This window comes from Hippopotamus amphibius, chromosome 9 (assembly GCF_030028045.1).
Source record: "Hippopotamus amphibius kiboko isolate mHipAmp2 chromosome 9, mHipAmp2.hap2, whole genome shotgun sequence".
In the NCBI taxonomy this organism is placed as follows: domain Eukaryota; kingdom Metazoa; phylum Chordata; class Mammalia; order Artiodactyla; family Hippopotamidae; genus Hippopotamus; species Hippopotamus amphibius.
In genome coordinates, this window is record NC_080194.1 from 23,150,989 (window position 1) to 23,223,077 (window position 72,089).

Genomic DNA, 72,089 nt, shown 5'->3' on the forward strand with positions numbered 1-72,089 from the left:
TCAGTCAATGCTCAATACTTGAAGTTCATAACATGTAGTATTTACAGCAGCTTAGCTGTATTTTTTTCATTATTTCTTACTTTCTGTGCTACAATCTGGATGCTTTCTACTGACATGTATTCACAGTGACTGATTTTTCTTTTGCATTGTCCAATCTTCCAAAAATCTCATTTAGTGGATTTTTCATTTTATTTATTCTATATTTCAGTTCTGCAATTTCCATTTGTTTCTTCTTTACAGTTTTAATTTTTTTCTGATTTTTTTCATTATTACTTTATTTAAGTACTTAAGTATGACACTTTAAAGTCCTTATCTGGTAATTATATCAGTTGTGTTATCACTGCATCTGTTTAGTCTCCTGGTTATGGGTGACGTTGTCCTATTTCTTAGCATACCTGGTAATTTTTTTATTTTATAATGAACATAATGAGTACTACATTGTTGAAAGAGGAAATTTTATTTTCTTCCTTTAGAGAATGTTGAGTTTTGTTCTGACAACCTGCTGATTTAGTGGAGAATTAGTTTTATATTATTGAGGTGTGATTTTAATCTTTGTTAGGATTGATCTAGAATAGCGCTTATTCTAATACTAGTATAGCACTACTACTAAGGTGTGGCCTTGCTAGGGTATCAACTGAACAATGCTTGGGGTGTTAAATTAGTTTTCTCGAACTCTCTCCACTCTGGCTGATTTCAGCCCTATTCCACAATTTCCATTCAGTTCATAGCCTCCCAGAAGCTGTTCTCTGTCATGCCATGCAGTTTCACTCTGTGAATACCCAATTTAATGTTTAGCCAAAGCCTCAAAATCACAGGCGTGCAGATTTATGGAACTATTTTATGCAGAGAATTCTCTTCAACATTACCTAATCTTGCAAATTCTGGCTGCCTGACCCTGTGGACCTCTAAACTATGATCTGTATTTGCATAGTTAAGTGAGACTATCATGCTCTCTGTTTGGGCTCCACTGTCCCCTTCAGCAATTTGGAAAGTAGATCTAACTCTGTGTGTTTGCCTTCTCTCACGCATCCCTATGCTGTTGTCCAATACCTTACAACTGTTTCTTCATATATTTTTTGCACTTTTTAAAGTTATTTTTGGTAGGAGGATATCTGCCTAGAAACTTTCCTTTTGCATCTCCCATTATCTAGCTAATTGTTTTAAGGAATTCTAGCTAATTTTTTATATCCATCTTGGTTGTAGATTTTTATAGGCCAAGATAAGAATCTATATCCCATTAAAAATTTTAAAATAACCCATTTTACTTGTAAAATTTCAGTAGTCCAAAGAAATTGGGGTCTACAAAAATTAGATGTTAGTTTGGGCTCCAGAAAATCAACATGGTGATTCAATGTTTGAAGGTGCTATTTTCCAAAGCATAATAAAGACTATTATAATATTATTTATAATAAATTATATTTAATATATAATATAAAAATTAATAAAAATGATTATAGAAAGTATACACATTAAAACCCCTCTCTCTTGCTGGACCCTGGTGAGACCCGATTTCTATGATCTGTATTAAACTTGATCAAAAAGAACAATTTTGAAAAAAGCTTGATTACAGTCTCTGTAATTTCTTTTGACTTCAGATGCATAAAAAGAATTTCCCAGCTTCAGTGAATGGGCATTGACTTGGATTTTTGTTGTTGTTATTGTTGTTACCCCAGGACTCTCAGGAGGTCACAACTTTAGGTCCCATATTACTGCATCCATCACCCTTATTTGCAATTATTTGTTTACAAGTTGCCTGTCTGGACTGTGAGATGACCAATAAATATTACTTGAGCAGAATCCTTTCATGGCCTGAAGGATTTTCGGGCAACTTAAGTACTGCCGTGTATCTCTAAAACATTGCTAAGGTACTGACCAGGAAATCTAGCTTACCAAGTCTTTAACAAAAGTGTTCTAGGACATGTTATGCTTTTAAACAAGATGTTCCTCTCTCGTGTACCCTATAAAGTACTTATCAAGGACTAATGTTGATGAGGAAAATCTGGAGTTCATACACAGCTAGAAAACAGCTTTATGCCTTCTCTGCTTCTGTAAAACCTGCTTGCTGTGCTAGAGTGAGGACAAAATACTTTAACAATCAACTGGAACCTAAAAGATGGTCAGGTAAGTATGGAATGTTCTGTTCCTGCCCCTGCTCGCCTTTGTTTGAAAACCCTTTGCATGTAACCCCTAGCAATTCCTACTCTGTAATCACCTGTAATCTATGGAAACTGAGTAGCCAATCAATTAATGCCAACTGTAGCCAATCAATTAATGCCAACTGTAGCCAATCAATTAATGCCAACTGTAGCTATGTGTCTTAACCTATATAGGGAGAGAATTTACCTGGAATGGGGCGCAGAATTTTGGAGTGTTAGCTCCTCTGGGTCTGCCGGCTTAATAAACCTGAGTTCGCCAACCCTCCGAGTGTGGTGCTTGGTTTCTCATGCGATTGATTTCTGCAACAATGTAATCATTAAGAAAATACAGCACTTCATCTGAATGACACTATTTTTGTGATGCAGATTCTGGAAACATCAACCCCAGCTTTTGAAAGTAGTGTGTATAATTTAAGCAATCAGCAGGTCAGACTCTTCCTGGAAGTCATGAATGGTATTGCTTATTGTAATTCTAATAGGGATTCTGCTGAGCTTCACCATTGAAAGTGATCATTCCAATCACTGTGAATCTTGCTCTTCTATGTGTAAACCAGGAATAGAGTCTAATATGACCATGACTCCCAAATGAAATATATACTTGATGCAGCCTTTTAAGTGTTGGTAAGATTAATTCAGAAGGTGGAGGAATCAGGCAGCTGGATAATGCCTGCCTGCCTTCTTTTCTTTACTCCTGTCTCCTTCCTCTTTCTTTTCTCTACAGCATAGAACCTTGAAGTATCTGTATATTTTTTCCTACCCAGTTTACCTCTTTGCCAGTTAGACAAAGTAAAGATGGGTGGGTTTGGGGGATTTGTTTTTTATGCTGATGCCTATGAATGCTTGAAATGATAAGAATAAAGTTAAAAGTAATGCTGTGAAATCATTGAATGCTGAGGCTAACCTCATCTCAATTCATGAAGAAATGAAAAAAAAATTGTGGTATAGGAGGCCATCCTAACTTTAAATTTATTACTATTTTATTATTTTATATTTGTGTATCAGTCAGGGTTCCACCAGATAAACAGAGTCAATAGGAGGTATATGAAAAAATTCATTTCAAGATACTGGTTTACAGAATTGTGAGGACTGTAAAACCAACCCTGAAATCTATAAGACAGGCTGTCAGGAAGGGCAGGCTAGAACTCTCTGGGATGAGCTGAAGTTGCTCTCCACAAGTGCAATTTCTTCTTGCTCAGGGAAATCTCAGCTCTGCTCTCAGGCCTTATACACTGATCAAATTGAGGACCACCCAGATTATCTAGGATAAACTCTATTACTTAAAGTTAACTGATTAAGTTAACTGATAAGTTAACTGATAAATTAACCTTAATCACATTTACAAAATACCTTTATAGTAACACCTTGATTGAATAACTGGGGACTGTCACCTAGCCAAGCTGACACATAAAACTGACCATCACCATTTGTTACAACATTATTTTTCATAGTAATTTAATGATAATAGTTATATACTTTCTATACCAAAATAAAAAGCTGAAAATTCTGAATTGGTCCCAAAAATAATGTGATGAACTTTTTACTGTTCCACAAAAGCCACAAGTCTAGAAGCCACTACTGAAGCATAAGATTCTTCCTCACTTTACCATTCCACAGATGGGAAGATACTGAGACCCCAAGAGAGATTCTATTAATACAGCATAGATAACATACAGTCATTACTTTTATGAAGTTTAATTTCCTGGTATATTGGCTTACCTTGTTACCTTTTAGGTTAAACCAGGTTGCATTAACATTCTATCACTGCATAACAAATTATGACAAGTCTTATTATCTCACAGTTTCTGAGGGTCAGGGGTCTCAGTACAGAAACTCTGCTCAGGGTCTCAACAGGCTGAAATCAAGGTGTTGTCTGGGGCTGTAATTTAATCTGGATTTGGGGATTTTCTTATAAATTCAGTGATTGTTAACAGAATTTAGTTCCTGGTGCTTATAGGGACTGAGGACTTTGGCTTATAGACCTTCCCACTCTTCCTTGAAATGTGGCTTTCTCTAAAACATGGAAGACTACATCTTCATGGCTAGCAGGGGAGAGTCTTTGATGGTTCTAATCATGCTGACTTCCTCTATCTCTGACCATTAACACACCCTTGAATGAGCTCACCTGATTAGGTCAGGCTCACCAGGTATTACCTCTCTCTTGATTAAGTTAGTAATAACAGATTAGGGGCCTTCAACGCATCTACAAAATCACTTCACCTTTGCCCCATGACATAGCCTAATCAGAGAAGTGATATCCCATCATATTTACAGGTCCCTGCCTACATTCAAGGAAATGGGATTACATATTGTGTGAACACAAGAGGGCAGGAATCTTGGGGTCATTTTAAAATTTTATTCACCGCACAGAGTCAATTACTTTTTCAATACCATCTCATTCTTTACTTTAACTTGGGGCAAGGTGAAAGTAAGAGAAGAAAATTTAATTCACTTCATTCAGTGCATTTGGGAAGGCACTGAAATGAATAATATAGGTTAAAATTGGGCTTATTAAAGCAATAATCTCCACGCATCATTACGTAATGGATTTTGTTCAACTAAATGAATGTGTAATGAAACCTAGATAGGATTAAACTAGAAAAAGTACAGAGATTTTTACAAGCTCCAGAGATAATCATAAGAAAATAGGATATAGATCACAGAGTGATATTTTTACATCATCTCAGGCTATGAAATTGGGCAGATAGATTTGCTAAAGGATATGGTCTTTTCTCATTTGGCTGCCATTCAAATGCACATTTACTCATCTTGATTTTTTTTTTAAACACAATGAGACTGAATTGTGATTAGGATACAGCAACACTCAATTAGAATATAGGTGAGCTGCATTCATCTTCAGGTTCAAATGTCAAGAGTCCATGACTTTTTCATAACTGCCCTGGCTTTCATTCTTCACCCCATAACTAAATTTACTATGAAGCTAAATAAGCTTAAGCATCAGGGTTCCCGGCTGTCCCTTCCAAGGCCCTAGAGGCCTTTATGATATCTTCACATAGGTCATCAGTTTTCATAAAAGGTGGACTCAGAAATTTGAGCAGCGTCTTCAGAGGGAAAAATGGCTGAAAACAGATATGAAGTGCACCTATAAAGGGAAATAGTCTGAAATTTAAGTCTAGAAATAAAACATAATCAGAAGTAACCTTATGTGACAATTTGTACTTTCAAAGTTGTTTACCAATACGATGCCATGTCATTCATCCAGAAGGATGAAATGAGGATAATTACAGAGATTCTGTGATATATTTGGTGATTGTTCAAGATCTCACAGATGGAAACTCATGCCTTCTATCACAAAATGACCATGTTCTTTCCATTCCTGCAGTGAGTGGTCTCTCATGGTCTCATAGTGAGAAATGAGGAAAGTTAAAATAATAAGGAGCAGATTGAGTAGAGAGTAGATTCTAGTGAAGGTCAAGTAGAAAATTGGTATTTCAGAATATCCTACCATTTGTTGTAAACTGACTCTTTATGGCCATTTTCATTGACAGTTTGGGATGGGCTTGGTGGAAGCACTATCTCTGAGAGTTATACAAAAGTTAGGAGGGTTGTACCACCAAATTGAAAGAATAGAAGTGTTTAGAAGATGTGACCCAAAGCAGGATAACTTGGGGGAAAAGCAAAATAGCTTTGGAGAGAAGTCAACGTCAAAGGTTATAGCCTGGGAAATGGTGAGGAATACAAAGTCCAAAGGTCAAGACAAGACAGAAATGAGTCATTAAATATTAAGACTGTATCAAGAAAGTCAGTAGCAGGTTAACAAAAGTGGGGACTTCCCTAAGGGTCCAGTGGTTAAGATTCAGCACTGGCAATGCAAGGAGTGTGGGTTCGATCCCTGGTCAGGGAACTAGAATTAAGATCCCACATGCTGCACGGAATGGCTAAAAAAAAAAAAAAAAAAAAAATCAAAGGAACATTTTCAGAAATAATGCTTTTGAGGTGACCATGTGCTTGCACTGGCCTATAATAATGTCCTTAGGAGTTGCACTAGCCTATAACAGTGTGCCCAGGAAAAAGATGTAGTAGATGTTAACGTAGCTTGAAGAGACACTGTGTTTTAGTCAGTAACTAAATATTTCTTTAGAACAATAGTTTTCTAACTTTTTTTTTTTGAGTAGCATAACCCCTTTTTGCAAATGATTCTTGTGCCAAAATCTAACTAGGTAGGTAGGTAGTTAGGTAGGTAGATAGATAGATAGATAGATAAAGGGGAGCCCTAATGTTCTGTGACAATAGCAGAACCCAACAGGAAGAAAAAAAGACTCCTGTTCTTTACTGGCAAGGACTCAGCAGTATGAAAAGCCACAGACTCTTTGTTTCCTATAGCCCGCTCAACTTCCTTTTCCCCTTTATAAAAACATTCTCCTTCCCTTGCCAGAAGGAGAGGAGTGGGGGAGGGGCTTGCACATAGCTCACTGTGGTTACCTACTAAGAACTGCAGTTCTTTGATCTAAATACACCCATCTTTGCTGGAGAAATATCTTGCAGTCTATTTGTTTTAGGTCAACAAGAATAAGACTCAGGGTCTGGCTAGGACTTATTTTCCCATTTGTAATGAAAGTTATGATTTTTATACTACTCCATAAATTCTTAAAGTTATGTTATTCTAAACAACGTGATGGTTAATTAAGATTTATCTTGTTAGCTATATTTATTTGGGAAATTACTTTTGATGAATTCTTCTGTTTGTGAGCCTCAGCATGAGGTCTATAAAAACAGACATGTGTTTGATCACACTACCATTTTCCTTGTCCTGCACTCTGCTCCAGTCTCACTGGCTTCTTCTGTACTCAAACATGCCAACCTTATTTTTATATCAGACTGACTCCACTTCCTCTTTCCTCTTGCAGATTCTCACTGACTGGCACCTCCATCACTCTCCCCCACCTCATGACTTGCTGCACAGTAGACACTCAACAAATATTTCTTAAATAAACAAAAATATAAATAAACTTAAAAATGAAGATTTAACTCCTAACACCAAGAGCTCACTATATTGGTGTAGAAACAAATTTATAAACAATAATAAAAACATATTTTAAATCCTGTAATGAAGATGTGGCACCAAGAGCTATGGATACATAGAATAAGTGATGTCTATGCTAGGTAACTCTGGGCAAAGACAATAACATTTGAGTTGAGTTTTGCTTGATGAATAGAATGTCACCAGACAGGTGAATAAGAGGATGCTATTTCAGGTGAAGGGAAAAATGTGTCCCAAAATTCAGAGCTGGGAAATATCAGAGGGAGAGTTTCAGTGAGGTTGGTAAAGTAACCGTGAGGGTCAGGATTTCGGAAACAACGTAAAAAGCATGGACTTTATTCTGCACCTGCCGAGGAGTTTTAAAAGATTTTAAGTGAAGAAATAGCATCCTTGGGTAAAAAAAATTTTTTGACTTGCATAATAGCTGCGAGAACAAGAAAAATGGGTCTCTCAGCCTCTTCTGAGGGAGGAATAGCAGAATTTCAATCAAGAGGGAAAATATCTCCTTGAAGCAGATTTGAGAACCATTTGCACCATTTCTTTTTCAGGAACATGTATATAATGAGCTTAAAAATATGAGCCTAATAACAAGTTCAGCTGACACAATGATTACCAGTAAAAAGGGTAAGAAAAATGATGTCTCTAATCAAAAAGGATTTTCTGACTTAAAGGCAAGCAGGAGCCATATTTTTTTAGGTTAACCTACACCAGTTCTCAAGCCCTGTCAGTCAAACCTTTTCTCCCATGTTAATTTGCATGTCAAGTTCCAGCCTTAAGCCTAAGATTTCTGATGGAAACAAACACAGGGCCTGATCTTTATGCTTACTGACAAATTCTACACAATCTTCATAGCCTCATATGGCAATACTATTTATGATGGAGAGAATGATCCCTTTTCCCTGCCTGCCAGTACTCAAGAGAATCTCTAACCTTCTAATTAGTCCCCAATATTTATTCAGTGGATAATCACCATCAGATTAACTTTCAGTCATGCAATGTGTAATTAAAAATGTGAATCAATAAAATGTAATTGTGGCTAGCTACATTAACACTTTAAGAACAGTTTAATAGCAATTAAATGAAAAGAGCCATTTTGGGTTTTTGGTGTCTATATTTAACACAATTCTGAGGATTCCCTTGTAGAAAAGCTATAATAATTTATACATTAAATTGAACTGTCTGATAAAAGACTCATGCAATAATTACTTTTTTACAAAAGAAGCTGTGCATAAAATAGTTTGCAATGTTTAACTTCCCCAGGATTTGTAGTGGCTTCTTACCTCAACCTCTGGCCTGAAAATAGTAGGACCTTTTCTAAGGCTGTTTCCTGAAGGATCACCTTTTCTTCTCCTCTTCTGGAAAGTAGATTCTATTATGGTTCCAACAAGTCTTTAGGATTTACTGACCAGATCCAGAATGATATACATCTTTGAAATGTGAATCAGATAATGTTATTATCTTACTTAAGTATCCTCCATTGGTTTCTCATTATGTACAGAATAACATCCAATGTCCATAAAATACAATTTCAATATGCTGGATTTTAAAAAATTACAAATGGGAGTGTGTTTGTGAAAACATATGGACCTAATCATATAGTTCTTCTACTTAGATCTATTAATATAGTATATTATATTAATACATACCTAATAGTAAGAAAATATTGCACTCTTCTAATAAATCTGACTTGATCATGACATATTATTTTCTTCTTGCGATCTTGAGTTCTATTAAATAAATTTGTGTAGTTTTATAAGTGATATTGGTTCTGTAATTTTCTTCCTTTCAGCAGTTTTTGCCAAGTTTAGGTATTAATGTTAAAAAGGAATTTAAAAATATCCTTCATTCTCTAGGCTCTGGATCAACTTCTGTATTATTGGGATTATCCAGTGTGGAAACCCTCTATGCCTGTTTATTTGTTGTTCCTTAGTAGCATTTTCTGTGTCTTCGTGGAAATCGGTGTAGTTAAGCTTTACATTTCTACTATGGTCACAACAGTCTATAAGTAGTCCCTTAAGAATTTTTAAAGTTTCTTCTGTTTCAATGGTTATTTTCCCCTCTTCATTTCTTATTTTGTATATATGTGCTTTCTTTTCCCCATGATTCAGTAGTAGTTTGTCTACTTTGTTAACCAAAAAATGGGATTTTGACTTATCAAATTACATCTGTTGATTTCCCTATGCTCTACCTTAACAATTTTTGCTTTTAATTTATGCTTATTTATGCTTCTTTTCAGTTGTTTTGTTCTCTCCTTTTTTCTAGCATTTTAGTTGGAACATGATTCATTGTTTTTATTATTTTATAGTTATTAAACTTTATATTTATTTTAATTTTTCTCTGATCAGTCTTTAAATAGGTCCTAGTGATTCTGATATATGGTGTTTTCTTATTATTAATTTTTGGACATTTTGTAATTGTGATTTTTCTATCTGCTTTCAGCCATGATCTGTTTATTACATACCTTTTTAATTTTCAAGCTGATGGGTTTTGGTTTGTATATTGCTATTAGTTTGTTACATGGTGACTAACGTTTGTTATTTCTACTTTATAGAACTTCCTAATGCTTTCTCTTTGCTCTACATGTGACTAATTTTTATAACTGTTCCAAGTGCTCTTGAGGTGAAGTTATGTTCTCTGTTACCAGGACACACAGTTCAGTATTCAGCCGTAAGATTGTCTTTATTGAATATATTTTTAGGCCCTTTATATTCTTATTTACTTTCTGGCCACTTAATATGTCTTAGAAAAAAAAGTGGAGTCAAAAATCATTCTACTATTAGTATATTTTAACCTCTATAACCTTGCATATCCTAGTTTTTGCCTTATTAAGATAGTTGTTGTCACTTTGTGTATATATATTCATAAATGTTATATAATTGTTCTGAATTATAGCTTTTATCATTAATAAAGTATTATTGTTTGTTGAATTTGATACTTTTTAATGTAAATTCTACTTTGAAATCAGCAGAGCAATGCCTGTTTTACTGTTTCCGTTTGCCTAGTATATGTTTATCTTTTTGTTTTTTAGTCTTTCTGAACTATTTTGTTTCTCTTATGTAAAGTTTATATAGCTGGGTCTTTCCTAGCCAAATTGAAAATAACTTTCATTTTTAGAGATGACGTAAGCCTATTCACATTTTTGGATATGACTGATTCCATTAAGTCATGTTATTTAAAAATCTTCAGGTTAGGAAAGACCTTAATGATCATATGGCTAAAATACTTATGAGAGGTTTTAATCTGTTAAATTAATTCAGAGACTGAATCTGACTCTCTTCTAGACTCCCCCAAACCTTAATTATTATAGTGGAACACCTTATACTTTAGAAAGTAAGTGGTGCGTGTGCACTTGTGTATATGGTATTTTTATGTGCATCTTTTGAGCTGCCCTCCACTCCCTTCCCCCCAATATTATGTGTTACTTGAAAACAAGTGTCTTCTTTTTTCTTTATTAATTTTTTGGCGGTCCCATGCAGCATGCAGGAAAACAGTGTCTTTATTTACAGTCTCCTCTGCAAGATTCCTTATTCTGCTGCCACACATATACAAACATCTCTAGAGTGCCAGGTACATGGTAGGTGCTCAGTAAATATTTACCGAGTTAATTAATACATGAGTAACTCAGAGAAAGGAGCCTCTTCAAAGTTAGTTATTTTATTAAATTATGTGAATTCATTGTTCCATTTGCTTGTGGAGTAAAGTTATAGGTGCAAACAAGTGATTTGTCTGCCTGGTTTGGGCATAAAATTGTCTAAATGTTTTAATGCATCCTGTTTTCATGTAATGGTTTCTGTCTGTAACAATTTTCAAGATGATACAACTATAAAGTGTACCTTTGTTAAACTGCCCTTCCTGTGCTTTTAACCTTATCACAAAATCACGTCTCATTTGAAAAAAGTGTATTCTGTTGCCCTGGATCCTCAATATATACGTTCCCATCACACTTGGCATTTGATTCAGATCCTAATCTCAACCTTATTATTTTGACTAACATAATTGCTCTTTTCAATGAACCCTGAAATTATGTTGATTTATTGGCTCCTTAGAAAAGCTCTGGTACCTCTGGTTTGGTAGTGAGACCTCCCTGGCATGTTTTCCCTAGCTTTTCGTGCTCTAATTTTGTTTCTAGAAAGGACTATAGAGGTTTTAACTTTTACTTTGGATCATTAATTTCACTAAGTCATTTGGACTGCAGGGTACTTAGAGCTTCCTCAGTGATTTGAATGAAAGACGATTTCGAAAATGCCTCAGTTGAATGCTTCTTACACTAAGTTGAAGACTTTCATTAGATATAGACTACACTGTCCGTGGAAGATTTAAGAGATTATGATTGAACCAGGAATGACAGATACGATTATATATGAGGCTTTCACAAATGCGTAGGTGAAAAGACAATCATTTTCTAAGTGCCATGTATGATATTAGAAATTTAAAATGACAACAAGCTATTAGAATAGAATAATATACCGTCTATAGTATTCAGATAGAGCATTCCTACCAAACAGTTGTAAGAGTTAAAAGTTATGAAAAAAAAATGAAGATTACCTTAGTAATTATTTTTAAAATAATTAAAATGATTTCACTATTAAAAAGTTTATTTAATTAGTTAAAATATTCACAAAATACTGATCAGTAGAGGAAAGAAAAAATGATATTTTGCTACTACAATATTCTAAACATTTTAATAAATGTATATGTAGTTGTCTGTGTAGCTTGTTTTACATGTGAGAGCCCACATCCATATCTGTACCACTGTGTACATTTTTAACTTTTCTGACTGTCCAGTATCTGTACATTTTTTCTGTATTTGAACTATTCTGTACCTTTCAAGTCTTGGTGAAAACCAGAACTTGCCTCTGATTGTTAGGCTGGAGATACTTTATCACTTTCCCAGATCTCTGGCAGCAAGTTTGTAGGAGGGTAACTTAACCTCAGATAATCAGATGCACCTACTCAGCATAGTTCATCAGGAGATACTGATACCAGAGATCTTTCTGTCAACAACAGTAGAAGCAGCAGTCCTAGTTTCCACAAATTGTAACAGGGACAATGCAAGTTTCAGTTTCCAATGTTGATGAACTGTTTCAGCAAAGGCCATTAGCCATTCTATGTGCATGAGGTGTTCTCTAATTGTGGGATTGTTTTCCATTTTCCTAATGACTAATGATGTTGAGCATAGTTCATGTGCTTATTGGCCACTTATATATTTTCTTTGGAGAAGTGTCTATTCAGACCCTTTGCTCACTTTTCCTTCAGTTGTCATCTTTTTATTATTAAGTGATAAGAATTTTTCATATATTTTAGATTACAGGTGCCTTATCAGGTATGCAGTTTGCAAATGCTTTCTCTCATTCTGTAGGTATTTGAAGCACAAAATTTTTAGCTTTGTTGAAATCCAGTTTATTTTTGTTGTTGTTGCTTGTGATTTTGGTGATGTATCTAAGAATCCATTGCCAAATCTATGGTCATGAAGATTTGTCCATGTTTTCTTCTTAGAGTTTTCATCTTATACTTACAGCTTTGGTCCATTTCAAATGAGATTTTGTGTATGGTGTGAGGTAGAGGTCTACATTCATTATTTTTCATGTGGACATCCAATTGTTCCAGGATCATTTATTGAAAAGCCTGTTTTGGTTTTTTTTCCTGTTGAATTATATTATACCCTTGTGAAAAATCAACTGCCCACTAATGTGAATGTTTATTTCTAGACATGCAATTCTATTATATTGATCTACATCTCTATTCTTGTGCCAGGACCCCCTTGACTACTATAGCTTTGTAGCAAGTTTTAAAATTCAGATGTATGAATCTTCCAAATTTGCTTTTCTTTTTCAACATTGCTTTGGCTGTTCTGGGTCCCTTACATTTCCACATAAATTTTAGGATCAGCTTTTTAATTTCTGCCAAAAAAAAATCATCTGAGATTTTAAAAGTGAATATGTCCAATCTACAGATTAATATGAAAAATATTGTCATCTTAAGTATATTATGTCTTTTGATCCAGGAATATGAATGTTTTTCCATTTGTATAGTTCTGTTGTAATATCTTTCAACAATGTTTTGTAGTTTTTAGCCTATAATCTTTCACTAGTTTTGTAAAATGTATTCATAAATATTTCATGCTTTTGGATGCTATTGTGTTTGGAATTGTTTCAGATTGTTTGTTGTTAGTATGTACACATAAGGTTGATTTTTCTACATCAGTCTTATATCCTGCAACCTTGTTTAACTCATTTATTCTAATAGTATTTTTTATTGGATTCCTTTGAAGAGCATATCATCTGAAAACAGATTTGGTTTTACTGTTTTAGTTTTAATTTTAGTATCTTTTACTTCTTTTTTCTTGCTTAATTATCCTCCCTAGAACTTTCATCACAGTATTGAATAGAAGTGATAAGAGTGGAAATCCTTGCCTTTTCATCATCATTCCATAATTTACCATAAAATACGATCTTAGCCCCAGGTTTTCTTAGCCCTTCATGAGGTTGAGGAAGTTTCTTGTAATTTCTAGGTTATTTAGTGTTTTTATCATGAAAGATATATTGAATTTTATCACATGCTTTTTCTGCATTTATTGAGACACTCGTGGTTTTTATGATATGGTGTATTACATTAATTGATTTTCAGATGTTAAAACAAACTTGCAGTCCTGGAGTAAATCCCACATGATCTTAGGTTATAATTCTATTTACATGTTGCTGGTTTTGATTTGCTACTTCTTTGAGAATTTTTACACCTATGTTTATAAGAGATATTGGTGTTTATTTTTCTTGTGATGTCTTTGTGTGGTTAGGGTACGAGAGTAATACTGGCCTCCTAAAATGATTTGGAACGTATTTCTCCTTTTTTTACATTTTTGGAAGAATTTTTAAGAATTGGTGTTAACTTTTTAAAAAATATTTGGTAGAAATCACTAGGTAAGCCATCTGAGCCTGTGATTTTCTTTCTGGGAAGTGCTAATTTAATCTATTTTAAAGGTCTATTCACACATTCCATTTATCGTTGAATAATCAGTTGTTTGTCTTTTTAAGAATTTGTCCATTTTACCTGTTATCAAGTTTTTTAGCATAAATAGTTCCTAATATTCCCTCATGATCCCTTTTATTTCTAAAAGATGGATAGTCATGTACCCTCTCTGATTCCTGTCTAAGTAATTTGGGTCTTCCTTTTTTCTTGGTCAGTATAGCTTAAGTTCTGTATTTCTTAAAAAAATGGCTTTCAGTTTACTGACTTTTTCTATGATTTTTTATTTTATATTTATTTAATTTATAGTCGAATCTTTATTATTTCTTTCCATCTGCTTGTTCTAGTTTTACTTTGCTATTTTCTTCAGTGTCTTAATATGAAAGTTTAAGGTTTTGATTTGAGATGTAATATTTTAGTCAATATAGTCTGTTATAGCTATACATTGCCTTCAAAGCATGGTCTCTTTCACTGTACCCTATAAGTTTTAAAATGCTGTGTCTTATCTTTATTCATTTTGAAGTATTTTCTAAATTATCTTATTATTTCTTATTTGACCCATTGGTTATTAAGCTATATGTTACTTAATTTCCACATATCTGTGAACTTCTTAGACTTATTTCTGTTATTTCCAATTTCAATCCATTGTAGTTGGAGAAAACACTTTGTATGATTTCAGCCTTTTTAATTTTACTGAAGTTTGTTTTATGGCCTAGCAAATGGTATATCCTAAAGAGTATTCCATATGTTATTGAGAAGAATATGTATTCTGCTCTTCTTGTTTGGAATGTACCAAATATGTCTGTTAGGTCTAATAGATTTATAATGTTGTTCAAGTCATCTATTTCCTTGTTGATCTTTTATATAGTTGTTCTATCCACTATTAAAATTAGAGTATTGAATTCCTCAACAATTATCATTGCATTGTCCATTTTCCCATCAATCCTGTCAGATTTTGCTTCATGTATTTTGGGGTTCTGTTGTTAAATATATATGTATTTATAATTGCTATATCTTCCTAATAGGTTGACCACTTTTATTACTATAAAATGCCCTTCTTAGTCACTAGTGATAATTGTTGTCTTAAAATCCATATGTCTGCTATTAGTATACTCACATCGACTCTCTTCTGGTTATTGCATGCACTGTGTATCTTTTTCTGCCGTTGTAGATTCAACCTATTTGTGTCTTTGAATCTTAAGTGTGTCTTTTATAGACAGCATACAGTTAACATATTTTTTATTCATTCTGCCAATCTCTGCCTTTTAATTGTAGTGTTTAAGCCAATTACATTTAATATAATTTCTGATAAATTAGAATTTACTCTACCCTTTTAATTTTGTTTTTATATTGTTCAGTCTTTGTTTTTGCTATTCCTTCTTTACTGCTTTCTTTTACAATAAGTGAATATTTTCTAGTATAATATTTTTATTCTTTTCATGATTTTTTTCACTATTTTAAAAAATTGTATTCTTAGTGTTTGCTTTAGGGCTTACCATATGCATGTTATCTTATCCTAATCTTCAAATTTATACTAATTTAAGTAATATAGAGATATAGAAATATAGCTACTATATAGTTCTATTCTCTCTACATCCGTTTTGTGTTATTACTGATATACATTACATCTGTATGTGTTACAGACCCAATAGTACATTGTATAATTTATTATTTTATATAACTTTAATTATTTTAAATAAGTTGAGAGAGAAATAAGAGCAAACATATTTACGGAGTTTGTAACAATAATCTTTTTTTATCATTTCTGGTTCTCTTCACTTGTTCCTTGAATTCTAGTTACCACATAGTATCATTTCCTTTTTTCAATATAGCTTTTCTCTCACCTTTGATTTTTTTTTTTCTTTTCCTCCTCTTTTTTTTCTCCTTCTACTATTTCCATTATGCATAATGGACTTAATGGTGGCCCATATTTCTGTGAGGCTATGTTCATTTTTATTAATTGCTTTCACAAAAATCTGTTGTTTCTGAGAGTGCCTTTAGGTTTGAACTTGCTCATTACCTGTTCCAAATATAGTTATTGGGAGAACTTTGGAGCCCTGTGTTCTTATCACCTGCCTCTCCCTCTACAGCAGTATCTTGGTACCATTGTTCTAGAGTTGGGGTAAGGACAACTGACTGCTTCTCTGAGTGAAATTCCTGCTTTATGATCAGGGGACTGGACAGTGTGGTAGACTTTAGTCTCCTTATCTTGCCTTTCCCTGCATGAAATTCCATCCTACAAGTGAGGTGGGGTAAGTGCAGTTGAGGACCCAGTATTCTTAGCTTGTCACACTTGACATAAAAGCCTCTGTCCTATGAATAAGGGTTGTGTGGTAGAGGGGAGTCCCTGGCTTTTCCTGCATAAACCTGCACATAAGTCCCTGCATAAACCTTAAATTTTGCCTTTGCAATATGGAGCTTGAGAGATGAGAATTGATGGCAATTTGCCTCTCCCAGTGAGGTACCATAGTTCTTGAATGAAAACCTGGGGGAGTAGGAGACCTGTTTTCTTGGTCTCACTTACCTGGAAAGGAACTTTCATCAGGCTAAATTGGGGTGAGGGGAGTGAGTCATGGCTCAAGAGCCACAGACTCTTATTATTTTTATGAGACAGTAGATCTCTTTGAATAAATGTTTATTCACTTCCCTGTATAGCCTTAGGAAATTTTCTAAAGATTAAATAGTCATTATTGTTACTGTTGTTTCTATAATTTTTACCAGTTAAAGTTTTTGTTGTTGTTGTTTTGTTTTGTTTCATTTTTGCTGCAGAGAGGTTTCATAGAGTTCTCTGCCCCCCCTCTTTTTTTTTTTTGGCCTCACCATGTGGCATGTGGGATTTTAGTTCCCTGATCAGGGATCGTACCCATGTCCCCTGCAGTGGAAGTGCAGAGTCAACCACTGGACTACCAGAGAAGTCCTCATAGAGTTCTTGACACTGCCATTCTGGAAGCTATTAACTAGCTCATTTCCATTTAATAAATGTCCCTTCTGCTTTAATTAGCTAGAGTTGGTTTCTATTGATCACAGCTAACAACTTCTAATTACACACACATACACACACACACCTACACAGAAATTCAGATAACTGACAAACTGAGACTCCCTATTACTTTATGTATAAGGGTTTGTTTTTTTTTTAAATATATTCCCTTTTATTAAAAGTAATGAAGTCTATGTGTGTGTGTGTGTAACTGGTAGGTAGTTGAGTATTTCTTCTTTATTTTAACAAACTTAAGGAAAAACTAAACTTCTGAGAAAATAAATCAGATATTACAATGTAATTTCTATTAATGGTAGACAGGAGACTTATGCTATTGAATAGATTTTTTTAGGGATCATAAAATATAATATTCATGTACAAATGTATATATTTAAGTTAAAAAGGAATAATGCTATGTTTGTTATATATTCTGATTTTTAAAATGTAATATATTATCAACATTTTATAATTCATTGGTAATTAATGTTGAATTTTTATCTTAGTATCCCTAAATGTACTATGGGAGGTCTATGAACTTTTTGGCACTTTGTACCAAACTCTGGGTTTGAATTTAGTTATGCTCTTATACATTTTAGAATAAGAGAGGGTCCACGGTGTTAATTTGACTCTAAGAATGATCTGTGACCCCCAAATGTCTAAGAATCATAATGTACAGGGATCATCAAAATAACTGAATGGTATTTCCTTCACTATTTGGTAATTTATTTAACCAATTCTTTATATAGGAAAAGGGTTGGTTCAGATTTTTACTCTAATAATTAATGTTGTCATGAACAACCATTTTTCAGGTCAATCTTTGAACACATTCTCCTTAAAATTAATTTTTAGGATTGAAATTGCCTGAAGAAAGCATATGGACATTTTAAGGTTTTTACTATGTTTTGCTAAATTATCCTCTAGAATGGCTACATCACCTTTTTTGCCTGACAATCTTACAGCCTAGCTAATTTGATAGATTAAAATTGTTTTTAGTGTTTGTAGTCACAAGCTAGTGAAAACAACCATCCAAATTAGATTTATTGATGTATGTTCCTCTCTTGCTATGATATGATGCAAAAACTCCTTCAATTGTACTTCTTCACCTGCAATACTATTAAAAGCTCAGCTTCAAAAGCCAAGCATCTCCTGCATCTAATGGCAGCCAGCCACATTCATTCCAGTGCTTACCTGCTGTGAATCCATGCAGTGTTGAATCTGGCCTCATCGTCCTTAGAATTCCCCATGACATGCTTCTTGAGGCAGCTATCTGTAGCTACACCACAGAACACATGCATTACAACTGTGGCAGACAATCCCTGGCTTTTGCCTGCTGCTGGGATACAAACACTTCTGCACCATCTCAGATCCTCTGCTGTGACAAAAATATTGTCAGATAAATTGAAAGCCAGACTGGGGTGTGGCTACCTGCCTAAGTGATATGTTGGCATTAATGGGAAACATTTGTAGGCCTCCAAAACTATCTCTGGTCTAAGATACAAAGTGTTTTTCTTTGTAATACTCATTTTGAAGAAGAATTTTAAGAAACCAAGTTTAAGATCTATAGTTATTCATATTTTGAAGTGACTTGTAGGTTTTCTTTCCATGTTTGACTTTATACCCAATAAAGTCTTTCAATGACATTACAACTTGCAGTTTCTAGACTTGAATATTTTTAGTTTATTGGTTTTCCACTTCAAATCTGAGTACATCAGTATTATTGATGAGAGAGTTCTGAACAGAAACCTATTCTCTGTCTTTCATTTACTTTAAAAAAATGTTTTCTTTCCCTTTCATTCCAACAACTCTCTGATAGTCTCAGGCATTCCATCTCATGGAAACTTGGAATAGTAGGAATTACACTGGGGGGGAGGGTAACTCTAAATGAGAGACATCTTTTATAATACTTCAGTGGAATAGGCTGGACTGCAAGAAATACAGCTATACTACCAGATAACATCTGTCTTGAAGCACAGAGAAAACATTCTGAAAATCTGATGTCTGACTCCAGCACTTTTAGATGTAAAACAAAATGTTTAAATTCCTGTTTCTCAGGATTTAGTATAAAATAAAAATGCCCAAACACTTTCTGGATGAGAGTTTCCAATTGTCTGTTTATCCCATGTTTATTCACATCCTGGTCCATAAATTGATAGAACAAGGAAGTTCATTTTAAATATTGGAGTGAAGTAAATTTCACTCTGTGTTTATTTTAGAGAACTTTATGGAATTTACTTAATTAGCTGAATAAGAGTAGACTCCCAGAGACTTAATTGTGTGTCAGTAGAGTGTTGTGTTTGAGGGCATAGCCTCTGGAATGGTGCAGACCTAGGCTGGAACTACACTTCTGCCAAAAGCTACCAGTATCTACCTTAAATAAGTTACTTTATATTTCCCTGAATTTCATTTTCCAGATATATGAAAAAGGTATATTAATACTACTCTTATACATTGTTTTGAGGGTTAAGCGAAATAAAGTTGTAAAGTGCTCAGCAGAATCCCTGGCACACAGATGGGTCTCCATAAAGGGCAGCTAACATCCTGGCACACAGTAGGTGCTCAATAAGAACTTTTGTTTAGTGATAGGGTATCTTTCCTAAGAAACCAAGATTGAGAGTAAATTTTCAAATTTCTCTTTTACATTACACAGAATATTTAAAAAGGAAAAAAAATATAAATATATACACATATGTGTATATATATGCTATATATAATATATATGTGTGTATATATGTGTGTGTGTGTGTGTATATATAAAGAGAGATAGAGAGAGGCCTTCTTTCTTGCCTATTGCTTTCCATTGCTGAAATCTCAGGCCCTGAGTACTTGCAAACTTCGAGGAATATTTTCAGTGGCACCATTGCTAATTTTCAGTATGTTTTATTACTGACCATGGTAGGAAAGACACTGCAAAAACCTTCTCTGAGATCAGCTACTAGCCTGACTGTTGCTGCCTCATATTTTAATTGCTTTTATTTTATAGCTCTTTGAGTATCTGTGGGGAAATAATATGAAAAATTATTGAAATTTACATTCATATATCTTTTAAGAATTTTAAAGTATTTCACTCAGCATTGTCTTGTATAATCCTCATGAAGGATTTGTAATGTCTCCCATTCTGTGGATGGAAAAATTGAGATTTTTAAGAAGTTGTGACACATGGCTAAATACGTATAGAAAGTCACAGAGTCTGTGTCTCCTAACTTCTAGTTTACTGCCCATCCCCTCTATGTTATCATCTAAACTCCTCACACTTACCCATAATACAGGAGTTACCTCCATGGGTTGGTTTCCTAGAGGGCTTCCTCTGCCCAGTGGTCATATGTCCGATCATAATCATTTCCTTTCAAACAAAAGCATTGATGAAAGGGCAGATCTCCCTGGGAAAAGTAACCCTAAATTTTGAGTTTTCCTTATGATGTTAATGTGAATGAAGAGTCTGAAAGCAGATTTGCAGGTAAAAGAGATAAAGGAGCATGAAGCCAGAGCTTGGAAGTCAGCCATTGTCTCTATCCAAATAGGCCTAGACTTTTCCTCTTGCAAATTTTCATAGATGCCTACTTAAAGAAAAGTAAAAACAAAACAAAACAAAAAAAACCCCTAACCCTTAACATTTTCCAATTTTATGCCAGACTTTGTTAGTTTCCCTATTTTTTCACTCATTTGATTTTTTGCCTCACATTTGTGAGGTAGTATTACCTTTTCCCACATTTTGTATAAGGTAACTGAGGGAGAAGGATTTACGTGACCAGAGCCACCTTTCTATTTCGTGTCTAAGTCAGGATAAGAATATAGACTGGTCTAAATGTGAAGCTCATGATTAGTCTAAGAATATTAGATTGCTGCTGTATTCTTCCTGGGATTTCTCAGAATATGAAAACAAAATAAGGTATTGGTTACTATCAGAGCTCTTTGTCATAAATCTTGGCAGTGTTGTTTGACAAATATAAGTCAAACTTTGGACCATCCCTTCCTCAGCTCCACAGTGAATAAATAATTCACTTTCTATGACCCCGATAGTACATGCAGAGATGGAAGCCAAGGTGCTCACAGTCTCATGCTCCTGTTATCATTCTTTGCAGATAATAATTTAACTTCCATTTTCCAATCAATCCTCAAAGCACAGGGCTTGGTATTATTATACCAAAAAAGATTTAATACCCAGAAAAAGTTTGAAGTAACAAATTCTTCAGTTGATCATATATTATATTGTGTGATGACTTAAAAACCAAGGCTTCCTAGCAAAACAAAACAAACAAAAAATTTCAAACACAAACACTTCCCAAGAGTGAGGTGTTTTATAACCTTCAAAAGCTCCTTATTGCAAAGAGGACAAAGTTCCCGTTCCTGGTTCTCTACCATCTCACCAAAATTCCCTTTCTTAGCTAATTTTCTATTAATTTCACTGCAGCATTGTTCTTAATATTTTATCCATTCTTTCTCATCTTTATGTTGTTTTCTACTCTCTTGCCTAGAATTCCTTCAATGTCTCTGACACTTTGTTCATAAAGACAAATCCTACTCACCTTTATGAGAACTAAGACCACCTATATGACATTGCTTAAGCATAAGGATTAAGGACTGAGAATACCTATGTCCACGAGACTTAACTATTTATTACAGGAAGATTTTAAACTAATAAAAAACTTCACTGTTTGCTTCAGGATATTCCTACATATCAATTTATCTGAACAAACACTTTGCTCATCTGGGCAAATAGTTCTCATAGGACAATGGATTGTTCAACTGAGCAAATAGCTTGATTGTCAAACAAATAGTTTACTTACCAAGACTTGCTTCAAGATGCACACCATGCTGTGTCCACCAAGCTTAAGCAATTATGTCATATTTTTGTCCCAATCCCAATTAGGTACTTACCATAATAAAAGGCCTGATTTAAATCACGGAAGCTTATACCCTAAACCTTATAAATATCTTCCATCTCTCCTTGTGAGAGGCAACTAAGGCTCTGTCAAGGCGCTTTTACTTCCACTGGTTTCATAAAATTAGCTTTGCTTATCTAAGTCTATTGTGTTTTATTTTTACGTCTGTAGTCAACGATATCATATTATATCAATACTATTCAGAATTTTTTCAGATCAAAAAGTAGAAAAACCAACTCAAATTCATTTGAAACCAAAAAGGGAACATTTTGTCTCACATAACTGAAGGTGAACAGAAAGAGTCAGGACTTAATAGAAAGGCTTAAGCATGGTCTCCAGAACTCAGTTACGCTCTCTGAGATTTCACCCCCAGGTGGCTTCTTCCCAGGTTAGCACTCTAATTGTAGAATATGTTGTTTGCAGTTGGTGGCAGGCTTTCCTTCTCTCTAAGTCAGGTTTTCCCAAAAACAGACCTTGAGAAAAAGATTCAAGTCCAAGGATTTTATATGTGCAGGTTATATCAGCAGGCAAGTGGGGAACAGGACAGAGAAGGTAAAGAAGCTGATAAGGAGTACATTATAAATGAACGTCCACTTTGGGCAGCTAAAGCTTAACCCTGAAGGCATACTTAGGGCAATAATGTAAAACATACCTCTCAAAGTTATACCACCTAAAGGACCAGAAAGACTGGACATTGCACACCAACTATTATTAGACATTGTTTGTAGGAAGTAAGTCCAGGCTGATGTAGCTGAGGTTGCAGCAGATATAAGTGGCTTTAGAAAGTTTTGAGGCAGCCACCACATGCAGCTATCCACAACTGGAAGTTGGCAGGCATACAGTGAAGTCGTAGTCTCCAGGGTTATGGGCAGAGCACCTAAAATAACTGCTACACTCACAACCCAAACCCTAAACCTTCAGCATGAACAAAAGTACAATTATTTTTCTTAGAACCAGATTATATCACATGCTTTGACCAAAAAAAAATCATTGCAAAAACTAGAGTTATAGTGATGTCAGCTCTAAATGGCAGAGTAAGGACTTCCGAAATCCTAGCGTGATAAATGCCATGAGAACACGGGCAGAAATCATCGCAATCAACTTTTTTTTTCCACAACTCTAGATGTTAACTGCAAGTTCTCAGCCACCTGGGGAGTATTTATTGAAGAAAACCATTTCAGTACTGGTTAGGACCGTGAGGTGTATAGTGATTTAACTTCTCCTGTTCCCGTTCTTCTCTTCCAACCTCCATAGCAATCCAGAAAACTAGCACTCCACAATCATGCAGACAAACAGCAGTTTGCAACCACTGGAAGGAAAAGAATAAGATCAAAGTTCCTTCTAGGCCTGACCAGAGAGCTGTTGTTATTTTCCCTGTTACTTGTAAACTTAAGGTTACTGTGTAATCCAGTGATCCTGCTCATAGTAAATACCCAAGATAATTGATATCATATTCCCACAAAAATTCGACATGATTGTTCACAGTAGCATCAGTTATAATAGCTAAAAAGTAGCATGTCCATCAACTGATAGACGGGTGAATAAAATGTGTTATAATTATATAATGGAAATTTATTCAGCTGTAAAAAGAAGGAAATACTGATACATGCTACAACATTAGTAAACCTTGAAAATAATATGCCAAGTGAAAGGAGACACACAATAAAAGGCTACATATTGTATGATTCTGTTTGTATAAAATGTCCACACAGCAAAATCCATGGAGACAGAGGGCTGAGGGTGAGTGGGAATGAGGCACAACTGCTAATTGGTATAAAGTTTCTTTGGGGGATGGTAAAATTGATCTGGAATTAGATGTTGGTGATTGTTGCCTATTTCTGTAAATATGCTGAAGATCAATGAACTGTACACCTGAAAAGAGTATATTTTATGGTATGTGTATTATTTTTCAACTTTTAAAAAAATTGTAAAATGGATTATCGTACAGTTATATAAACTCGTGTATAGTTTTTAGTGATAGGGATCAAGCAATCAGACATACGTTGATTAAATTTGTGGGTAATTTTGCTGACTCCTGACTCCTCTGAAGCAACAGCTTCTCAGGTTTTGGATATCCTTGTCTAACTGACTCAGTTTAGCAAAGCTGATGGACAGCTCATGTGTATCTGAGGATTCTTTCTAAACGATTCTTCCCCAATCTTGTGAGTTTTATGGTCTTAGATTTACCTGACTTTTTGCCAGAAACTCACAGAGTATAAAAAAAACCGTGATGTAGTTCTGTCAGCCACTCTCTTCCACAAGTTTGAGACTCTTCTAACTCAGCAAGGAAGGAAGGAAGTTCCTGTTCAAGGAAACTTCTCCCCATTTCTTTTTTTTAAATTTCTTCCAAGACTGAATTGTAAAATATATCTATTAAACTCTGTTTTTCAGGTCTCCTCTTTGTAACACCAATTTCCTCCTTCATAATTATTTACCCAAAGTTTTAAAGCAGGAGTTACTTAAATTCTGGAAGAAACAAAGCTCAAAATTCTATTAACACTTTGGAAAAATGCCTTCATGAAAACTGAGTGAAGTAGACTTGGGACAAGAATAAGTATCAAATTTATGTTTTTGTTTGTTTGTTTGTTTTTTAAGCTCTTTATTGGAATATAATTGCTTTACACTCTTGTACCAGCTTTTGAGATACACCAAAGTGAATCAGCTGTATTTATACATATACTCCCATATCCCCTCCCTCCCGCAACTCCCTCCCACCCTCCCTGTCTTGGCCCTCTAAGGCATTACCCATCATCGAGTTGATCTCCTTTTGCTATACAACAATTTCCCACTAGCTAGCTATTTTACAGTTGGTAGTGTAAATATATCTATGCTACTCTCTCACTTCGTCCCAGCTTCCCCTTCGCCCCCCCACGCCCCCAAGCCTGTGTCCACCAGTCCATTCTCTGCATCTGCATCCCTATTCTTGCCCTGTCACTGGGTTCATCACTACCTTTTTTTTTTTTTTAGATTCCATATATATGAGTTAGCATACAGTATTTGTTTTTCTCTTTCTGGCTTACTTCACTCTGTATGACAAACTCTAGGTCTATCCATCTCATTACATATAGCTCCATTTCATTCCTTTTTATGGCTGAGTAATATTCCATTGTATATATATGCCACATCTTCTTTATCCATTCATCTGTTGATGGGCATTTGGATTGCTTCCATGTCCTGGCTATTGTAAATAGTGCTGCAGTGAACATTATGGTACATGTTTCTTTTTGGATTATGGTTTTCTCTGGGTATATGCCCAGGAGTGGGATTACTGGATCCTATGGTATCTCTTTTAGTTTTTTAAAGAGCTTCCATACTGTTTTTCATAGTGGCTGTACCAACTTACATTCTCACCAACAGTGCAAGAGGGTTCCCTTCTCTCCACACCATCTCCAGCATTTATTGTTTCTAGATTTTTTGATGATGGCCATTCTGACTGGTGTGAGGTGATACCTCATTGTGGCTTTGACTTGCATTTCTCTAATGATTCGTGATGTTGAGCATCTCTTCATGTGTTTGTTGGCCATCTATATGTCTTCTTTGGAGAAATGTCTATTTAGGTCTTCTGCCCATTTGTGGATTGGGTTATTTACTTTTTTGGTGTTAAGCTGCATGAGTTGCTTGTATATTTTGGAGATTAATCCTTTGTTTGTTGCTTCGTTGGCAAGTATTTTCTCCCATTCTGAGGGTTGTCTTCTTGTCTTGTTTATGGCTTCTTACGCTGTGCAAAAGCTTTTAAATTTCATTAGGTCCCATTGTTTATTATTGTTATTATTATTTATTTATTTATTTATTGGCTGCGTTGGGTCTTTGTTGCTGCACACGGGCTTTCTCTAGTTGCTGCGAGCAGAGTCTACTCTCCATTGTGGTGCGCAGGCTCCTCATGGTAGTGTCTTCTCTTATTGTGGAGCACAGGCCCTAGGCATGTGGACTTCAGTAGCTGTGGCGTATGGGCTCAATAGTTGTGGGCCACGGGCTCTAGAGCACAGGCTCAATAGTTGTGGTGCACAGGCTTAGTTGCTCCATGGCAGGTGGAATCTTCCCAGAGTAGGGCTCGAACCCGTGTCCCCTGCATTGGCAGGCGGATTCTTAAACACCGCACCACCTGGGAAGTCCCCATTTGTTTATTCTTAATTTATTTCCATTTATTCTAGGAGGTGGGTCAAAAAGGATCTTGCTTTGATGTATGGCATAGAGTGTTCTGCCTATGTTTTCCTCTAGGAGTTTTATAGTGTCTGGCCTTACATGTAGGTCTTGAATCCATTTGGAGTTTATTTTTGTGTATGGTGTTAGGAAGTGTTCTCATTTCATTCTTTTACATGTTGCTGTCCAATTTTCCCAGCACCACTTATTGAAGAGGCTGTCTTTTTTCCATTGTATATCTTGCCTCCTTTGTCAAAGGTAAGGTGCCCATATGTGCTTGGGTTTACCTCTGGGTTCTCTATTCTGTTCCATTGATCTTCTTTTTTTTTTTTTTTTTTTTTTTTTTATGCCAGTACCATACTGTCTTGATTACTGTGGCCTAGTAGTATAGTTTGAAGTCAGGAAGCCTAATTCCACCAACTCCATCTTTCCTTCTCAAGATTGCTTTGGCTATTCAGGATCTTCAGCATTTCCATACAAATTGTAAGATTTCTTGTTCTAGTTCTGTGAAAAATGCCATTGGTAATTTGATCGGGATTGCATTGAATCTGTAAATTGCTTTGGATAGTACAGTCATTTTCACTATGTTGATTCTTCCAATCCAAGAACATGGTATGTCCCTCCGTCTGTTTGTATCGTCTTTGATTTCTTTCATCAGTGTCTTATAGTTCTCTGCATACAGGTGTTTTGCCTCCTTAGGCAGGTTTATTCCTAGATATTTTATTCTTTTTGTTGCAATGGTAAATGGGAGAGTTTCCTTAATTTCCCTTCCTGCTTTTTCATTGTTAGTGTATAGGAATGCAAGAAATTTCTGCACATTGGTTTTGTATCCTGCTACTTTACTAAACTCATCAGTTAGTGCTAGCAGTTTTCTTGTAGAATCTTTAGGGTTTTCTATATAATATCATGTCATCTGCGAAGAGTGACAATTTTACTTCTTCTTTTCCAATTTGGATTCCTTTTATTTCTTTTTCTTCTCTGATCACTGTGGCTAAAACTTCCAAAACTATGTTGAATAATAGTGGTGAGAGTGGGCACCCTTGTCTTGTCCCTGTTCTTAGAGGGAATTCTTTCAGTTTTTCCCCATTGAGAACAATGTTGGCTTTTGGTTTCTCATATATAGCTTTTATTATGTTGAGGTAATTTCCTTCTATGCTCATTTTCTGGAGAGTTTTTAATCATAAATGGATGTTGAATTTTGTCAAAAGCTTTTTCTGCATCTATTGAGATGATCTAATGGTTTTTATCCTTCAATTTGTTGATATGATGTATCACATTGGTTGATTTGCGTATATGGAAGAATCCATGCATCCCAGGGATAAACCCCACTTGATCGTGGTGTATGATTTTTTTAATGTGCTGTTGGAGTCTGTTAGCTAGTATTTTGTTGAGGATTTTTGCATCTATATTCATCAGTGATATTGGTCTGTAATTATCTTTTTTTGTGCCATCTTTGCCTGGTTTTGGTATCAGGATGATGGTGGCCTCGTAGAGTGAGTTTGGGAGTGTTTCTCCTTCTGCTGTATTTTGGAAGAGTTTAAGAAGGATAGGTGTTCGCTTTTCTTTAAATGTTTGGTAGAATTTGCCTGTGAAGCCATCTGGCCCTGGGCTTTTGTTTGGTGGGAGATTTTTAATCACAGTCTCAATTGCCATACTTGTGATTGATCTGTTCATAGTTTCTATTTCTTCCTGGTTCAGTCTTGGAAGATTGTACTTTTCTAATAATTTATCCATTTCTTCCAGGTTATCCAATTGATTGGCACATAGTTGTTTGTAGTAGTCTCTCATGATCTTTTGTATTCCTGTGGTGTCCGTTGTTACATTTCCTTTTTCATTTCTAATTCTGTTGATTTGCGTCTTCTCCCTTGTTTTCTTGATGAGTCTGGCTAATGGTTTATCAATTTTGTTTATCTTTTCAGCTTTTAGTTTCATTGATCTTTGCTATTGTTTCCTTCATTTTCTTTCATTATTTTTGATCTGATCTTTATGATTTCTTTCCTTCTGCTCATTTTCGGGGTTTTTTGTTCTTCTTTCTCTGTTTTAGGTGTAAGGTTAGGTTGTTTATTTGATATTTTTCTTGTTTCTTGAGGTAGGACTGTATTGCTATAAACTTCCCTTTTAGAACTCCTTTTGCTTCGTCCCATAGGTTTTGGGTTGTTGTGTTTTCATTGTCATTTGTTTCTAGGTATTTTTTGATTTCCTCTTTGATTTCTTTAGTGATTTCTTGGTTGTTTAATAGTGAATTGTTTAGCTTCCATGTGTTTGTATTTTTTACAGTTTTTTTCCTGCAATTGATATCTAGTCTCATGGCATTCTGGTCAGAGAAGGTGCTTGATATGATTTCAATTTTCTTAAATTTGCTGAGGCTTGATTTGTGACCCAAGATGTGATCTATCCTGGAAAACGTTCCGTGTGCACTTGAGAAGAGAGTGTATTCTGTAGTTTTTGGATGGAATGTCCTATAAATATCAATGAAGTCGAGATGGTCTAATGTGTCATTTAAAGCTTGTGTGTCTTTATTTATTTTCTGTTTGGATGATCTGTCCATTGATGTAAGTGGGGTGTTCAAGTCTCCCACTATTATTGTGTTACGATCGATTTCTGCTTTTATGGCTGTTAGCATTTGCCTTATGTATTGAGGTGCTTCTATGTTGGGTGCATAGATATTTACAATTGTTATATCTTCTTCTTGGATTGGTCCCTTGATCATTATGTAGTGTCCTTCGTTGTCTCTTGTAATAGTCTTTACTTTAAAGTCTAATTTGTCTGATATGAGTATTGCTACTCCAGCTTTCTTTTCACTTCCATTTGCATGGAATATATTTTTCCATCCCTTTACTTTCAGTCTATATGTGTCCCTTGGTCTGAAGTGGGTTTCTTGTAGGCAGCATATATAAGGGACTTGTTTTTGTATCCATTCATCCAGTCTGTGTCTTTTGGTTGGAGCATTTAATCCATTTACATTTGAGATGATTATTGACATGTGTATTCTTATTACCATTTTCTTAATTTTTGTGGGTTTGTTTTTGTAAGTCTTTTCCTTCTCTTGTGTTTCCTAGTTAGAAAAGTTCCTTTAGCAATTGTTGTAAGGCTGGTTTGGTGATGCTGAATTCTCTTAACTTTTGCTTGTCTGTAAACTTTTAATTTCTCCGTTGAATCTGAATGAGATTCTTGCTTGGTAGAGTATTCTTGGCTGTAGATTTTTCTCTTTCAGGACTTTCAGTATATCCTGCCATTCCCTTCTAGCCTGCAGAGTTTCTGCAGAAAGATCAGCTGTTATCCTTCTGGGTTTTCCCTTATATGTTATTTGTTGCGTTTCTCTTGCTGTGGTTAATATTTTTTCTTTGTGTTTAATTTTCATTAGTTTGATTAATTTGTGCCTTGGTGTAATTCCCTTTGGGTTTATTCTGTATGGGACTCTCTGTGCTTCTTGGACTTAGTTAATTATTTCCTTTCCCATGTTGGGGAAGTTTTCCACTATAACCTCTTCACATATTTTCTCAGACCCTTTCTTTTTTTTCTTCTTCTTCTGGGATGCCTATGATGCGAATGTTGGTGTCCTTAATGTCGTCACCAAGGTCTCTGAGACTATCTTCCATTCTTTTTATTCTTTTTTCTCCTTTCTACTCTGTGGCAGTTGTTTCCCCCATTCTATCTTCTAACTCACTTATTCATTTTTCTGCCTCAGTTTTTCTGCTGGTTATACCATCCAGAATATTTTTAATTTTGGTTATTTTGTTGTCCATTACTGTTTGTTTGCTCTTTAGTTCTTCTGAGTCCTTATTAACTATTTCTTGTATTTTCTCTATTTTGTTGTCAAGATTTTGTATCATCTTTACTATCATTACTCTGAATTCTTTTTTAGGCAGTTTTCCTATTTCCTCTTCATTTATTTGGTCTTATGGATTTTTTTCCTGTTCCTTTGCCTGCATGGTGTTTCTTTGTTTTCTCATTTTGTCTAATTTGTAGGATTTGCTGTCTCCTTTCCCTACGCTGCCTAGTAGTAATTCCTCTTGTTTCTGCCCTCTGCCACCTGTGGTGGGGTTTGTCTGGTGTCTTGAGTAGGCTTCCTGGTGGGGGGATCTGGTGTCTGCTTTCTGGTGTGTGCCTCTGTGTCTTTTCTCTTTAATGAGCAGGGCCATGTCAGGTGGTGTGTTTTAGGGTATCTGTGAGATTAATATGGCTTTAGGTAGTCTGTGTGCTGATGGGTGGGTTTGTGTTCCTGTCTTGTTTGTAATTTGGTGTGAGGTGTCTAGCACTAGCAGTTGCAGACAGTTGGATGAAGCCAGGTCATAGACTCTGATACAGGTCTCTGTGAGAGTTCTGTGCAGTTAATCTTCTCTGTGTCTGAGGACTCCCTAGTAGTCTAGCATCCTAGATTCAATGCTTCCTTCCCAGAGCCTCCTACTTAACTTCTGAAGGAGTAGTCCAGACTTCAGAGGTTGCTTGTTTTAGCAATAAAGGGTTTTAAAGAAGACTGTCCAAGCCCCAGACTAATGACAGAGTGTTAAGTCAAACAAATACTAATCAAGGAAACACAGTCATGTATAAGACACACAAATACTGAATCCAGTAGAACAAAAGGCACTGGGAAGACCTGACAGAAGAACCCCAGTATGCAATCAGTGAAAGAGAAAACCAACAGAAATTCGAGAAAAACAAACAAACAAACAAAAAACACTAAACAAACACAAATCCAGGGAGATTTTGAAAGCTAGGATCAAATATAATAAAGATCCAGAGTACCACCAGATAGACTGAAGATTCTCAGAACGAAATCAGACAATTATAATTAGAACTAAAATAAGACAAAACCTAATAATAAAAACCAAAGCAGTGTGTCATGTGGAGAATAAAGCAAGGAAACAGAGCAGACCGGCAATATTGCTTATAAATACATTAAGATAAAATAAACTAAAAAAGGATAGAAGACATGGCAACAGAAGAGTGTAATGTGACTGGAAATATGAAAAGAAAAAAGAGAGAAAAAAATCAAAATGTATAAAACATAGAGAAGGAAAGAAGGTAGGAGAGATAACATTAGCACTGTAAAAAACTTAGCTAGAAATAGAAATATGTAAAAAGTCTAAAAATAAAAATAGAATAAAAGAATAAGAAAAATATGTTATAATGTGTATAGATCCCTTAGGATTAAGATTGTAATTAATTAAAAAACACACACACACAAACACATGTCCAGGGAAATTTTGAAAGCTACGATCAAATATAACAAAGAGCAAGAGTACAATCAGACAGACTGAAAATTCCAAAAACAAAATCAGAAACTTATAATCAGAACTGAGATAAAGACCAAACCTAATAATAAAAAACAAAGTAGTGTGTCTTCTGTAGAATAAAGCAGGAAAACATAGCTGAGCAATAATATTGATTATAAGTTTATTAAGATAAAAGAAACTAAAAAAGGATATAAAACAGGGGCAACAGAAGAGCATAGTGTGACTGGAAATATGAAAAGAAAAAGAAAAAAATAGAAATGTATAAAAGAGATGAAAAGACAGTAGGAGAGATACAGTCAGCAATACAAAAAACTTAGCTAGAAATAGAAATATATAAAAAGGCTAAAAATAAAAATAGAATAAAAAATACAATAAAAAATAGGTCATAAACTGTGTAGATCCCTTAGGACTAAGATTGTAATTAATTAAAAAAAATAAATCTAGAAATGACCCTAGAAGGGACCAGATCAATAGAATTAATAACAATATTTCTGTTTCCTTGGTATCTCAGCTGTAAGTGTCCTTCTACCTGCCTTGGGCTTTTTGTATTACTTTGCAACCAGCAGAGCTTCCTTTATTGTTCATCTGTAAGTGCCGGTGTTGGGGGACAGAGGGCACAATAGTGCCTCCTTCCCCTGGGAGTGCGTGAGCAGTGGCACCCTGCCTGGGTTGCAGCGGTTTGGGCAGTGCCTGTTGCATAGGGATGCTGGCGGCTCAGATGCAAATAGAATGTCTCAAGAGCTGGGCCACTCTGAGGACTTTTGGCTCTTGGCTGAAGGCACTCTAGGCCAGCCCCACCCTGGGGGCGTTTGTTATCCCTGAGTGTGTTAGGCAGGCCCAGAGGGGTCCTTCCTTTGTCTGTCGCTGGAGCTGAGAGAGAGGCTACACCCACGGCTCCTTTCCCTGCTTGTGAGTCAGCAGTATCAAGCCTCTGCCATGGCCACCCAGCTTTCTGTGGTAGGCACTCTCTGCTGTGGATTTCTTCCCTCTTGTCCTCTCAGTCAGTCTCCCCACTGCCAACAATGTTTCTCACCCTGAACCAGTTCTCCGGTTCCCACATTCCAGCTCCCAGACCCCCTGTCCAGCTGTGAACCAGTGTCTCAGTACAGACCCTCCATGTGTTTCTCACTCTTTCCCATCTGCCACAGCTCAGCTGCTTAACCCTCTGAACAGTCCCAAATGCCTCCCTTCTGACCCAGGGAAATTCCCTGTTGAAGAAGGGGTTTCCCTGTCAGATAAGGGACGTTTCCCTGAATTCAGCAATCTCCCCTCTGTTTCAGATCCCCCTGCCCCAGGGTGTGGGACACGTCCCTTTCTTCTCCTCCTCTTTCTCCCCCTTTTTTTTTTCCCTCTGTCCTCCCCAGTCATGTCAGGATCTTTGCAGTCCTTTTTGGTGTCCAGGGTCGTCTGCTGGAGTTCAGTTGGTTCTCTGTGGGTATTATTGCGTCTTTTGATGTATTCTGATGCATCTGTGGAGAGGGATGCATTCCACGTCCTTCTACTTCAGCACCATCTTTCTTCTCCCCAAATTTAGGTATTTTAAAGCAATTTAAGTTTAAATATATGAAAACAGATTTTATTACTAAAAAAAAAAAGGCACCAGATAATATGAAGGATCATTGTTCAAATATAATACAGTATTCTAAATAATGAATTATCTTCAAATATTCAGCTCATAGGTGCCTGGAACAGTCAAAAAGAAACACAATCATGACTGGTAATAGGAACTTAGAAATTATGTAGTTAGGTAATTAAACCTATCATCTGTTAGGTAGAATTTCCTAAAGTTTATTGGTTAATTGATATTGTCCTTATTCAGAAAGCCAAGCTTTTGATCTCAAAAGAATTTTTTTTAAAAAAACCTATTGTCTTAAAATTTGATCTTCTGCTCTCATGCTCAAAAGACAAAACTGGAAAAAGCAAATCTACACTTTCTAAATGGCTCAAGTGAAATTGTCCTCTTTTTTTCTTTTTTTTTTTTTTAGCAAATATAGCTTAAACTGTAATAATTTAGCAAAGAATGAGCCAAATTGGAGAATGGTCTCCAAATTTGTTTCTGGAGACCAATTTTCATTGTGCTATTGAAAACCCAAGATAGTGAGATTTTATCTTTTGTGGAGCTATTAGGAAATCAGGCTACACATGGATAAAAATGAAGGCAAGGGTACTGGTGTCAGAACACAAATAAAACTTGTTCTTGGATAGTTTATTTTCTCCCTGGTTTGCACTCACTTGCAGTACAAAAAGCATTTGGAAGCACAAAAAGCATTTGGTCCCAATCACAAACAGCCAAAGACTGATTATGTAAACAAGGCTTGACATAGAGCAAAAAATTGATGAATAGTGGAGATGGATGATAATACTGAATCATTAACATAATGTTTCTGAGTATGAATCCTTGTTTACCCTTTTAGTCTGGACAGTGAATTGGAAAGTGTATTTTTGAGAGCTTTAGAGAAGAGGATAAGACTTGGTTCGTATTTCTCTGTTGGCTCTTTATTCTACAATGGTTCTGCCCAAAACTTGAATGGTAATCAGGTGTGATTTGATTTATGCTTCAAAACCAAATCAAATACATTGTAGGAAAAGTACTACCTGAAGACCTTCCTGATTTTTAAACTAAACAACTTGACTGTGAATGCTATTTTACTTAAAAAGAAAAAAATGGCTATCGAAATTCAATGTTTGCATATTTTGAAAATAAATATATTCTACTCTAAAAAGTACAATCAGACAAGATGCTGTAAATATACGCAAGTCACCACAATCTTATCGTGAAATCTATGTGGATTTGAATTTACAGGCCATACAGAATGTAGAAGGATTAAGTTCATTAAATTTAGAGAAGCCAAGTGTAAACATCTCGTGTACTTTACCTTCTAGAATAAGATCATTTTTTTTCAGTCAATTTCATCCTTCATAATGTCCTGCTCTTAAATCTTGCCTCCTTGCCCCAAAATCCTGCATCCTGTATCTCTCTGACTATATTCGCTCATCCAGATGCTACTCACTTTAGTTACAGCTAAAGATATATCTTCCCTATTAAATGTTTTCTGACCTCATATTCATTTATTTTTTATGAATTTCTAGAGCTTTCATTCTCTGTACCACTCATCAAACACTCATGTATTTTTACTGTATGCAATAAAATTTTCTCAGTGTAACTTTGACTGCCCAAAACTCAGCTCAGTGATTCTAATTGGTATTGAAATATGTTGAAAGATTAAAATGCTTTTTTTGAAAGGAATTGGAAGTTTTAGACCATGGGAATTGATTTGTCAAACTTTAGATTCTGCCTCAGTTTACCAGGGTTGATCAGACTGCAAGAGAATGAAGATTGCCATTTGAAAAAATAGTATGATACCAAATTTTTGCAGTAACTTTCCTTTGCCCACAAAATATGTCCAGACCCCTCAGCATGTAGCATGGCATTCAAGGACCAGAAAGAAGTCTATTGTTGTTGGAGCTGAGTGAATGCGGGAAAGGGTAGCATGTGATAAGGCCAGAGACCAACCCAGGACCAGGCTGTGCAGGACTTTGTAGGCTAATGAAAAGATGTTGGCTTTAAGCCAATGAAATTATTTTGAGAAGTGGAAAAATATTATTTACATTGGGAATCATCCAAGAGTTTATTTGGCTAGACCAACTTGAAAGGTTAATTGCTACTTACAAAGTCAGGGAAAACGGGAGAAATAAGAAACAGGGATCACAGTCTTAAGATTTGAAAGGCATATTAGATACATAATTGAAGATATAACATAGGCCATAAGTGTGTGGAGTTCAGCAAAAAAGTCCAAGCTGGAATGTACATTTGGGGGTAGGTGTAAATTTGGATGGTATTTGAGTTAATGAACCTGAATAACGTTATATAAGGAGGGAATCATAGAGAGAGGAGACATACAAGGTCTGTGTTCTGAATTGTTTCCGTACTAGTGATTAGGGAAATGAGAAGAAATCAACAAAGACTAAGAAGGCCTTCTGCTGTGACAGGAGGAAATTTGAAAAGGTGACCCAGAAGCTCAGTGAAGAAAGTTAAGAAAAAGTTTGTGATTAAACATGTCAAATGTACCTTAGTTGAATAAAGTGAGAACTAACAAACGTCCATTGGATTTAAGAACATGGAGACCACTGGAGATCTTCACAAGGGCCATTTTATAAGATATTTTTGGAGAAAAGTTGGAAAGAATTGCACTCAAGAGAGAATGGGAATAGGAGAACTTAAGATAGAGGGTATAGGTAGAAGATCAGGAGTTTTGCTGTCAAAAAGGAAAAGAAAAATGTGACCAAAGGTGGATGGAAAGTAGAATTAAGAATTTTGATTTTTTTTATGTTAGAATCTTCTGAAATAATTTAGAATGTTTTTGGAAATGATACAATAGAGAAGAAAAAAATGATGCAGAAACTGAAGCAATATTTTTGAGGAGGTTAAAGGGGAGAAATATTGAGAACAAGCAAGGAATTGGCCTTGGCATGGACTGTACCTCCTTCAGAGACAAGGTAGGGTACAGAGGTTGGATACAGTATACAGGTATAAATGAAGGTAGGTCAATATATAAGTAGTGGGAATGTACAGAAATTCCCTTTTGATTGCTTCTACTTTTCAAGGAAATAAGTTGCAGTTTTGTTGATTACGAGCAAAGAGAAAAATGCTGAAAGTTTGAGGGAAAAAATACAGCAGAAAATTATTGAGCTGAGTGAGGAAATGAATGGATTATGAAAGCAGTTTTAAATTTGTGATTGGTGGGCTCCTGGAGGTCCCCAATAGTCTTTAAGGAGGTCTGTGAAGTCAAAATTATTTTTATCATAGTACAAATGTTATTTGCTTTTGCATTCTCATTCTCTGAGTATACACTGGGATTTTTCAAAGACTGCATGACATGTGATATTGCAACAGATTCAATGCAGAAGCAGATACAAGAATCCAGCTGTCTTCTATTAAGACTTACATTGTAGAAATTTGCAAAATATAAAATGATATACTTCTCATCAACTTTTTATATTGCAAAGTAAAGTTGTTGATCATAAAAAATTTACATTATCATATGATAGATTTATTTGGTTCTTTTTTACATCTTTATTGGGTTATAATTGCTTTACAATGGTATGTTAGGTTCTACTGTCCAACAAAGTGAATCAGCTATATGTATATATATCCCCTCCCTCTTAGCCTCCCTCCCACCCTCCCCATCCCACCCCTTTAAGTAGTCATGATTTATTTGTTTTTTAAATAGATAATAGGTCTTTTAAACTTTCTCTACTTTAGCTTCTAATGTGGCAAATATTGGTAGATATAACCCATATTAACAGAATTTCTTAATTCTATAATATTTAGGAGTAGAAAAGGGTCTCAAGACAGAAAATTTTGAAAACTGTTGAAGTGGGGAAATCTAGTTTGTTTCGTGTGCAACACCAAGGGTACTCTCAAGATAAGTGGTTATGTATTTTAAAAAAAGCCAGAAAAAAAATTATAAAATTTGTATGGGACCACAAAAGATCCAAATAGACAAAACAATATTGAGAAAGAAAAACAAAGCTAAAATCATCACACTTTTTGATTTCAAACTAAATTTAAAAATTATAGTAATCAAAAGCGTATGTTATTGGCATAAAAACAGACATATATATATCAAAGAATATAGAGCCCAGAAATAAACTCATGCATAAAACATCAGTTAATTTTCAACAAAGGGGCGATGAATATGCAATGTGAAAAGATAGTCTTTTCTGTACATTGTGTCAGGAAAGCTGCTGGACAGCCACATGCAAAAGAATGAAACTGGACCCCTGGGTTACACCATACACAAAAATGAAGTCACATTTGATTAAATTAAAGACTTGAATGTAAGACCTAAAACCATAAAATGCCTAGAAGAAAATATAGGTAGTAAACTCCCTTGACATTAGTCTTGGCAATTACTTTTTGTATTTGACATCCAAAAAAACAAAAACAAAAATAAGCTTGACTACTTGACACTTAAAAGCATCTACACAGCAAAGGAAACCCTCAATAAAATGAAAAAGCAACCTATAGAATGAGAGAAAATATTTACAAATTATATATTTCATAAGGAGTTCATATCCAAATTATTTAAAGAACCCATACAACTCGATATCAAAAACAAAACAAACCTCAACAGTTCAATTTAAAAATGGGCAGAAGAACTGAATACATGTTTTTCCAAAGATGACAAACAAATGGCCAACACACACATGAAAAGTTGCTAAACATCACTAATCATCAGGGAAATGCAAATCAATATCATAATGAAATACAACCTTCACACCTGTTAGAATGGCTGTCCTCAAAAAAGGAAATGATAACAAGTGTTCGATAAGACGTGTAGAAAAGGGAACTCTTGCACATTGTTGGTGGGAATGTAAATTGCTGCAGCCATTATGGAAAACGGTATGGATTCTTCAAAAAATTAAAAATCAAAGTACTATGTGATCCAGCAATTACACTTCTCAGTATATAGTTTACCGTTGAACAATGTAAGTTTGAACTGCACAGATCCACTTATATATATTTTTTCCAATAGGTAAGTACATGATCCATGGCTGGTTGAATTCACAGTTGTGGAACTGTAGATAGAGAAGGCCAAATGTAAAGTTATACACAGATTTTCAACTATGCAGGGAGGTTGGTGCCTCTAATCCCTGCATTCTCCAAGTGTAAGCTGTATATCTGAAGGAAACAGAATCACTATCTTCAAGAAATATCTGTACCTCCATGTTTATTGCAGCATTATTTACAATAGACAAGACATGGAAGCAACTTAAGTGTCCAACAACAGATGAGTGGATAAAGAAGCTGTTAGATACATATAGATATAGATATCACACAATGGAATTTTACTCAACTATAAAATGAATGAAATCTTGCCATTTGCAACAACATGGATGAACCTTGAAGGCATTATGCTAAATGAAATGTCATACAGAAAAAGGTAGATACTATATGGTCTCACTTATATGTGGAATCTAAAAAAACAAAAACAAAAAAACTCAGAGAAAGGCCAGAGAAAGCCAGAGGAAGGGGGTTGAGTGGGGCAATGGGTGAAGGTGGTCAAAAGTTACAAACTTCCAGTTATAATATAAATAAGTTCTGCAATGTAATGTGCAGCATGGTGACTACAATTAATGATACTATATTGCATGTTTGAAAGTTGCTAAGAGAGTGGGTCTTAGAAGTGCTTATCACAAGAAAAAAAAACATGAGAGGTGATGGATGTTAACTAAAATTTATTGTGGTAATAATTTTGCAATATATCCATCTATCCATGAATCATTCTTGTACACCTTAAACTAATACAAAGTTATATGCCAATTATATCTCAGTAAAACTGGGAGAAAATAAAATAAAGCCAGTCAGTATATTTATGTTTTCCTTTCATCAAGTTCTGATGCCTGGGCACTAACACAGTGTAGATAAAACACTGAACTTATCCAGGGTTAGATTTTGCCAAGCAACTACAGCAGAAGGAAAGGGAGCAAGGTAGTCAGGTTAGACAGTGGAACTTAAGCTGGATAAGGAGGGAAGTGAGAACATAAGGGGTCCTGAGAGGGAGATAAGATGGAGGTTTGATGGTTTGTATTTATATGGGTTTGAAAAATTGTGGTGAGTCTGGAGTAGAGGCAGTAGGCAAGAAAGATAGGAGGTGGTGATTATGGAGTGTGATACTTGGAATTGCTATGATGAAAGCAATGTTTGTGATTCAAGTTATGGGAATGGATTGTTGAATGGAGTAGAAGATGAGATCATTGAAAGAGCATAAGTTATTGAATCTGTCAAAAGCCAAGATACTGATCTATGTGTGAAGATCTTTAAAGAAGGAGAGAAAGGAGGGGATGATATGAGGTTATATATATGAAGCTCTTGAAGGACTATTGTGTCAAGTCCCCAGAGCATCAGGGCAATTTTGTTGGGGATTCAGTGGGGTCCTACCTTTGGTGACGCAAATGAATTATTAGCCTCCCCCAACCACCATTGTGTAAACTTAGAAAAATCTCTCAACCTCTCCAATGCTCAGTTTTCTTACTATGAATTGGGTAGATTTATACCTATCTATAGGATTGATTATAAAAATAAATTGACACAACACATATAAAGAACTTCATAGACTATAATAGTTGACACCTAGTAAGCACTTAGAATACGTTAGCCATTATTATTGTGATTATCTCCTCAGTAAAATATATGCCTTTGAAGAAAGGCATCTTATTTCAATCACTTTGATATCTCCCTATGCAACTAATGTATTGCTAGATATTACAATGATTTGTTAACATTAAATTTGTATAATTAACTCATTTTCTACTTCAATTAGCATTCTTTTTTAAAGAAAATGGCAGTAAATGAGACATTTTAAGATATACCTTAACTCCTAGGACACTCATCAGTACCCAGCAGCCGACTAAGAAATGCTTGGTGAGTTGCATGAAAACAGTAATCTCTGCCTATGCTTTGGAGTCACCGTGAAACAACGATAATGATACAGTACATGTTTGCAAATGTTTTTGAATCTGTTAGATGAATGCGGCACTAGAATTAAATTGTCACCAAATTTAAACTAGATTCTATTTAAGGCACGAAGCCTCATACACTGCTGTTTTTCTACTTAGGCTCAAAGCAAACAAATAGTTTTAACCTTGGAATTGATATTTGCCGAGACCAGCTCGGCGACTCGAGGTGAGTGACGGGTGCCGCAAGCTTGAAGAAGACACAGACACAGACTGAAGAGAAAAGTGGGACCGGGGGGCTCAAGACCTCTCGGATCAAGAGCCCTGCTGACTCATCCCAGGCTGCTTTTATTGAGTTCGTGGGCTAACATTCTCAGGTTACACTCAAACAATCAAAGGCCTCACATGACTGAGGCAATTATCTTTGTTTACTTCCTGGGTCTGAGTTGAGCAGGTGTGGATTTGAGCTGGGGGTGGAGAGCAAAACAGCCCTGGGGGCAGGAGACCTCTCTCAGATATTGGGGGTCTGTGCCCCACCCGTGTTGGCCCCTCTGCGACTGTGCCTGTCTTAGGTTGTTCCTCCCTTGAGGAATCTTACCCGTCTCTGGCTAACCAGTCATCCTCCAGGGCCAAACACGGTGATATAAGGAAGGTTCTATGCACCACCCCTGTTGGCCCCTCTGCGGCTGTGCCTGTCTTAGGTTGTTCCTCCTCTGAGGAATCTTACCCGTCTTTGGCTAACCAGCCATCCCTCAGGACCAAACAGGGTGATATTAGTCTCCACGCCCCGCACCCTCAGCTCCTCCACTGCTCAAGAATCCCATCGCTGGGCCCACATCCTTCAACATTTTCAATGTTTCAAAAAGGTTCCAGAATGTCTTCCCACATCTCCCCCTTTTTGTTTTCGTAGGAGAAGATAAGCCTGTAGGAGAAGATAAGCCTATTCGAGTTATTTCTTTTTCAGTCAATCCTTGGAGCGTTCTTCCTGTGCACCTGAGAACTTAAACATAGGATAATTAAAAGACAACAAAAAGTATCAAAATGCTTAGGAGACTGCTATTCATGCCTTTTATCCAATCCAATGGATGCAATGCTTTTAATCCATCAGCTATACTTTGTAAAGTAGCAAATTTGGTGTAGAGACTGCAAAAATCATATTGCATGCCAGTTATTTTAGTTTGTAATTGTTGTATGTCCAGTGTGAAACCATCCGCTCCATATCCCAGCAGATGTGTCACTGGCATCATGGCCATTCCAGATTTGTAATGTTCTTATACTTAAGGGAAGTTTCCATATTTTTGTTTGAGCTCTGCCATTCTCTAATTGAGGCCAAGGAGGTACTAATCCAGTCCTAAGCCATAAAATGGGATAGGGCGTGTGCATGGCAATATTGGTATATGCCATCACAACCTTTTATAGGGATTGTAGGAGGAGTTTTTTTGGTGTAAACCATTAGAGACTGCATACCCCTTAGGGGACCAGTTTCATACTGTTCCATAGGAACCATTAAGTAGTATTACACCCTCCGTCCCACGGCAAAAATCCCAAAGAATCTGATCTTGTCTGTCAGCCCATATCCATTTTATTTCACACAAAGGTCTATCAGGGATGGCATAATTAGTAAACTTAGTCTCCAAAGCTCAAACCTGAAAACAAATGTACAAAGTTCATCTCTGGAGATTCTCCATCCCATTCAAGATGGCGTTTCTTTGGAACGCTCATGATATGGCTTAATTCTCCGAGATCGAATCCACACAGGTTCCAGGCCTTGTCCTGGTGACACACAAGCAAACCCTCTTCCCCATGTGATTAACCTTCCTGATGACCAGATATTAGTCAATGGGTCCTGCCACCATATCAGCGGCTGTGCATCATTAAAATGAGTCACATTCTTAGACGAGGCTCGAAAATGCCTCTCTATCAATTTTCCCAATATAATCAGTAAAGGCAATTTGCCAGCTTACATAATTTTGGAAACAAGCCTGAATTTCTTTAGTAGTTAAATTAATAATTATATGTGAAGGGTCAGTTCCAATTAAATGCTTACTTTGAGTTCTTCCCTTCAGAACCAACTGAGTTAATAATTCTAAATAAGGTGACAAGGATTTTACCATAGTATTTGCTAAAAACAACCATTCCACAATTCCTTCATTTTGCATTAATATCCCTGTAGGTGAATGAGGAGAAGGTAATATAATTAATTGCAATGGCTGATTAACAGTTACTCTCTGTAATTGAGAAGAATGAATTTTATTTTCTACAAGTTTTAGTTCCTCTAAAGCAGCTGATGTTAAAGTTCTTGGACTATTTAATTTTGAATCTCCTTTTAACAAAGCAAATAGGTTAGACAATGCATAGGTGGGGATCCCTATGCATGGGCGAAGCCAATTAATATCTCCTAGGAGTTTTTGCAAATCATTAAGAGTTTGGATTTGATCTGACCTCAGTTCCACCTTTTGTGGTCTAATAGTTGTTCTATCAACTATTGTGCCCAAATATTGATATGGGCTATGCATTTGTACCTTTTCCGGAGCTATTTTAAGTCCTGCTCTATCAAGGCAAAGCTGCATGCTAATATACGCAGAAGTAAGTAAATCTTGATTAGGAGCAGCACACAAGATATCATCCATGTAATGGATAAGATAACAATTAGGAAATTCTAGTCGTACTGGTTCAAGGGCTTTAGCAACAAAATTCTGGCAAATAGTAGGACTATTCAACATGCCTTGAGGTAACACCTTCCACTGAAACCTTTTTCGAGGTTCTTTATTATTTAGTGCAGGCACAGAAAAAGCAAATTTTTCTTTATCTTTGGGATGTAATGGAATGGTGAAAAAGCAGTCTTTCAGATCAATAACTATTAAAGGCCAATTAGCAGGGATCATATTAGGTGATGGGAGGCCTGGTTGTAAGGCCCCCATTGGTTGTATAACTGCATTGACTGCTCTGAGATCTGTTAATAAACGCCATTTACCAGTTTTTTTTCTTTATTGGAAATACTGGAGAGTTCCATGGGCTAAAAGATTCTTCAATATGTCCTTTTTCTAACTGTTCAGTCACTAATTCTGTTAGAGCTTCTAACTTTTCTATGGTTAAAGGCCACTGCTCAACCCATACAGGTGTATCAGTTTTCCAGGTCAATGGGATTGGTGCTGGGGGAAGCAGTAAGCTTTTACGAACAGTGGCCACTAGTGAAAAGACTGATATCCAAGACCTTCTCTATTTGCATTACCTTCAGCTGGAATGGGAAATAGTTTCCCTTCATGATATTTACCAAAACCTAACCCTGGCTGATATCCTTGATTTATCAGCATTTCTTGACTTTGCATACTATAAGTATCTATCATTGGAATGTGGATTTCAGCCTTCCATTGTTGCAATAAATCCCTTCCCCATAAATTAATGGGAAGGTCTGCTATATAGGGTTGTAAGTGGGCTGGCTGCCCATCTGGGCCAATACAAGGCAATATTTTAGCACTTTGCTGCAAGCCATGAGCTCTACCTAAACCTACCATTGTAATGTCTGCAGGACAAGTAGGCCAGCGAGAAGGCCAATGATTACTGCTTATAATTGAAACATCAGCACCTGTGTCTATTAATCCTCTAAAAGCTTTTCCATTTATAGTTATTGAGTATGTCGGGCGTGTTTCTAAAATTTTTTCAGAGAGGAAAACTCCAGCCTCTCCTGTGCTTCCAAAGCCTCTCGTTCTCCTTACTTTTGTACTATTGCCAATTTTATAATATGGCAGAATAAGCAACTGTGCTATTCTATCACCTGGATGGGCTTTCCATGGAACCGAAGTTGATATCATCACTTTAATTTCTCCAGTATAATCATTATCAATCACTCCAGTATGAATTCTAATTCCTTTTGATGTTAAACCAGACCTTCCTAGTATTAAGCCAACGGTTTCTTTTGGCAAAGGTCCAGTAATTCCTGTCCTGACCAATGTTGGAGTTTCTGCAGGCAGTATAATAATAGATTCTGCACAAGGAAGGTCTAAGGCTGCGCTGCCTGCTGTGGCTGGTGATAATTCCATGGCACTGCGGAGTATTGGGCCAATTCTGTCTGTTTCTAGATCTGATAGGCTCCCTTTGGTTGCGGGGCTAGGAGTGAGCCCCGTTGTTAGTTTCCCGATAAAGGGGTTCCATCCTTATGGAAGTTAGATTTACACTGGCTTGACCAGTGAAATCCTTTTCCACATCTTGGACAAAGTCCAGGCTGTTTTTGCCCTTTGATTACATTATCTTGAAAATTAACAGCCCTTCTATCCACTCTCTTCCTACATTGTTTCTTTGTATGTCCTTGTTTACCACAGTTAAAGCATTTCCCTGGAAATTTGTTATTTATTTTCAGTCCAGCCATAGCTTGTGCCATCATTGTTGCTTTAAAGCTCTCAGTCCCCACTCCCTGACACACTGTAATATAATCATTTAATGTTCCCTTTCCTTTCATAGGTCCAATGGCCTTCTTACAATCTGTATTTGCATTTTCAAAAGCCAATAATTGCAAAATAGTATCAGCAGCCTCAACATTAGTGATCTGCCGCTTGATAGCCTCCTGTAATCTGGCAATAAATTCAGTATAGGGCTCTTTTGCCCCCTGCATGATCTTTTGAAAAGAGACAGGAGCTTGCCCTTTAGCTTCTATTTTCTCCCAGGCTCTTAAGCAACAACGTCTCACCTGTTCTATGGCCTGATCGTCCATCAGAATCTGGTCTTGAACTCTGCCCCAATTTCCACTACCTATCAATTGATCCAAGGAGATAGGAATCTGCCTTGCTCGATTCTGGTTTGCCATAGTTTCAGCATGATCACACCACCAGGTTTTGAATTGTAAAAATTCTCCCGGGGCTAATACTGCACGAGCCAACGTTGCCCAATCAGCTGGAATCAAACGAGAGCCTTCGGCTACTCCCTGTATGATACCTATGGTGAATGGAGAATTTACTCCATAATTTTGTACTGCTTGTTTTAATTCTTTCAATATTTTGAAGGGTATCGGCTCATGTACTGCCTCATAAATTCCATTGGGATTATTAGGATCCACTCCAGGTGCCACCCTTTCATGAATAGTTACTGGAAATGCCATAGCCTCCAGATCTCCCTCTTGTCTAGCCTGTAAAATGCCCTTCTGTAAGGGTGATAAAACTGAGTGTCCTATAGACACAGGAAAGGCATAAGCTCCCCCAGGCGGCATTAAAGAGGGTGGAGGAGGGGGCAGTATTGGAAGTTCGCCCTCCTCCACAAGTGAGGGAGCCGATGGTCTTAATCCCTCAGCCATTTGTATTCCCTTCTGTTTTTCAGTTTTGTTTGGCACCGCACATGCCCATCGGTCCTCTGACGGACGGGCTTCTTCATCAAAGCTATCATTTGAGCCTTCAGGAGCCCATAGAGGCTCTAATACTGACTTAATCAGAGACCACATTTGACCAAACAGAACCTGGTACTGGAGTCCCTTTAGAATGCAATTTTTAAAGTTCGTTCCCAACCTTATCCCTAAGTACATAAACCCAGTGTTAGCCTAAAGAAGGAAACCATGTACAGTATTCTCAACTATTTACAGAATTTCTAACAATCGACCTTCACTTGCTTTTTACAAGACCTTCACTTGCTTTTTACTCCACCTGCCCTTAGGAGCTGCCGTAACAGGCATACATCTGGTCGATATTAATCTGAACTTTCTTTATTTCCCATATTTTACCCCGAACACAAACTACCCAAGAGATTTACTTACTGGCAGGATTTTTTCAGAGGCCTCTTACTCTCCTCTTGGGGGCTTCACGGCACTTCCCAATTCTTTATTTTCATCAATTTCACTTTCCGTGAACCTTCGTCACTCAAGCCTTTCGAGCCCCACGTTGGGCGCCACTTGCCGAGACCAGCTCGGCGACTCGAGGTGAGTGACGGGTGCCGCAAGCTTGAAGAAGACACAGACACAGACTGAAGAGAAAAGTGGGACCGGGGGGCTCAAGACCTCTCGGATCAAGAGCCCTGCTGACTCATCCCAGGCTGCTTTTATTGAGTTCGAGGGCTAACATTCTCAGGTTACACTCAAACAATCAAAGGCCTCACATGACTGAGGCAATTATCTTTGTTTACTTCCTGGGTCTGAGTTGAGCAGGTGTGGATTTGAGCTGGGGGTGGAGAGCAAAACAGCCCTGGGGGCAGGAGACCTCTCTCAGATATTGGGGGTCTGTGCCCCACCCGTGTTGGCCCCTCTGCGACTGTGCCTGTCTTAGGTTGTTCCTCCCTTGAGGAATCTTACCCGTCTCTGGCTAACCAGTCATCCTCCAGGGCCAAACACGGTGATATAAGGAAGGTTCTATGCACCACCCCTGTTGGCCCCTCTGCGGCTGTGCCTGTCTTAGGTTGTTCCTCCTCTGAGGAATCTTACCCGTCTTTGGCTAACCAGCCATCCCTCAGGACCAAACAGGGTGATATTAGTCTCCACGCCCCGCACCCTCAGCTCCTCCACTGCTCAAGAATCCCATCGCTGGGCCCACATCCTTCAACATTTTCAATGTTTCAAAAAGGTTCCAGAATGTCTTCCCACAGATATTTTAGCCAAGGAATTTTATATTTAGGTTCAGAATTGTCTCTTTTACCATAATATTTTAATATGTTGACAACTCACACTAATATGTAATTTAAGGGTACAAATGTGATAGGAAAATGAAGGAAAAAAAACACTTTACTTTCAACTGAATCAAGTGTCTTGCTGTATTTTACCAGTTTTCTTGCAGTACCTAATTTTCTTTTTGAAATATGAAGATCAATTTTGGCAAATTTCTTAGTCTTCTGTTGCTAAGATCAGACCTCTTTAAGTGTTGAAATATAGGCCAGTACGAAGAAGAAAGGAAGTTAATAATAATAATTGTGATAGCAAAATATATTTATTGTATGCTATTTAAAAATATATTTATTGTATGCTATTTACATAATTCTTTCTAATATATTTAACTCGCACAGAAATCCCAATAATGTTTGGTTCTATTATATTAATGATCAGATAACTGAAGTAGAGATTATATCACCTGTGCACAGTCACACAGCTAGTAAGTGAGGAGCCAAGGTTCACTAATCCCAAGTAGTGGAATTAGAGTGGCCACATTTTCATCCAAGATCTATGCTTTGACACTAGCCAGTACATACTGCCTCTTTAATATAGAGATGGCCTTCACCTCGTTTCTAGGTGGCAGTAGACACAGCTCTTGGAATTTTTTTTTAATTGGAGTATAATCGATTTACACTACAGTGTTTATACACACACACACACAGACACACACACACACACACACACACACACACACGGTATATTTCAGATTCTTTTCCACTATAGGTTCTTATAAGTAATTGAATATAGTTCCCAGTGCTATAGAGTAGGTCCTGGTTGTTTATTTATTTTAAGCATAATAGTGTATATCTGTTAATCCTAAACTCCTAATTTATCCCTCCCTCTCTTTCCCCTTTGGTGACTGTAAGTTTGTTTTCTATATCTGTGAGTTGGTTTCTGTTTTGTAAATAAGTTTATTACTATCATTTTTTTTAGATTCCACATGTAAGTGATATCATATGACATTTGTCTTTGTCTTACTTCATTTAGTATGATAATCTCTAGGTCCATCCATGTTGCTGCAAATGGCATTATTTCACTTTTTTTATGACAGAGTACTATTCCATTGTATATATATTCACTACATCATCTTTATCCATTCCTCTGTCAATGGACACTTAGGTTGCTTCCATGACTTGGCTGTTGTAAATAGTGCTGCTATGAAAATTGAGGTGCATGTATCTTTTAGAGTTAGAGTTTTCTCTGGATATATGCCCAGGACTGGGATTGCTGGATCATATGGTAACTGTTTTTCATTTTTAAGGAACCTCCATACTGTTCTCCATAGTGGCTGTGCCAATTTACATTCCCACTGACAGTGCAGGAGGGTTCCCTTCTCTCCACACCTTCTCCAGCATTTATTATTTGTAGACACTTTGATGATGGTCATTCTGACCCTGTGTGAGCTTATACCTCATTGTAGTTTTGATTTACATTTCTCTAATAATTAGCAATGTTGAGCTTCTTGTCATGTGCCTTTTGGCCAGCTTTATGCCTTCTTTGGAAAAATGTCTAGGTCTTCTGCCAATTTGGGGAGTTTTTTTTTTTTTAATTGAGCTGTATGAGCTTTTTATATATTTTGGAAATTAAACCTTGGTTGGTCACATTATTTGCAAATATTTTCTCACATTCTGTAGGTTGTCTTTTCATTTTGTCCATGGTTTTCTTTACTGTGCAAAAGCTTATAGGTTTGATTACGTCCCAGTTTTAAATTTTTGCTTGTATTTCTTTTGCCTTGATCTAAGAAAGTATTGCTGCAACTTATGTCAGATAATGTTTTGCCTATATTGTCTTCTAGGAGTTTTATGGTGTCATGTCTTATATTTGAGTCATGATATCATTTTGAGCTTATTTTTGTGTATTCTGTGAGGGTATGTTCTAATTTCATTGATTTACATGAGGCTGTCCAGCTTTCCCAATGAAAGTTGCTGAAGAGAATGTCTTTTCTCAATTGTATGTTCTTCCCTCCTTTGTAGAAGATTAATTGACTGTAAGTGTGGGCTTATTTCTGAGCTCTCTATTCTATTCTGTTGATCCGTGTATTTTTTGTGTGTGCCAGTATCATGCTGTTTTGATTACTGTAACTTTATAGTATTGTCTGAAGTCTGGGAGGATTATGCCTCCAGTTTTGTTCTTTATCCTCAGTATTTCTTTGGCAATTCTGGGTCATATAAGTTCTAGAATTATTTGTTCTAGTTCTGTGAAAAATGTTATGGGTAATTTGGTAGGGATTGCATTAAAACTGCAGATTGCTTTGGCTAGAATGGCCATTTTAACAATATTATTTTTTCTAATCCAGGATCATGGAATATCTTTCCATGTCTTTGAATCATGTTCAGTTTTCTTTATCAGTGTTTTATAGTTCTCAGCATATAAGTCTTTTACCTACTTGGTCAGATTTATTCCTAGTTTTTTGTTTTGTTTTGTTTTTGGGGGGAGGTGACATGATTCTAAAAGGGATTAATTTTTAAATTTCTCTTTGTTGACAGATGGACAAAGTGTATTGAAAAGCAAGGAGATTATGTTGAGAAATGATGTATTTGTCTTTTCTAAAAGTTAATTAAAGTAAATTCTACAGCCAGAGTGTGGATAATTTTTGACTCACCGCCGTATGTATTGCTACCCTAGCTTTCTTATTTCCATTTGCATGAAATATTTTTTTATGTTCCCTCACTTTCAATCTTTGTGTGTCATTTGCCCTAAAGTGGGTCTCTTGTAGGCAGTGTAATGTAGCTTCTTGTTTTATTATCCAATCTGCTACATTATGCCTTTTGATTGGAGCATTTTGTCCATTGAAATTTAAGGTAATTATTGGTAGGCAAGTATGTATTGCCATTTTAAGCCTTGTTTTCCTGTTGATTTTCTATTTCTTTTTTGTTTCTTTTTTTGTTTCTCCTTTAGTGGTTTGATGGTTTTATTTTTTATTATGCTTGAGTTCTTTTCTTTTTGGTTTTGTTACTCTACTGTATGTTTTTGATTTGTAGTTACCCTGGTTTTCAAGTATGTTAACCCATTACTATATCTGCTTGCTTTGGACTGGTAGTCATATAAGCTCAAACACATGCTAAATGATCTACATTTTTATACTCTTCTCCCCCACATTTTGTGATTCTGATGTCCTATTTTACATATTCATATCTATCATTTTGCTGTTCATTGTAGTTCTACTCACTTTCACAAAAATATTTTATTGTTTTATTTAATCTATGTACTGGCTTATTTAAGTGATCTACAATCCTTTTCTATATTTGACTTTCCTATTTTGATTTTTCCCTTTCCCATAGATTCTTGCTTTTCTATTTAGAGGAGGGCTCTCAATATTTCTTTTAGGATAGGTTTAGTATTGCTGTATTCTTTTAGCTTTTGCTTCTCTGAGAAATTCTTTATCTCTCCTATTCTAAATGATAATGTAGCTTGGTAGAGTATCCTAGGTTGCAGATTTTTCCCTTTCCAGACTTTGAATATGTCTTGCCATTCTCTTCTCACCTGTAAAGTTTCTGTAGCGAAATCGGCTGATAGCCTTATGAAAGGTTCCCTTGTAATTTAGTCTTTGTTTTTCTCTTGCTGCCTTTAGAATCCTCAACTTTTGCCATTTTAATTATGATATGTCTTGGTGTAGGTCTGTTTGGGTTAATCTTGTTTGGGGCCCTCTGTGCTTCCTGTACCTGGATATCTGTTTCCTTCTTTAGGTTTGGGAAGTTTTCAGCTACAATTTCTTCAAATACATTCAATATCCTTTTCTCTTTCTTCTCCTTCTGGAATCCCTAATATATGTAGATTGAGATGCCTTATATTAACCCATAGGTCTCATATGTTGTTTTCATTTTTTTTTTTTCTGTTTAATGTTTTTTTTATTTTTTTTATTTTTTATTTTTTGGGGGGGTAAACCAAGTTCAATCATCTGTTTTTATACACATATCCCCATATTCCCTCCTTCCCTCGACTCCCCCCCCCACCCTCCCTCGAGACCCCCCCATCCTCCCCGTCCCAGTCCTCTAAGGCATCTTCCATCCTTGAGTTGGGCTCCCTTTGTTATACAACAACTTCCCACTGGCTATCTATTTTACAGTTGGTAGTATACATATGTCTGTGCTACTCTCTCGCTGCATCTCAGCTTCCCCTTCACCCACTGCCCCCTCCAAAACCTCGAGTTCTCCAGTCCATTCTCTGCATCTGCATCCTTATTCTTGACACTGAGTTCATCAGTACCATTTTTAGATTCCATATATGTGAGTTAGCATACAATATTTGTCTTTCTCTTTCTGACTTACTTCACTCTGTATGACAGACTCTAGGTCTATCCACCTCATAATATAGAGCTCCATCTCATCCCTTTTTACAGCTGAGTAATATTCCATTGTATATATATGCCACATCTTCTTTATCCATTCATTTGTTGATGGGCATTTCGGTTGCTTCCATGTCCTGGCTATTGTAAATAGTGCTGCAATAAACATTATGGTACATGTTTCTTTGGGATTATGGTTTTCTTTGGGTATATGCCCAGTAGTGGGATTACTGGACCATATGGTAGTTCTGTTTGTAGTTTTTTAAGGAACCTCCAAATTGTTTTCCATAGTGGCTCTACCAACTTACATTCCCACCAACAGTGCAGGGGAATTCCCTTTTCTCCACACCCTCTCTAACATTTGTTGTTTCCAGATTTTGTGATGATGGCCATTCTGATCGGTGTGAGGTGATGCCTCATTGTGGCTTTGACTTGCATTTCTCTGATGAGTAGTGATGTTGAGCATCTTTTCATGTGTTTGTTGGCCATCTGTATGTCTTCTTTGGAGAAATGTCTATTTAGGTCTTCCGCCCATTTGTGGATTGAGTTATTTGCTTTTTTGGTATTAAGCTGCATGAGCTGTTTGTATATTTTGGAGATTAATCCTTTGTCCGTTGTTTCATAGGCAACTATTTTTTCCCATTCTGAGGGTTGCCTTCTAGTCTTGTTTGTGATTTCTTTCTCTGTGCAAAAGCTTTTAAGATTCATGAGGTCCCATTTGTTTATTCTTGATTTTATTTCCATGATTCTAGGAGGTGGGTCAAAAAGGATCTTGCTTTGATGTATGTCATAGAGTGTCCTGCCTATGTTTTCCTCTAGGAGTTTTATGGTGTCTGGCCTTACATGTAGGTCTTGAATCCATTTGGAGTTTATTTTTGTGTATGGTGTTAGGAAGTGTTCTCATTTCATTCTTTTACATGTTGCTGTCCAATTTTCCCTTCACCACTTATTGAAGAGGCTGTCTTTTTTCCATTATATATTCTTGCCTCCTTTGTCAAAGATAAGGTGCCCATATGTGTTTGGGCTTACTTCTGAGTTCTCTATTCTATTCCATTGATCTTCCTTTCTATTTTTGTGCCAGTACCATACTGTCTTGATCACTATGGCCTTGTAGTATAGTTTGAAGTCAGGAAGCCTGATTCCACCAACTCCATTTTTCCTTCTCAAGATTGCTTTGGCTATTCGGGGTCTTTTGCATTTCCATACAAATCATAAGATTTCTTGCTCTAGTTCTGTGAAAAATGCCATTGGTAATTTGATCGGGATTGCATTGAATCTGTAAATTGCTTTGGATAGTACAGTCATTTTCACGATGTTGATTCTTCCAGTCCAGGAACATGGTATGTCCCTCCATCTGTTTGTATCGTCTTTGATTTCTTTCAGCAATGTCTTAAAGTTTTCTGCATACAGAACTTTTGCCTCCTTAGGCAGGTTTATTCCTAGATATTTTATTCTTTTTGTTGCAATGGTAAATGGGAGAGTTTCCTTAATTTCTCTTTCTGCTCTTCCGTTGTTCGTGTATAGGAATGCTAGAGATTTCTGTGCATTAATTTTGTATCCTGCTACTTTACTAAACTCATCAATGAGTGCTAGCAGTTTTCTGGTAGTGTCTTTAGGGTTTTCTATATAATATCATGTCATCTGCAGAGAGTGACAATTTTACTTCTTCTTTTCCAATTTGGATTCCTTTGATTTCTTTTTCTTCTCTGATTGCTGTGGCTAAAACTTCCAAAACTATGTTGAATAATAGTGGTGAGAGTGGACACCCTTGTCTTGTTCCTGTTCTTAGAGGGAATTCTTTCAGTTTTTCCCCATTTAGAACAATGTTGGCTTTTGGTTTCTCATATGTGGCTTTTATTATGTTGAGGTAGTTTCCTTCTATGCCCATTTTCTGGAGAGCTTCTATCATAAATGGATGTTGAACTTTGTCAAAAGCTTTTTCTGCATCTATTGAGATGATCTAATGGTTTTTATCCTTCAATTTGTTGATATGATGTATCACATTGATTGATTTGTGTATATTGAAGAATCCTTGCATCCCAGGGATAAATCCCACTTGATCATGGTGTATGATTTTTTTAATGTGCTGTTGGAGTCTGTTAGCTAGTATTTTGTTGAGGATTTTTGCATATATATTCGTTAGTGATATTGGTCTGTAATTTTCTTTTTTTGTGCCATCTTTGCCTGGTTTTGGTATCAGGGTGATGGTGACCTCGTAGAATGAGTTTGGGAGTGTTCTGCCTTCTGCAATATTTTGGAAGAGTTTAAGAAGGATAGGTGTTAACTCTTCTCTAAATGTTTGATACAATTCGCCTGTGAACCCATCTGGTCCTGGGTTTTTGTGTGTTGGGAGATTTTTAATCACCGCCTCAATTTCCATACTTGTGATTGGTCTGTTCATGGTTTCTATTTCTTCCTGGTTCAGTCTTGGGAGATTGTATTTTTCTAAGAATTTATCCATTTCTTCCGGGTTATCCAATTGATTGGCATATAGTTGCTTGTAGTAGTCTCTCATGATGTTTTGTATTTCTGAGGTGTCCATTGTTACTTCTCCTTTTTCATTTCTAATTCTGTTGATTTGCATCGTCTCCCTTTTTTTCTTGATGAGTCTGGCTAATGGTTTATCAATTTTGTTAATCTTCTCAAAGAACCAGCTTTTAGTTTTTATTAACTTTTGCTATTGCTTCCTTCCTTTCTTTTTCATTTATTTCTGCTCTGATCTTTATGATTTCTTTCCTTCTGCTCACTTTGGGGTTTCTTTGTTCTTCTTTTTCTAATTGTTTTAGGTGTAAGGTTAGGTTGTTTATTCGATATTGTTCTTGTTTCTTAAGGTAGGACTGTATTGCTATGAACTTCCCTCTTAGAACTGCTTTTGCTGCATCCCATAGGTTTTGGGTTGTTGTGTTTTCATTGTCGTTTGTTTCTAGATATTTTTTGGTTTCCTCATGTGTTGTTTTCATTTTTTTTTTTCATTTGTCTTTCTCTCTGCTGTTCTGATTGGGTGATTTCCATTATTCTATCTTCCAGATCACTTTTGCATTATTTAGTTTGCTTTTTATTTTCTTTTGCTTGATTTTCATCTTGGCAATTGAGTTATCTAATTTTGTTTGGCGCCTCTTATAGTTTCTAGTTCCTTGTTACAGTGATCTGCATTTCTATAGGCTAGGCTTTCTTAACTCTTTCAGCATTTCTGTTACCTCCTTTTTGAACTCCAGGTCTGGTAGACTGGAGAGGACTCTTTCATTGTTCTTTTGGGGGATTTCGCTTGCTCTTTCAATTGGGAGTGGTTCTGCTTTTTCATTTTACTAGTATTTCTCTGATTTTGTGAATTTAGGAGAAACAGTTATCCATTGTGGTCTTGAATGGGTGTTTTTATATAGGAGCATCACTGTGTATATGGTGTGTCGAATATTTTTGAAGTGAGGGCTGGTTTTGGTATAAATGCCAGCCACATTTTTCCTCAGAGTGTGCTGGCTGTTTTTCCCTTGATAGGGGGTGTTATTGGTGTTGTGGTGGCCAGAACCTACACTGGATCTTGGGTCGGGCTTCCTCTTTGCTCTTTGGTTGTTACAGCCCTAACAGGGGCAGAGTCTGCTCCCCAGTTATTGGAGTAGAAGCCCCCAGATCTGGTTCTAAGCTGAGTTGTGGGTGGGACTGGAGTGCTTTTTCTGGGAGAGGAGTTGCTCTGTATTTCTCCCTACAAGCTGTCCACCTGGACATGCATTCTGTGACATTGCCTGCTGCCTAGTGTGTGAGTACACTGTTGTTGGCACTGCCCTCAGCCCCGCCTTAGCTGTGGAATGCTGGTAATGGGCTCAGATTTCAGCCCTACTTCCACGTATGGGCAACCCCCTGGTGCTCATGTGCTCCTAGATCTCCTAGCCATTGAGCCACACTCGCTGTGAGCAAGCTGAGAATAAGGCTGCTGTGGTGGGGCCACACCCCTCCCTCTCACACCTGACAGTGAGGCTCCTTTAGCAGACCCAGGCTCCATCCTGCACACACCCCCACTTGAGTCCTGAACCGCACTCCAGGCACTTCAGGCCGTCTTCACACAGCCAAACGGAGTCCTCTCCCCAGGTCTGTCTGCTGAAGCTCAAGTTTTAGCACCAAGCCTCTGAGCACAGCAGCAGGCAAGTGTCTCAGGCTGTGAAGTGCAGCTGTGTGGCAAGAACTGTCTTTCCTGGTCTCTCTCTGTCCTGTCTGCTGCAGTCTCTTGTGAGATTCTGAAGTTCCCTATCTGTCCTGGCTGATCTCCTAGCCAGAGAAGGAGGTTCCCAGGGTTAGGGAATCTTTCCTTTCACAGCTCCCTCCCAGGGGTACAGGTCCCATCCTATTCCTTTTCTTCCCCCTTTAATCCTACCCAGTTACATGGTGATCTTTCTCACAGTTTTGGCTGTATGAGATCTTCTGCCAGCATTCAGTAGGTATTCTGTGAGAATTGTTCTACATTTAAATGTATTTTTGATGTGTTTGTGGGAGGAGGTGGGGTCCACGTTCTTCTATTTTGCCATCTTCATCTCTGCCCTCTCTTGGTATTTAGCATCACTTGTGGCTTTATTTTTAAAAGGACTTGGACACATAATACATATAGTAAAATTTATTTTTATGACTGCTTTATTTTATTTTATTTCTGAAGAGGTGTCTACATGTGCTAGAAAAGTATAAGGCTGTCTCTTGTCTAACCAATAAGGAAAGAAATCATTCAGAGATTTTATTTCTGAGAATGGCTTTCACCCTTTACAAGGATAATTATTGCTTTTTTTAGTAGGGTTTTTGGATGACTAAAGCTGAAAGCTTGCTGGGGTAATTCCTTAAGTGTGATTGTGATGGAATTTCATTAAATATAGATAGCATTTTCTCTTATGGAGATATGTTATGATATTTGTTATTATTACATAAATAATGTGAAAAGAGAAATCCACACACCCAAAATGAATAGTTGTTTCAAAGTGACCCAAAGCTTGAGAACCTAATTCCAGGCTTAAATACTTCCCTCTTTCATTAATGTATTTACATATTAAAATGTTTAAGGGAAAATAAAAAACATCTATTATAGGCCCAGAAAAAAATATGGTTTCTGGATCCAGTGGAATAAACACTGAACAGGAGATCCCAGACCGTTCCTTCAAATTTCTATTTTGCCTTTAAGTAGCTGATGTTCTTGGGAAAAATTTCTATCCTCTTTTATAAAATAGAAGAGCTAGATGTTGCACTGTCTTTTCCAGCATCTATTCCAGTATATGCTTTTCACAGATACTTTGTATACAATAAATATCTGTTGCTCTCTCTCCTGTTTTTTTTTCTGTGTGTGTATCTCATATGCCTATAGACTTTTCAAGAGTAAATGAAAATTTCAGTTTCCAGATGGTTTCCTCTAATAGTTTTTGAGGAACATACATCTGAAAATTAGGACTTAGTATTGGGAAGAAAGTGAACCATACAATAATCTAACTGCCATATGGAGACCATCATTTGTCATAAGTATTCAATACAACATCCATGAACTACCATAGCTTTTACATTCACAACTTTATTGAATTAAATATTAAATGATTGGCCTATGTCTAAATATGCATCTTTTTAAGAAATAGAATTATGATCTTTCAAAAATAATCTTTGCTTTTGAAACATTTATTATGGTGTCATAAACCCATAATCCATTAGCACGCATAAACAAACAAAAAAAAGCCTTTAAGGTTTCAATAGACTATTATCAAATTTTATGTTCTTGAAAATTATTTTTCCAAATTCTTTTTTTCAGCTTCCTCTGATGATCAATCCATGTTAGCATAACAGGAGAACCGCAACTAAACGCATAAGGCTTACAACTCTTCTGGCAATATTTTTCCCAAGGTGTTTTCCAAAATGACCAACTTCCCCACTCACAATTTATTCCTAGTAAAGTCTTAGTGAAACGAAAATAGATATGGGGCTTATTTCTGTGTACTATGGCTGGCTGAACAATGTAAGTGGACAGTTATTGATTACCTGTCTAAACTGATTGACACTAATTTTAATAAGCTGCGAACTTTAGCCCTTATTTCAGCCAGTTGTTCATGAGTTCAAGACTTTATTCCTCCATTAGAATGAATAGAATGATTTACTGACTTTTTCTAAAGGCTTTCCATGGTCAGAAAAACAAATTATTATGAAAGCCCAGAAGCTGAATTGTGATTTTATAAAGAAGCTTTTGGTCTTTTAATGTTTGACTGCTTTCCAAATAATTAAAATGTTCTACTTCTAAGCCCCTAATGTGAACTAAAGGACCTCTGAGTATTTCACCTTAAGTAATGTGGATCATTTTTAATTATGAGAGTATATTTACTGGTGCTGTGTAACAATGGCTGGCGAGTGAGCAAATTAACTCAAAACAAGTCTAAAAGCTATACTGGAAGAATGTAGCTTGTACTTGTGACACTGACTTGATTAAAAAATATATATATATAACAAATGCATGTATTTAAAACCATACCATTTCCCTCTACACAATGATTTTTGAAAATCTTTGACAGCTAAAAATAAGATGATAAATGAGAAGTCCGAATATAGATAGCAGTTAAATTAGCCAGTTTAATGACTCTCCTTCTTCCCACTACCACCTCTGTGCCTTATTTTAATCACAAGATTCTGGACCAAAATATGAAATGAGGGCTCCTATTACACATAGTAGCATCAAAAATTTATATCAGTTATCTTGATCTTGAGGGGATAAATCTCTGTATTAAAGGAATAAATAATTAGAAATGTGCTGAGTTGGTTTCATCTTTCTCCCTTCTGGGAATCTAGCATTTAAAGGAGATGATTACATTCCAATTTGTTCTCCTACAAAAGCGACTAATTTGTTTGTATTTTTTGCTTACTTCTGAAAGGAGACCATGATAACTAGTGCATTTCCCTGTATATGATAAGTAATGAAGATGTCCATTTTCATTTCATTCTTGCAAAGCAACGTCTTGCCAAGTGCTTACACCTGCAACTATGTTTTCTAACCTTCATTTTCTTCTCTAATTATTCCTTGATTGTGGGGTAAATTCTCCAAGCTGTAGTGGGAAGGAAATCATTGTCTTTTTATCACCTCCCTGGGGAATTTATTCCATTTGTTTACTGATGTGTATCGCTGACTGAATAAAGCGATTCCTAATTAGAATATATGAAATAATCATCGGTCTATCTGGAGTCATAATTAATGTACTAGGAAAAATTTACTGTCAAGAAGATAGGTATTAGCATAAATGAGCTTATTTTATCTGCTTTAAAACACAGGATACCTTTTAGATACAGTGTTTGCTAGAATAGAACAATAATAATATGGCAATTTAGTAAAATCATTAGTGTGCATCATTGGAAATGTAGATTGTTGCATCTAAACTCCTTTCTACAAAATGCACCACAGTAAAAATAAGGTGGTTTGACACCTTAGTAAATGTAACTGAAAGCTTAAAAAAAGGAAAAATTCACTTGTTTTCCTGTGGTGCTCCTTTAATAATCGATATGATTTTATTTAGCATTTTCCTGAGCTTGGAAGAAAAAGAAATACCCTACTATGGGAATTTTATCTTTACTTGGTAAGATAAACAAAATATTTCCACTGCTTTAGTCATATGTTTCTGGATAAGAGAAAGGAACTCTTTGAAGCTAAGGACACAGAAATGTCTAAGGCCTCAAGGGAAAAGCTGGCTAGATGCCAGAAGGCACACAAGACATCCTTGGCTTGGAGAATTCACCACAGTCCACAGTTTGGCCTTCAGCCTTGCCAACTCAGAGACACAGTTTTGTCAACGTATTGAGAACATATCTGTCTTTTTGGAATGAATTCCCACAAATCAAGCTCAGATTGAGTGCTATAAAAAGCAAAGGCTATCATATTGATTTATAGTGAGAAATATAACTGTCATAAAGCTGAGCACATTGCATCAATATGACCAGTTCAGTCTTCCACTAAGCAAATCTTCATGGGAAGTCAAATTACAGTCTGAGTTTGCTTGCTTAGCAAGGAAGAGGGCCAGGTTAGTGAGTGAGTAGTACTGTTTTGCATTCAGTAGCACCAGGCATAACCTCTGATGTCTTCATGAAACCATTTCCACAAAAGAGATCAGTTTGCCGCAGGGACTGGCATCTTGAGAGTTTGTATTAGGACACTTCTTCACAGTGAATGGAGGAGGATAGATACTGCCAAGGTTTACCTCTTCAGCTCTTCCTTTATGCTCCTCCTGGCAAATGAGATGCTTCCTAATTGAAACATTCTCTATAGAGAAGTTAATCCCTTGGGCCAAGTCTTTTGAGGCTTTCCATCTCTTTAAGACATTTTTGCATATCTTGGTTCTCTGGCATTATACATTGATTCTAAATTTTAACTCTCAGAGGTCGTAATTTTTCACAATTCCTTGTAGGAGAATCTTACTGTTGACCCATGTTAAATATCTTCATATATAAATCTAAAAAAATAAAATAAAGGGAAATTCTCATGAGAGTCTTAGTTATGTAATTGTCTGAGCTGAAATGTCTATGGTACCTTTATCAGGAAGCCATAGTCACAGCAGGTATAGGCACACTCTATTGAGGGATATGACATTGGCCTTCAGTACACCCCCTACTTGGTCATTTCTGTACTCCTCTTCTCCATGGCTCTTTAGTTTCTCTCCTTTATCCCCCTTCCCACACATCTTATCTGTACCCAGTCCCTTTACACATACATGTCACATCACAAATCTCAGGAGGAAAGGGCTGTACTAAGTGTCAGCGTAGTTTTGTGGAAAGCTCCCTGCACAACCATTCTGAATGTTGGAATTCAAGTTCTAACTCTGCCACTAACCAGCATTGTATTCATGTTCCAGGCACCTAACTGTTCCTGAACTTGTCTGCCTATCTTTAAATGAGTGATTGGATCTGGTAAATTTTATATATTGTTGAACATGTGGTGTGAACTATTTTGGCAAATTGTTTAAAGTTAAAGGATAAGAGATTAATTTTTACTTTTTATTTTTTTCTCTCTTTATTGGAATATAATTGCCTTACACTGGTGTGTCAGTTTCTGCTGTAAACAAAGTGAATCAGCTGCATCCATACATATATCCACATATCCCCTCCCTCCCACGACTCCTTCCCACCCTCCCTATCCCATCCCTCTAAGTCATCACCCATCATCGAGTTGATCTCCCGGTGTTATGCAGCAGCTTCCCACTAGTTATCTATTTTACATTTGGTAGTACATATACGTCAATGTTATTGTCTCACTTCGTCCCAGCTTCCCCTTTGCCCCCAACTCCATGTCCTCAAGTCTGTTCTCTACAGCTGCATCTTTATTCTTGCCCTGTCAGTGGGTTCATCAGTACCATTTTTTTAGATTCCATATATATGAGTTAGCATATGGTATTTGATTTTCTCTTTCTGGCTTACTTCACTCTGGATGACAGACTCTAGGTCCATCCACCTCACTACAAATAACTCAATTTCATTCCTTTTTATGGCTGCATAATATTCCATTGTATACATGTACCACATCTTCTTTATCCATTCATCTGTTGATGGGCATTTAGGTTGCTTCCACGTCCTGGCTATTGCAAATGGTGCTGCAATGAACATTGTGGTACATGTGTCTTTTTGGATTATGATTTTCTCTGGGTATGTGCCCAGAAGTGGGATTGCTGGGTCACATAGTAGTTCTATTTTTAGTTTTTTAAAGAGCTTCCATACTGTTTTCCATAGTGGCTGTACCAATTTACATTCCCACCAACAGTGCAGGAGAGTTCCCTTCTCTCCACACCCTCTCCAGCATTTATTGTTTCTAGATTTTTTGATGATGGCCATTCTGACTGATGTGAGGTAATACCTCATTGTGGCTTTGACTTGCATTTCGGTAATGATTCATGATGTTGAGCATCTTTTCATGTGTTTGTTAGCCATTTGCATATCTTCTTTGGAGAAATGTCTATTTAGGTCTTCTGCCCATTTGTGGATTGGGTTATTTACTTTTTTGATATTGAGCTGCATGAGCTGCTTGTATATTTTGGAGATTAATCCTTTGTCAGTTGCTTCATTGCCAAATATTTTCTCCCATTCTGAGGGTTGTCTTCTTGTCTTATTTATGGTTTCTTTTAAGTTTCATTAGGTCCCATTTGTTTATTTTTTATTTCCATTATTCTAAGAGGTGGGTCAAAAAGGATCTTGCTTTGATGTGTGTCATAGAGTGTTCTGCCTATTTTTTCCTCTAAGAGTTTTATAGTGTTTGGCCTTACATTTAGTTCTTTAATCCATTTTGAGTTTATTTTTAGGAAGTGTCCTCATTTCATTCTTTTACAAGTAGCTGTCCAATTTTCCCAGCTCCACTTATTGAAGAGGCTATCTTTTCTCCATTGTATATTCTTTTGGAACTGAGGCCCTGATCTGAGTGAGATAGTGATTTGAAAGCTGTGTTCCTCTCTAGAAGACAGCCTTCTTTGAATGCTTATGGACATTGTGTCTATTACAAAGTGACTGTAGCTATTGCATCTATTGCTTTTGTTTGCTCAGGATTCCTTGTTTCTCCCTTCAGGAACATTCTTCCTCTGGAGAACCCAGTGTAGGATGTCATTCCAAAACAACTTATTTCTCTTTCTGATCTGAAACTACTCATTCAGCTATTGCTTGTCTCTTTGTTACTTGCTCTTCAGAATCAGCCCACTTCTCACCTTCAATTCCTACTCCTTTGCTACCTCCACCACAGAGCTTTATCACGTTAACTTTCTTCCTGTTCTCAGCAGAACACTCTATGCCTTTCATGACTGAATGTCTTTGCACATGCTGTTCTCTCTCTATCCGTACTCCACCTTTATAATCTGACTCAGTCTCAGTAGCACACATCTGCATGACCCTCCGTGACATCCCACACATGTAGAATTAGTTACTCCTTCTCTTTGCTCTTGTACTGCTATATCCACTCTCTAATATAGCATGTATAACCCTGCACTAAAATTATAATTACACTGTAACTATAATAAGCAAAGTGCCTGTAACACCAAGCAAAATTTCATCTGGCTTCTTACTCTTTTTCCATGGGTCTTAGCTTGCATCTATACAACTCTATGACAGAGATCTACTTGAATCCTGAGCCTTAGGCTAGCTAATTCTGCTATGCTTCACATACCTGATGACCTTGGTCTTCTGAAGTTAAAATGTACATATTGGGTTGGCCAAAAAGTTGGTTCAGGTTTTTCCATGACATCTTGACACCTTGTAGAAAAACCTGAATGAACTCTTTGGCCAACCCAATATATTCATAATTTAATTAAGCACTTACTGTGTCTAAGGCACTGTATAGAAAAACTGTACATGTATTATCTCATTCAATTTTTCTCATTTAATAGATAAGGAAACATGCTTAGAGAGTTTAGCAATTTTCCAAGAGACACATAGCTAGTGACTCAGAGGAACTAGGATTAACTCCATCTCGGTAATTCTATGCTTGTAATCATAATACTCTCTCCTGGTCATCATCTGTACACCTCTAAAATCCCTTATCAATGCTTCTCTGTACTTCCTCTTCTCTGACTGACTTCCCCTCCTCCACTACTTCCCATCCATTTCTACTATGCCCTCTGGAACCATCTACAGTGCAAATACCCTTACTTTTTAAAATCTTTTGACAGAAGGTCTACTTTTCCTTTTGCTCTAACCAAAATCTGACTCCCTCTCTGCAAACCCGTTCCCCCTACACTCATTTCAAGAGAAATTTCTCCTCCTTCCTCAGTCCTCCTGCTTCCTTCAGCATGCCTTCCAGAACAATGCTCCTCCTCTCTTCTGTAAAATCCCTTCTTCATTTGAGATGTATGCTGCCATTTTCTATGATTCTTTACCTTCCTTGGTGGTGTCTTCTATTGATATACTTTGCTGCCTAACGTGTATTTTCCTACTCAAGCATTTTCATCTTTTTGAGGGCCTTTAAAACTCTATGTGAGTAACCTATTTAACACCCAGCTCACAGTTTCTTCTCTCACTCCACTGATCATTGACACAATCCTATTTCAACTATATAAATCCTAAACTTCATCATCTCTGAGTCAACTTCCAGCTACAAAATCTTAAGATTTTATTCCTCAAAGTTTGACTACAATCTCCTACCTTTCTAGGTCTCCTAAGAAAAACCAACGTATTCTTCCACTTTATACAGTCCTCTGTGCTCTTCATTCCTCTAACAGTTATTCATTTCATCTTTTTTCAGCTTGCCCACTCCCACTTGGTCAGACTCTTCTCCCTACCAGGCTTGGACATCATAGCTAAACATCTAAATCACTTTTTTTCACCAAAGCTATCCATGCCCACACTCTTTTATGTTTATGCTGCATTTTTTCAGTAAATGGGAGCAATATATCATGCTATATCTGTACTTTCTGCTTCTGGAAATTTCAGAATATCACATTGGAATTATTACAAATACTCATCCCAGGGCAAGCTAGTGTCTTTTTTACTGAAATGCTATGTAAGTACTAGCAGCACCTCTAAGGGACGTGCAGCCTGTCCCACTTAAGATGATCTGCCCATATCCACATGTATAGTCATTATCAAAAGGGTCTAAATTATATATAAAGAGGCAAGATAGAGTGGATCATTGGAAAAAATTCTGTCTCTCTGCCATTAATTCTTATGTAGCTTTAAGAAAAATCTCTGTCCTTCTCTGTACTTTTGCTGAAAGGTGAGATTATTAGTTGACTTCAAAATGCATATTTCATATGCATTTCCTTTCCACAAATCAGTGGGAATTCTTTCCCATGAATTATTAGGCTTGAAGCAGAATAGTGTTCCATTAAATTAATCTGATAATTGCCTCAATAATCTGCGCAGGTGTACCTGTGAAACGCATGTGTGCATGTGTGTTAGTATTAATATAATGTGGTGTGTTGTTGTGTGCACATATACACAAATAGAGAATTGTATGTATACCAATGTTTCCAAAATTGCAATGTAACCTGAAAAATAGGGGAGTTCTAATGGAATAAACATTGAAAATCTGGGTTCAGAAAGATAAACAGGGATCTTTTACTGCAGGATATCTCAACACTTGTAAGTTTGTGTCCTATGAAAGAGATATAGTTGAAGTTTTAAAATTTTATTTCATAATGGAAACTGCTTTGTGAAAAATCAGTTTATAAGACTGTTTTCCATGGAATACACATTGGTAAATTGAGTTGTAAGAAGTTTATTTTCTATAGTGCATTATTAGCCACTGTTTTTGATTCAGTTAACAGAGAGACAAGTTGGACTAATGATCAATCAATCAGCAGACAGTTCATAAAAGTGAAGTGAATAATGTTATTCAAAGTAAACGAGAGACTTGGTAAACAAATTGTGGTACATTCATAAAATGGAATACCATTAAGCATTAAAAAGGAGTGAACTACTAAAACACAAAGTAGTATAGGTCAACCTTCAAAATATTATTCTGAGTAAAAGAAGCTAGACAAAAAGTTTTTTTAAAGAATTTTTCCTTCGTAATTGCTGAATGGCCTATCGTGCTCCCCTTAACTTATCAAAATGTACTTCAAGGGAGCTATAGAAATGTGTTCCTACAGAGCCCTGATCCCTCTTTCCCCTTCTTGTGCTGTGATTGTTATCCACATTGCATTTATATCCTACAAACCCAACAGAACACTATTATGATTATTGTTTATATAAATGTATGTCTTTTAAAGAAGCTGAAAGAAGAAAGGAGAACATGTATATACTTACAGTCTATTATATTGATCTTCTCATTTACCATCTCATTCTCTTCCTTGTTCCTATAGCTTCTAGTTACCATCTGATGCTATTTCTCTACTCCTTTGTTTCTACCTCTCCCTTTTTGTTTTATTGTCAAATACATTGTTTATATGTGTTTTAGGCCCAAGAATACAATTATATGTGTGTGTGTCTATATATATATATATATATATATATATATATATATATATATGTGTGTGTGTGTGTATAATAGCTTTTTAAATTAGGAGAAAAAAGAGAAGAAATAGCAATTATACTGCCTTTTATAATTACCTACAGAATTACCTTTACCAGTGCTCTTCGGATTCAAATTAATGTTTGAGGTCACTTGCTTTCTGTAGAACTCCCTTTGGTGTTTCTCTGAGGTGGGCCTGGTAGCAAAAAAGTCTATCAGTTTTTGTTTATCTGGGGATGACTTTATACTGTCTTTATTTTTGAAAGATAGTTTTTGTGAATGTAAGGTTCTTGGTTACAGAGTTGTTTGTTTTTTCCTCTCTGAACTTTAAACATGTCATCCCATTGCCATCTGGCCTACATTACTTCTGATAAAAAGTTAGAAATTTTTCTGACTATGGTTTCCCTGTATGTGATGCACCATTTTTCTATCGCTGCTTTCAAGACTTTTTTTTTTTTCTTTTGGTCTTTGACTTTCAACATTTTTTACTATAACATGTCTGGGTGGTAATCTCTTTCAGTTTATACTACATGAAGTTCATTGAGCTTCTTAAGTGTTGTTTAATATTTTTCTTCAAATTTAGGAAGTATTCAGACACTTATTTCATGAAACAGTGTTCCTGCTCTCTTTTTCCCCTCACCTCTATGATACTTCCATTATATGTATGACTGTTTTTCCTAATTGTATTCTATATTTCTGAATCTGTGCTCATTTTCCTTTATTTTTCTCTGTTCTTTAGATTTCATAGTCTCTATCAAACTTTCTTCAAGTATGGATGTATTATTGGGGCTTGTTTCATGGTTTAACATATGGTCCACCCTGAAAGTATTCCATGTTCACTTGAGAAGAATTTGTATCCTGTTACTGGATGGATATGTGATTCTGTCTACATGTCAAACCTACTGCAGAGCCCCTCTAATGATTTTTTAATTTTAGTATTGTACTTTTCAGTTACAAAATTTTCCTTTGGTTCTTGTATTATCTATTTATTGACCTCTATTTTTTGAGTACTTGACCTTGTACCTTCTTTTACTTTCTTAAGCACGATTACCTCTAGTACTTTGAACACATCTATTGCAGTCTTTCTGAAGGCTTTGTGTTCTATATCTGATATATCAGATACAGCAAAGCTGTTTTATGTTGCCTTTTTTCTCCTTTTGTATAAATAACACTTTCCTGTTTCTTTGCATGTTTTAAAATATTTGTTGGAAACTAAGCTTGCTAGATAATATATTAATATATTGTAGCAACTCTGGATTCTAATCTTTCTTCTTGTTATTTACTTTCTTTTTTTTTTTTTTTTTTTTTAGTGAATTGGCTGAACTATTTTAGTAAAGTCTTTTCCCCTGCAGTGTGAAACCTCTGATGTCACTCCTCAGAGGGCACAGCCTGGGGTGACAGGTTTTAGGAGGATTCCCTTTTACTATCTCTTTCCCTTATTGTTCTCTTACACTGGCTGCCTCTGTTGTCATCACATCCAGTTCTTAGCCTTCACTAATTGCTGGCTGGTTGCTTTATTGTTTTCAACAATGTGGTGGGGGATAATTTGCTCTCAGCCTAATCTAATTAAACTCAAGATAATTTTGCAGAGGTAGTTTTTGAGCCCAGTCTTTGAGCTATCCTAACTCCTGTAGAGCACTTTTTAGCCATCTCTTTCTCTGGTTCTCTGGTAGACTCCTAGTTAGCATATGGTTTAGCTTGTTGCTCTCATAGGTCTGCCAGTCTCCTCTTAATTGCTTATCACTAGAATCTCCTTTTTTTTTTTTTTTAACAGCATCCTTGGGCTTAAATGTCTTTGAGCTCTTGGGGGCAGTTGCCTGGCATTTATTTGGCCTCATAACTAGGAGTTGAGATATACCGGTAGCCTCCCTTTCCTAAGTAGAAACCACAACTCTTGACTCAGTTCTAGGATGAGAGAGAGCCTAGTGTTCTTGGCTCAAGCTGCCCAGAGTAGAGCTTCCATCATACTGAGCTGCAGGAGTGGGAGGGGAAAGTGGAAGCTGAGAGTGGTTCAGTGACATGTAGTCTCTCACTATTTTTACCCTGATTTAGTAGTCTTACTTGAATAAATGTTTTTTCATCTTCTGTATGTCTTCAGGACTATTTCCAGAGATTTTAATTTTTAAAAAATACTTGCACCAGTTATTATCACTTCTTTGGTGAGCTCCTCACACCACCATTCAGAAAGTCATCTCTAAGAAAAATTAATATTTGTTGAGGAATTATGCTTCCAAGCACTGAGATAAGATCTTTCCACGTATTATATCTTTTCATACTTATAATAATCCTAAGAAGTAGCTGGTAATATTATCCCCATTGTACAAAGGGGAAGGCTAAACCCACAAATGATTAGTCATTTTGCCTAAGGTCCTTCAGGTGCCAAACCTCTGACCTGAATGCAGACTAATCAATTCTGACACCCACGCTTTTCGCCACATCATCACTGCTGCCTCCCATGCTCCACTACTCTGTGTGAAGAGTTAATTCTAAGAGCGAGAAAAGAGGAGATAACTAGTGGACGTATTTAGTGCTGGGGTTTTTCCATGAATGGGTTGCTCACAACTGACGTGTGTGAAACTTGCCTGTGCAGCAAGAATTTAACTGAGTGGCTGCTGGGGAAGCCAAGCCAGCTGCTGGGAAATTGTGCCCTTGTTAAGAGAATCAGGTCCCTTTTTTATTCCTTCCACAAGTCTTTGGGATTTCTATATTCTGATTTGATTCTACATTCAATGTATAATTGCAATACAAGATTGAAAATGCTGTTTACAATGTAATTCTAAAGTAGTTTATACTCTTGCATAATTGAAATGGCTTGCTTGAAACAGCTCACCGCACCCAAATATGCCTATTTAGCTAAGCAGGAGGACTGCCAAATCCATTCTTTACAAAATGTTGCAGCAACTAGGTGAACTATACCCTGCTGCTGGTGAGATTTTCTAAACTAGTGTATTTGTATTAAATTTTTTCAGTTTAAGGTGAGCAGTCCTTCCTGTTCATTAGCATAATATTGTAGGGAGGTGCATCTATAATTTTATTATTGAAAACCATCCCTTGATTAAAGGCAATTGTGAGAATATGTCAACATTTTAAAGAGTTTTCCAAACGCAAATTTTAATTTTCATTTCTTAAGACAACACCGATAGTTGGTATTACCAATATAATGTTTATGATCTTTGCAGGGATGAGTTCTCCAAACTTTTTCAAGGCACACTTTGTGGAAATAAATGATGTGAACATTCTGTAGCCTTCTCTAGTTTTCTTTCTCTTCAAGATTAATTTCTATGAAGTTTCAGTCTCTAAGCTTCAATCGGAAAGTATCTCTTGGACACCTAAAATTTACAAACCAGGCTAAGCACTGGGGAAAATCTGGAAGAACAGAAAAACATGCCCAGCAGATCACTAATGTGTGTTATTTGGGAAGATGACATGACATACATGAGAGAAGTAGAAAATGTTCAAGTTCTATCCCTTACATGTACCAGTGATAGGACTTTCAGCAAGTTATTTAGCCTTTTTGGGTCTCAGTTTCTTCATCAATAAAATGAACCTCATTAATATTTATTTTGAAAATTTTTATGAAGTTGAAATCAGATAATTTATGTAAAAGCTAGCACGCCATCTGACATAGAGCAGAGCTTATATCTGCTGGTGGTGATGGTGACAGTGATTATATACGTGTATGCACACACATATATGTCATAATCATCTTCATGTATCTACTTCATACATGAAAAAAGAAATAAATACCACATATTTTCAATGTCAAATTACAAACTAATTTATTAGCTAATTTCAGGGTCTAAGTATTTAAATATACTTACGCATAAAATATTAATAAGTTTAAATATTTTAAACTTACCAAATAACTAATACTATTCATGAAAAGTCTGGTGGGTATAACTCAGTGCATCCAACTTTCATTTACCAAGTTAACCGGGAATTACTCTGATTGCATAACTGAAAGTCTGAGGAATGACTATGCAGAAGAATGGAATAGGTCTTTTGATATTCAGCAAGATGGAAACATCACAAGAGATAAAGAATGGAACTAGAGTAGAAGTTTGGTTTCAGAGACCCTCAAACTTAAATGCGGACTTTAATAATTTCTAGCTGTCTGATGTAGACAAATAAGGAAACCTCTTTCTTTCTAGTTTCCTCATCTTGCAAAAGGCATAATGTATATAAAGTGCTTGCATGGATCTGGAAGAAAATAATTACTCAAAAATGTAAAGTATTGTTCTTTTTATATATATTTAAAATTATTAATTGAACTGAAATTTGATTTGAATTTCTGACCATGAAGCATCAGCCAAAAGAAATTCCTGGGTCTAATATGTTCAGGAGCTCAGGTCAGTGACAGATAGGCACAAAAACTGGATTAGTTGCTAAAGAGGATGCCCTCATGAACATCCAACGAATTGATTCCGTGACCAATGCCTGGGCCACAGAAACTGTGAGATAATAATTTTGCATTGTTTTAAGCCACTAAGTTGATGGTAATTTGTTATTCAGCAATAGAACATCAATACAAAGGTCAAGACAAAGAAGTGCATATGTGCTATATTGAGCTGCACGTTTAAAGACTTGAATGGGTGCAAAGGTACAATAAATGAGCATTTATATGTACATTATACATTTTTAATTAGAACATGATACATCTCTTATACAGCTAATAAACCAAGACCTTCAAAATGTGTGTACATGTGAAATAGGCTTGGCTTGTGCCCTTTAAGGAGCTCACAAGTTAGTGGATGGGACAGATTTGTTCATAAATCTGAAAACACAAGATGTGAACAATAAAGGTGGGACAGAAAATGCCGAGTGTGTGATAAGAATGGAGGGTTCCATTTTCCCCGTGCCCAGTTGAGACACTGGCTCCACAGTACAGAAAAGAACACCCTTTCAAATCTGACTCCAGAAACATTGTGACTATTAGAGGCTCCTCTTTTGGGCTTTACCTTGATTTCAGCAGATACCACTTACATCACATTTCAATTTGTGAACAACAAAGCACATCTTTGTTCTAAGTTTTTGGATTTTCTCCAGCAAATTTATCATTGGTCTGAAATGTCAAGAGTAATCAATTGCTTTACCAACTCTTCTGGCTTACATCAATAGCCCAAAGGCAACAGAAACTGATGTCATAGTAAAAAATTATGTAAATAATACTGAAAAAGCAGTGCCCGTAGAAAATAATATAAACAGTCACATGCCGAGAATGCTGCTCCAATTTCTGAAACTCCTTTTTTATTCTCTTCATTTTCAGTGGAATCTAATTATTATGCCCCTGAATGATAGGCATTCTCAGAAGACGGGTGGAAAATAGCACTAAAAAGCCTACACTGCACTGATGGATGCAGTTCATGTTTAAACCCTCACTCCCCGCCCCACCCCCCACCATTATTTTCCAAATCCTAGATCTGCAGTAGTTTATGATTATTACTTAATAATGTACTTCTGATTTCCCATTCCTTAATGTAGTGTTCCTTCCTCCTGACTTCACTTACTGGGGTGAAGTCTAACAACACTGCAGGAGTGTGTGCATTTAATGGGAATAAGTTGCCAATCCTATTGGTTTCTTTACATAAAGAGCTAAGATTTTCATGCTAGAAAAAAAGTGGCAACTCACTTGGAAATTCTTGTTTCTAAATAGATTATGATTTGAAAGAGGCAAAGATCAATTATATTTTTAACTATTTGTGAATAGAAGATCAAGTCCATTCATGCCTGTATTCATTCAAATGTCCATCCATTTATACATGAATCATCTGCTGAGGAGTGTTGAGAATATAAATATGGCTAAGGTATGTTTCCTGTCCTAAGGCATTCTCAATTAAGAGGAGAGAATTATGCACCCAAGCCACTTAGGACCAAAGTGACAGGAGCTGTAAGTGATTTGAAGGCATAGGAGACATATACCTGATTCAGGCTGAGGATGGAAAAGAGAGTTCTCTTGTGTAGAAAGTGCTCAATGGGAGCCTTTTTGTGTGTGCCTGCTATGACAATACAGGACCATTAGAATGGATTTCTTCGGAATTGAGGACACAGTTATTTTGCAGGCATGGAAGCTTGATGTGCTTTCTGTGTGAGACAGTGACTGGAAAGAACTGGGCAGATGACTGGCTTCCATGACTGAGGGTCAAATAAGCAAGGGATATGGGCTCTTCTTAATTACCCACACAACATTAAGAATGGAGGAGAATCTCACCCCAAAGAAAAGATGCTCAGCTTGGCCTGTCTTGGACATGGGTTGTCCTCTCCAGAGGGTGTTACCTGACTCAACTTTCGATAAACAGGAGATGAGTTACTAAAATAGAAAGTAGTTTGAGTTGGGTTGTTTGAATAAAATAATACACAATATGGAATATTTGAGTCTTACTACAAAGAGAATTAAGTCTATCATACACCAAAGGATGAACGGGGAGAGGAGGGCTAGTTCATCAAAATTATGAGGCACTCAGGTCACTCCAAGTAAATATATAATCTAAGCTAAAAACAGTATTCTACTTAGGCAAATAGAGCTTTAAATGTAACTTCCCTTTTTTAAACATAAGCTCTTTGTATATTAAAAAAAAAATTGAGAGTAACAACCTCCCATTCCTCAGTGTACAGTCTCTTGAACACGTTAGGGTAGCACCAAGCTAAGAGGCCCAGTGGTCCCTTGGTAGGGCCAGAGAGATTGGAATGCTTAAAGCAGCACTCACCCCAATCTCAGATAAACATCTACCTGTACATTACCAATGCAGCCCTACGGATATGTTATAGGAAAAAAGAGAATACAAAATGAAATTAATGATCACCATTAGGGATATCTGGTTCAGAAAGAGGAGACATTAAAACAGGAATTCTGAAAAACTCTTTGGTGACCAGACTGGACTCAGTCAAATCAGATTGCCCGCAGGCTAGTTCAAACAAGGTATATGTCTTAGGTTATGTACTGCAGAGGTGGATCCCACACTGAGGTTAAGGGGTTGAGCTTTTTTACCCTCATATCAATCATTCAATGACTAAATGCCACTCCCATGGGCCAGCTTAACCTCTAGGCTATTTCTATGTGAGACAGTTCCTTGAGCGCAGCTGTGAGTCATTAACAGCTGGAGGCTGGGTGCACTGGAGCAGGAAAGGAGATGTAGGTGGGCATCAACAGCACCTACTCTTATAAATATATAACAGGCTTTACTGATTATGACTTTGAGCACCTTGGCGTTCTGGTGCTACTCTACTTCCATTTCATTGGCCTCTAGGAAGAACAACCCTTAGCAAGTATGAGATAGTGTCAAAATTAAAAGTCTTGGTCACTTCTTAGAAACTCCTTTACTTGGGTTGTTTAATGAAACTGTAAGAACTGCCCATAATATTAGCATCATTTGCAGAAAGCAAAAGGCAACAGGGTCAAATAGCACAGTAACATCTTTCTAACCACATCAAGCTGGGTGACGAGGATGTACTGAGCTTCTTATA